Below are 72,089 nucleotides of genomic sequence, written 5' to 3' on the forward strand. Positions count from 1 at the left end.
ATATCCATGGCTAGATGTAGCAATCATTATTTTATTTTACACATCCATAATTAGAGGTAATAGTATATCAAAGACTACAGCTAGCAGTTATGTGCTAACTATTCAGGACTAGTTATAACAATTTTACTCAACGTATCTATGACCAGTGAGTGGTAGAAGTCGAATTCTAATTGCCTATATTTACATATGACATACATACTGTATCTATCCAAATTTAGTATGTCAAGTACTATAGGTAGAAGTTGTATTCTAGATATCTAAGACTAAAGCTAGAAGTCGTATTTAAAATACCTTGGACTAAAGCTAGCAGTCGTATTTTAAATACCTAGGATTACAACTAACAGTCATTTTCGATATATCTAGAACTAGGCTTAGCAGTTGTATTCTACATCTGCATGTTTACAGGTAGCAGTTGTACTCTCAGGACTTGCTCTACATGTCTAAAAATAGAAGTAGCAGTAATATTCTATGTATCTAAGGCTACAGCTAGCACACGTTTTGCACATCCAGGACTACAGCTAGCTGTCATATTCTGTGTATGCAGGACTACAGTGAGCAATTATATTGTACATATCAAAAGACTACAGCTTGCATTCGTATTCTGCGTGTCCAGGGATGCAATTAGCAGTCGTATTCTACACATTTAGGATTTCAACTAGGAGTGATATCCAATGTACACAAGAACAGATGTAGCAGTTGTGTTCCACACATGTAGTGGTAAAATTTAAAATATCCAAAACTAGTAGTAAGAGTCATACTCTTCTTCTCCAGGGCTACATGTAACAGTCGTATTGTACAAACCTAGGACTGATGCTAACGATCGTATTCAGTATGTCCAGGATTACAGCCAGCAGTCATTATGTACATGTAGAATTAATGTCCTCCACAGGGGCGTAGATGTTTTACACCCGATGGGAGGGTGATTTTTGCAACCACTTATGTGGACTGTTCAATTTGCAAATTGGTAATCTCTGATTACGTGAACCTGAAAACTGTAAACATGCAGTCACAGAGTAATCTTGTTGCCACGATACTTCAAGGTTTCCATGTAGGTTTGTATAAGTGAGGTGTTGTGAACAGTTTTCAAAATGTTAATAGAATAAAGACAAATGTGTCACAAATTAACTGCCACATGAATTTATTCCTGCACACTGCACAGTACAAAAGATGGCCATTATACTTGACAAGGTTACTAATAACTTTCATTGCATGAATCATGTTTTCAAATATTAACAAAATTAGTAATTACTCTTGATAAGTTTATATCTACTGAAAAACTGTTCATGTTGTTTGTTAAAAATGTCTTTGCGAACTTTTGAAAATTACACATCAATACAATGTAGCACATAATTATTCACACTTTTCATTGAAGTAAGATTCATTTAGTCCTCTAGTCTACATGTTCCCAAACGTAGACCTCCTTTGTGATGATCTGTTTATGAATTCTTTCATAAGCTCTTTTATATTTATCTTATCGATCTCATCTTTGTGAGTGTGACAAACTGCCACATGGTTTAGGCGGCACTGAGACATAGTTGACCTTAACCACGTCTTCAACCGTCTTAATGCAGAAAAGCTGCGTTCACATCCGCAGCTAGATATTGGACATACAAGCAAAATTTTCATGAGAAGAAACACTTCACAAAACAATTGCTGGCTTGTTTCATGTATTTTACCGTAAGCATTCTTCGCGCCTTTCAGAGATTTTGCTTTTCTTGTTCCTTTGAACATGGGCAACTAAAACTCGAGCAGTTGTGCAGAGATTTCTGGATAGCAGTTTATTATTGAGTTGTCAATCTTACCAGATGTGATCATATTCTCAAGTGCTAGATATTTCCTCAAGTCATTGTTGTCTGCATTGAATCTAGTGGTCAGATGTTCTATGATTTTGTCCATAAATTCAAAATATTGGCTTCTGTAGTAATCTCTAGCTGTTGCAGAATGGTGTGCTGAGCCATCATCTGTGATCCTTATGAGGGGGGGGGGGGTCTGAGAATGCGTGGTAGTTAAATAGGCACCAGATCTAGGGAAGTTACCTTTTTTCTTAGCTTCATCAAATATCTTGTTGTAATTTTCCTCTCTTCGTATTACCCGCAGTTGCTCAACTGTCATTGAAGATGCTTCAATCATGCCAGATACTGTCGCTGATTTTGCTTGGAATGCACGGTTTAGTTCTTCTAATGCAGCTAATGGATGCTGAACCATCAAAAATCCTAAAATTGTCTTTTCTTTGTCAAATCTGTCAAGCAGACCTCGTGCTTTCACTGCTACATCTGATTTTTCATTTGCTAATTCAGACAAAGAATCAACAATGTCACTGTAGTGATCATTAGCACATGTAATTGCAGATAAGCGGCACAACCAGCATGTTGGACACAGTGGGCGGATGTATTTACCTGGACCGTTGTGGCTGTCTGACGATACAATATTTTCAAATATTGTCTTGTATTTGCCTGACCTCTGAAGCAAGACACCAAGTTCATGTATCCACTGGGTAAAATCTCGAACACATTCACAAGCTTCAACTGCATGTTGCATTGTTAAATTAGCCTTGTGTGCTTCACAGTGAAAAAAAAACTGACGATTGCTTTTCTCTTATTTTAACCTGGCATCCACTATATGCACCACTCATGTTAGCGGCACCATCATAATTTTGTGCTCTTAATCCTGACAGTGGTAAATTGAGTCTCGTCAGTACATCAAGTATAGTCGAGGATATTGTTTCACCAGTTGTATTGAAAACACTGTACAAACCAAGAAATGTCTCATGGACGTCAAGATTCTCATCTACGTATCGTACACATATTGCTTCCTGTTCGGCACTTGTAACATCTTGAGTGCCATCAACCATTTATGCAAAGATTTTACTTTGTTGCACTTCGTGTGCTATGTTCCTCAGTATTTGATGGCTGAACATCTCCATTATTTCATTCTGAGCCTGAGATGATGTGAATGTGGTTTTCTTTCACAAGTAGGCTGTCAACTCAGGATCTTCCTCTTCCAGGAGTTTCATTAACTGCAGGAAGTTCCACTCCGTATCAGTATGTACACATATTGCTAAACCTTGACACAGTAAGAAACGTAAACTTCTGAATATTTTCGATAGACTTCTTTTGTATTCTTCCTGCTGCTTCTTTTTTCCATCATGTAGCTGAACAGTCACTTTAGTTACATCAAGTGAACCTTCTGGAGATATAGCGAATCTGTGCTGAGAGGAGGATTGGTGTTCGTTGAATTTCTGTTTTGCTTTTTTCCAGTTGCGAAAACCGGTGGATATGAAGGTATACTCCACTGGTCTCTTAAATTACCCTGTAAAAAGACCTCTATTTTCCGCCTTGGTACAATGAATGCATGTGACTTTTTGAGTCTGATTGTCGAAGTGCAGCTGTGGGAACTCATCACACCACTTGCCTTGGAAGATGGTATTTTGAGATTTTCCTTTCTGTCGTGGTATTAATTGTGCGTCTGAATGATATGGCTTTCCGCAATGTATCTGTGGAGTGTCATATTTTTCATTACTGCACAAACTTGTTTCACAACTATCTGGTGGTTCATGATGTGCAATAGTTGCACAAGCATTTTCAGACTCGTCCTCTGATGAACATGGTATTTCCTCTGTATGGCAACTTTCTCTTTCTTTGCTTGAGGTTGTTGGATTATCTGCATCTGCATTGTCACTTGTACTACTAGTAACTGGCTTGCAGAACTGTCTAATATCGGAAAGTTTCAGACGCTTGCTTCTCATAAATGAAATCTGTTTCCCAGATGACTCAACAGACTAAAATACAGTATTTATTGAAAAACTCTAACGTACAACGAACGAAGATAAAACAGAATGGAAGTAGGACTGAACTGTACAATGCATTTAAGTCGAACGTGCGAACCTCATAGTGACTACCGAGCCGACTGACCGCCTGGGCATCGCTGGGACAATAATGTGTGCTAGTTACAACACAAGTAATTGCAAGTTTCTCGAAAAATACTTAAACAATCACCAATATATTAAATTCCTGTTACAGCTCATCAAAAGGCAAACACGTTGTGATATAATATCTATAAGCACGTGTGTTAAATAAAAACACCTAAACAAAAACTAGCAACACAATTCGAGTAGAGTCTTCAGGCCGTTAAAATCGCTCCTTTTGTGTTCTAATTATACAAGAAAATACAATATTTTTACTATCTATGATAAGAGAATATATTGTTCTTTTACCATAAAGCACCAGCACTTAATTAGAGGGCGTTGATAATTTGAAATTTCATGGATTAATGAGGATCACAAACACAGTTCTTATGAGCCCTGTTGTAAAATCGAGGCTCAGACTAAAGGGAGCGGAAAGGGGTGATGTAGGGCGCGAACCTGTCGTTAACTGTACACTAAACGTACACTATGGTCATCGGTTTCGGTAGCTAAGGAGAGTAAGGCGTTCGACAATAAAACTGGCTAGACATGCATAAGAACAAATGGCATAGGAAAACCGCACAATATACACATAAGATTGATGCAGTTACAAGCTACAAATGGCCTGCCAGATCTAGATCACAAGAGTTTACGCTTGGGAGTAATATTTTCGAATTTAATGCTCTGTTTAATCTATTGTGATCAAAATTTTACTTAATCTTACACTACGTACAAGACGTAGGTAGATTCTGTGATAGTGCTTGCAAGGCTTGCATGTATACATAGGCCTACTGACTGATACTTACGAACTATCGCTTAGGTCGAAAAGCTTAGAAGCACGCCTATATTAAAGATGTACATTTCAGCGACTGAAAAAGCCAACATCTAGGCCTAATTATGTAATTCGATGGTAAGAACACGAGAGTCACAAGAACAAACACACAATTTGTAGGCCTGTGATGCAATAAAACAATTCAACAGAACAATCTGTAGAGGGGATGATTGTATGCACCATACCCCTCCTAAAATGAAGGGGGATGAATCCCACCCATAACAAGGACTTTAACTGTAAGGGGTATTCTATACATCAAGAAATTTAGCTTGCATTCATGTTCTACATATTCAGGATTACATTTAGGTGTCCTGTTCTGTATAACCAACACAACAGCAAGCATGCATATAGTATATACCACAGGCTACACCAGAAGTGAAATTCTATATATCTAGGGCTAAAACTAACGTTCGTGTTTTACACATACAGGAATGAAGCCAGTAACTGTATTCTACATATTTAGGACTACAGCTAACTGTATCTTAAAATGTTGTGAATAAATATGCTGCAATGATTGGATTGTCAAGTCTACAATTTGACAAATATGTTGGATTTTACAAATCATGAAAGAATAACAACTTGACTTTCAATTAAAAGTTTCTATTAATATAATTGTTAGCTCTTTTTCGATTATAAATTATGTTCATTTGTGAAAATATATTTGATGCTTTGGTGAACTGATAAGATTAAATGATATAATATGATCAAATTTCTAATGTATGAACAAATCTTTAATATATTCATTTTAATAATTATAAAATTTCATCACTTTCGTTCGTAAATGTCATTAGAAACTAGAAATAATCTACTTTACCGTTCTCTCATTCCTTTTCATCTTTTTTCTTTGTTATCTCAGTCTTCAGAGTGTTATGGTTGTTTAGCCACATGATGACTTCTCTTACCAATTACCCATTTCGTGACAAACGTTTAGACAGCCGGTGGTCCATAACCCATTGTCTGCTAATTCGCTGTGTAGGTTATACTCTGCGTGTGTGTTTTCTGATAGCAAAGCCACATCGGGCTATCTGTTGAGGCAACTTAAGGGAATCTAGATCCTGATTTTGATTATACTCTGTATCTAGCAGTTGAATGCGAGTGTGTTATATATGGTGTACAGTTTGCAAAAATATCCCTTGCATTTAGAGCAGTTGCAGTCAGTGGGTTGAGTTCAAAACTTACGTACACTGCTTTGGGCTGTAGCTTTAAGCGATTGAAAGAGTTTTTTTTTCTCAAAGGCTCATTTTGTCGAAATATTAAGATATTAATAATCTAGCCTATATATATAAAATCAGAAGATTGGAAAAAACAAGCTATAGACAAAAATCTGCAGAAGGATAAAAATTGTAATAGTTAAATATAAGGTCATAGCCCTCTGGTGTCTACGTTTCGAAGAAAATATAGCTTTTTGAGAAACAAGTATCGTATGAGTAACGTTTGAAGGAAGAAACGGCTTATTGAAGAACATAAGAAGAATATATAGTTTTGACATTAAGTGGTGCTTGTGTAAATGTTCGATACTAAAAACTCACTTCTTAATAAACAACGATTTACTGTACACAGTTATAAAAATGAAACTTTGTAGAAAACGCGTCAACAAATGTTAAATGTATGAGACTGTTTTTAGTCTCATCGGGTTTTTTCATTTGTTTTGTACAGTAAGGTATTTAATAATTTATTGTATTTTTGAGACTGCAAACAGATTCAGTTTTGGAATTCTCTACAATAACTCGTTTTTATTAAAAGGTGAGTTTTTAAAACAGAGTATGCGCAATATTTATACGAAGTTATAGCTTATTGAAGAACATGAGTAATATGATCAACTTTTAGAAAAATACAGCTTGCTGAAGAACACGGCTATGCTTGGTCAAATGCACAACTTATTGAAGAACAAGTAATACTCTTTGTGTTTGAATGAGGATATGAATGTAGTTTGTTGATAAGCACAAGGACTGTGCACATAATTCCTTAGATTAAGTGAGCCTTAAAACTGGAAATCGTAAGATTATCGAACTTCATTCATGTATTTCCTCACTTGTTTAGCCCCGGCATGGTTAGGTGGTTAAGACACTCAACTCGTTATCTGAGGGTTGAGGGTTCGAATCCCCGCCACAACCAAACATTCTCGGCCTTTAAGCCATGGAGGCGTTATAGAGTGGTACGGTTAATCCCACTATTTGTTGGTAAAAGAGTAGCCCAAGGGTAAGTGGTGGGTGGTTACGACTAACTGCCTTCCCTCTAGTCTTACACTACTAAATTAGGGACGGCTAGCACAGACAGCCTTCGTGTAGCTTTGCCCGAAATTAAAAAGAAAACAAAACATTACTTGTTCTCTCTGCAGTTAAACAGTTAGACGTAATATCACATTATTCAATTAATTTCCCGGCATGCTTCTTCTTTCGTTAAGGGACAGCTAGTTGATGTTAGATTCAATATAACCTCTTTACGTAAGAAGTCAGGTAAACTTATACAGAAAGAACATCTGTTTATATATGTAAAAAACGGCTAATATGGGTAGAGAAAGGACTACGTAGAGGAGTGAACAACGTTTCGATCTTCTTCGGTCATCGTCAGCTGTTTTTTACAAATATAATATTCTCTACACGTGGGTTTTCTCGTCATCACGGAAAACATTTTGTGAAAAATTATTCAACATTTTATTTTTAGACGTGTAATGTTATTTTAATTGAGATGAAAAGAAAACAAAAACAAATGATATTTGTGGGAGAGAAAACTGTAAACTAGAAGATCACAATTTTTGTAAACAGTTTGTACAAATAATCACGACAACATAAAATCAACATTTTCTGAATTAAAGTACAATACAGAAAATATTTATTCGCGACAAACGCATCCTTTAAGGATGTTTCAAGGTATCTAAAAATGAAAAATCATCCTTTGTTGTAATATAAATGTGATATTTGGGTGTTACTTAATCAAACATTACAATACAATAACAAAGTGTTCTTAGTAGTGAGAAAGATATAGCCAGTATTAAAGATATAACCAGCCTTAAAGGTATAATTAGTATTAGAGATATAACCAAAATTGTGTGTGTGTGTGTGTTTTTCTTATAGCAAAGCCACAATAACCAAAATTAAAAATATAACTAGAATTAAAGATATTATTAATATTAAACATACAACCAGCATTAAAGATATAATCAGTATTAAAAGCATAATCAAAATTAAAGATATTATCAGCATTAAAGATATAACCCCTGTTTTAAAGATATAACCAATATTAAAGAGGACAACATTGGAGAGCAAATGCAACATCTCTTTAACGTACAATCCAAACATGGCCAGTTTTGACACCAGAAACATCGAAAAAAGTCTAGATCATTTCGTGAAGCCAACAAAAATATATATATATATTTGTATCAAATCCCAAAGAGTAACTGATCAAAGACTTCTAAGTATGCTTCTTTATGGACTTCTTTAAAATGATCCAAAATGGGCACATTCAACTGAATTGTATTTCAATGTGTTGGAAGCATTAAAGTTATAATTGTGGATATTTTCTTCTTGGTTATTGTTCGTACCACTGCACAGAAACCTGAACGATACATCTTTTAGTTATTTGGCTTTTTGCCCTATATAAGGCTTAAGCCAAACAAATGAAAAAGATGTCTATGTATATTGGAAGTTTTTACACGTGGTGTTAAAAGTATAAAAGGCGTAGTGTAATTATTTGTCATAGGACATAAAAGTTTGTTTGTTTGTTTTGGAATTTCGCTCAAAGCTACTCGAGGGCTATCTGTGCTAGCCGTCCCTAATTTAGCAGTGTAAGACTAGAGGGAAGGCAGCTAGTCATCACCACCCACCGCCAACTCTTGGGCTACTCTTTTACCAACGAAAAGTGGGATTGACCGTAACTTATAACGCCCCCACAGCTGGGAGAGCGAGCATGTTTGGCGCGACTCGGGCGCGAACCCGCGACCCTCAGATTACGAAGCGCACGCCTTAACGCGCTAGGCCATGCCGGGCCCTTGGACATTAAAGGTTACTGTGCTCTTTCTCAAGTTTTCTTTCGTTTACCTGTTGCATAAATATAAATAAAGGTGAGTGTGTTTTCTTATAGCAAAGCCACATCAGGTTATCTACTGAGTCCACCGAGTGGAATCGAGCCGCTGAGTTTAGAGTTGCAAATTCTAGACTTACCGCTGTATCACCGAGGGACGTTCATTATAAAGGGATTGCATTGTTGAGTTAATGTACATGAATTTAGGAGCAAATTACATCCAAACAGACTAAACATTGGAAGATATTGAGGATTACGATTACGAATATATGTTTACAAGTACAGATATCGAACTGATGAAACAATGATTTGTCACTTTATAACTAGAAACGTACTCTATGCCCGTTAGATTCTTTAAATAAAGCCACACAATATTCAGTTAAATCCAAATAAAATTTCTGTTCAAGTAACACGATATAGGTTTGATAAATTATCTGAAAACACAAATAATAATATTATTTTAAAACATGTAAAAGTTTGTACATATTTGCTTATTTTTACAACTAGATTTATGTAAAAGATGCAACTGTTTTGCTTTATATTAAAACATTTTATTGGGTTACAATACTTTAAACATTTTAATCATTTCTTCAGGTATATATTGTATTTTGCATAACTGAAAGCTATTAAATAGAATAATACTAAAAATTCGTAAAGTAAATCTAACATATCATTATAGAAAGCTAATTCAGTGCGACTTTTACAGAAATTATAAAATCAAAAGCAAGAACAACGTTTAAAATGTACAATAAAATCTTATTGTTGAAAGACAACATCAAAACTATACGCGTTTCGATAACTCTAGACTCATCAGAAATAAACCATGCAAGAGAAGCAGGTAGTTGTACAGAGAAAAGCTTTGATTCATTACAAACTTTAAGGGTATGATACTTGTTATTTATCAGAAATTAATATTTCTTTCGAAAATTGTGAATGATAACAAATTACAATACAGTAATATACATGTGTACTAGCTGTAACTGGTTAAATCGACAGTGTGCTCGGCAAACAATTTTATTGCTATTTTAAAGTGAATTAATAAGATTAAAACAATACTTTCTGGTATTAAAGTTAAGACATTTGGAACAAAAAGATATTCATGAAATTAGGCACAATTGTAATATATTATACAGTGATTAAGACATAAACTACCGTCTTAATGAAGCTAAGTTTCCACTTGCTGAGTCTGCCATCAAAACAGATCATACGATTCTATTTTTAATAGTTTTGAATAAGCTTAAAGCTTAAATTGAAATATTGTGCTATAATATTAGTTTGTTATACACAACAGTTACTACCTTTAAGTTTACAGTGTATTAATCCGCTTTGTTTGACTGTTTCTTTAGAGTAAAGCCACCGAATGTTGTGTCTATCACGAAGTATCGAACTTTGGATTTTAGTGTTGGAAATCCTTAAACTTATTTCTGATCTATCAGGTCGTATATATTAGCATAAAGTTCCCGAAATATATAGTTTCTCATATAGGTCTGGGCCACATAAAACTTTATTGTTCACTTTAAAGAGTGTTCCTGATCTTGAATATAAAATCATTGTATACTTTCTTCACATTCACCAGGTTTCAAATCGACACGTTCATTAGATTTGATTGGCTCATCTGTCTTGTAGCAGAAGGAGGAAGGCGTTATCTTTCGTCCTCTGTTGAATAAAACATAAAACTCTGTGAATCATGTTGTTTTTTTCTTTCAGCAAAGCATGAATATTAAATACAGCTTTTGAATAATAGTAATAATAAATTATTTCCTTAAGCATACAAACATTATACAACAGTACCAAGGCTATAATTTCCAGATAAAGACCAATACTGATATTGGTCATTAACATAAAAATGTTAATTTCTTGACTAGTCCTAAAACCGCTACTTATTATCACTGAACTCACTCTATATTTCCGATGTTAATAGGGTTGATAGACACTCTGCTCAGATACAATTCTTTTTCGCCTTTGTTAGATTCACCGCGCCAAAACTCGGGATCAAATAAGGTAGGTCTTTGGCTGACCCATTTAAACTTGACTTTCTCAATTGAGCCAGGGTTCTTCCTTGTAGACACGAGGTAACTGTATTGTTCTCCAGGCTTTAACCTTTCGGATCTAAATAAAAGTTGTTTTAATGAACCATATGAGAACTCAGGATAATTTAGTTACCAATTCAAACACCGAATTTATTCAAATAAATTGTAGTTCTCTAAAATATATGATGCCTTCTTTGAAAATAGGTAATGATGATAAAATTAATGAATAAACTCCAACTAATAAATACCACATAACCGAGGATTCTATTAGTAAAATGTTCTAGAATTAGCTACCCCTTGTTGTTGATGTTTTATTCAGTAACAGAGTTTAAGACGAGAAATTCAATATCCAGAATGTTGAAGCATTAGAAGAATCACACTGTCTTTAAAACAGAAGTATGATAGGAAACATGCCGTCATAAACAAAGTATTTCATCAATATCTATTGAAAAACTAAAGTTACTAACTTTAGAGAATCAGTGTTTAAAATCTTTTACGTGCAGAATAAATGTTAATTAATAAAAATTCTTTAGGTGTTTTAAAAAATGCATTACCTACTTGACCTTAAAACATAAAGAAAATACTACTATCAAATATCTTTTATCCTTCGTTGTTTTCTTTAATTTCGCGCAAAGCTACTCGAGGGTTATCTGCGCTAGCCGTCCCTAATTTAGCAGTGTAAGACTAGAGGGAGGGCAACTAGTCGTCACCATCAACTCTTGGGCTACTCTTTTACCAACGAATAGTGGGATTGACTGTACATTATAACGACCCCACGGCTGAAAGGGCGAGCGTGCTTGGTGTGACGGGGATTGGAGTCCACCACGCTTAACTTGCGAGTCATGTGCCTCAACCATCTAGCCATGACGGGCCACTATTCTTTGTACAGACTGAAAGTTGAAAATTTGTGATGAAATGTTCACACTGTCATGACTATATTATCTATTTTTCGACCCAGAATGCAGAGAAAAGGCGCAAGAATGCTATATTAGTCTATTTCAGAGTGCACATGTACTTTTTTCCACGGTAATATTTCATTTTTACGTAGATTTTACTAAAATGTGCTGATTAAAGGATTACTTTGAGACTGATAAAATAAGTGGAGATACAGATCAATTCCTTTTAGTTAAATTCTATAATTTTCCTTAATCATTTGACAATGGTTTCCTGTCATTTTTGACTGTTTTTTTTTACTAGCTGTGGTCATAAAGCCATCTAAATAGATACACACGTGTTTATGGGGTGAATAAAATTAAACTATTTCAACACATTTTCATCTAAGTAAGCAAGTGACCTTTCCAGTAAAAAGTACAGTAAAATGTCGAACTTTGTTGCTATAATACTTTCACATCACTCTTTCGTCTAGGGTCCCAATGATTTCTTTTTGTGTCGGAAAGGATACTAACATATGTACAAAAAACAAATCAAAAACAAACAAACCCAAACAATGCGCTACATCTGAAATTAGTAAAGATCCTGACGAGTAATAAAATCGAGTCGAGTGTATGCGCCTCCCACACTTGTTGGTACTAGCGCACAAAAATGTAGCTAATAAAATGGAAATAAATATAGAAAATACCATTTATTTTATTTTATAAATAAAATTGTTTATCGATATATATGTAACATAAATAATAAAGAAAGTTTAATGCTGAAAAAACTACTGAAACAAGAAAGTTAAAACTACAAAATGTCAGTGATCCAAAATCTAAACATATTATCACTATTTCGGCTCAGACTAACATAATTACAGTGATTTACTAAAGTAAGGATTTTTAAATTTCATTTCAGTAATTCAGTTTCATATATATCGATTCCTACTTTTTAAATATTATTTTTTTGTATTTTTTTCTGTTAAGTTCTGCCGAGAACCATAGTACGTGAGAGCTCTTTAGTACTGACCACTTTTCCCAACTGCCCCCGCTAGTACAGCGGTAAGTCTACGGACTTACAACGCTAAAATCAGGGGTTTGATTCCCATCGGTGTGCTCCGAAGATAGCCCGATGTGGCTTTGCTATAAGAAAACACACAAACACACACTTTTTCTAACTAAACTAACCTTTCGCTTAGTCGGATTGATAAATTATCATCTTCACCTTCTATTGTGACGTAAAGTTTGCCTCGCTGACGAGAGCTATCCTCTGGTTTAGCCAATGTCACCTGAATCTGGTAGTTATACACTGGAAGAAAAAGTAAACTGAACTTACTAAATACTTCTTACAACATAATTAAACTGAACTACTTTGGACGTGTTTACTTCAGACTATTTTGTTTTAACTGACGGCGGTAAGTGCTACTATAAAGAGTTCCAAGTTCCTGCATCAGAATCTACTTTGTTGAGCAAGAAGTAAAAGTGAAACTGAAAGCAACTCTGAACATAAACATGGAGATTTGGCATAACTTGATGGTTAGAGCTGATATAGCCAGATGGTTCACTCAGACATAGTGTAATGATTAGAATTGGAAGGAGTTGAGATTGAAAGTGAGGATAAATCATAATGACGTCATCCCATCCTTGTGCAATAAAATCTTTTTTTATTGAATAACTACAATCTAAAGAAACTAGTTAATTGTATCTTCGTGTTTTTAGGATTAACTTGTTTACTTGAACTTGGATTCATTAGTTTAAATTCAGCTTATGGTCAAGGTGAGTTATAATATAAATCAAGCTAAATTCATCGTATTATTAATATTACCTATGCATCAAAGACTAGATGGCCTGGCATGGCCAAGCGCGTAAGGCGTGCGACTCGTAATCCGAGGGTCGCGGGTTCGCGCCCGCGTCGCGCTAAACATGCTCGCCCTCTCAACTGTGGGGGCGTTATAATGTGACGGTCAATCCCACTATTCGTTGGTAAAAGAGTAGCCCAAGAGTTGGCGGTGGGTGGTGATGACTAGCTGCCTTCCCTCTAGTCTTACACTGCTAAATTAGGGACGGTTAGTACAGATAGCCCTCGAGTAGCTTTGTGCGAAATTCCAAAACAAACAAACAAAACAAATCAAAGACTAGTTATTATCAAATAATTTATAAGTAATTTCTTGACAAGGCATGTAGATAGAATAGTTTGTTGGGTAAATAAGGAGAAAAGAATTAGATTATGTTACCCAGAGACACAAAGCAGGAGATATAATAAAGCGGGCTATCAGAGATGCAATTTTCGTAGCGCATGTAGAAAAAGGTACGTTAGAAAAGCTAATTAATAAATATAAGAGATTGATAAAGGCATTTAAAGGAAAAGGACATAGCTTAATTTTGTCACGAATACTACCCAGAATTAATTGTGGGAATGTAGTTATAAGTAGGTCAATAGGGTTAAATAACACGTTAAAGTCAGTATGTAAAAATGAGCAGAAAGGCTGGTTAAACTTGTGGAATCAGTTCAGTGAAAAAAAGACGTTTTTTGGACTGGATGGTTTACATTTAAATAAGACAGAGGTCGGTTTATTTGCTATGGCTATTAAATCAGCAGGAAGAGGAGTTTAAAATAGAACTAGACAGTGGTGAGGTCCAGGAAAACTAAATTCAAAAGTAATACGAGGCAGAGAAAAGTTCACTACTGGAAATGAATATAAAAGTAGTGATAAGGGCAGCTTGAATGTTACTGTTCTAATGTTAGGAGTATAAGAAATAGTGTATATTACTTTATAGCAATGGAAGGAATAGAGAAGTTTGATATAATTGTAAGAACTGAAACATGGTTAAAGGTAAACGATTTTTATGAGAGAAATTTCTTTGAAATACAGGATTACAGACTATTTAATAAAAACAGCGTTTTAAAGAGGGGTGAGTGGCTTTATCTGCAGTTGAATATATCAGAGATAATGGAATAATATTGAATAAATTTGGGTTTCGTTTAAAAAGTTATAAAGGAAAGAGGCTTTCTGTGGGAATTTGTCAGAAATCCTCAAATGATACTGTCGAAAGTAATGAGAAACTTTATAATAAGATTAACATTTCAGCAGTTAATGAATTCTTAACGATGGGTGATTTTAATTTGAGATATATAGATTGGGAAATGTTAGAGTCAAACTGTGAAGAAATGTTTTTAAAACTGTTCAAAATGGATTTCTTCACCAATTAGTCAAGGAACTTCTCATAAATAATACTATTTTGAATTTATTGTGACAATCTAATATAAAAATTGTTTAGTTGGTGGAAACTATAAACATTTGGGTGCAAGTGATCATTTCTGTGTTAGGTTCAAAGTATTAATGTATATGTAGATCAGGAATAACGATATTTTTGTAACAGATTTTCAAAAAGCAAATTCTACAAAGATAAAATGAAATTTATCTGTTGTAAGTTGTTCAGATTAGTTATTTGGAGAAACTTGTCTGATGTGGAAAATGTTTAAGTATTCAATGTTAACATATTCTTTATAGAAAGAAAAGTGTAGCTGCAAGTACAAAACCAGGTTCTCTTGTTGTTAGTATAAGAAGTAAAAGTAAAGAAAAGCATTACAGTAAAATGAGTGGTATGACAGAATTTTTGGAAGATTATAAAAGTTCAACACTTTTGTGAAAGAAGAAATTATGACATCAAAATCAACAACAAGGATTTGCTTGAATACATTAAGAGTAAATAAAACGTTGAATGGGGAAGATCCTTATGACGGATTTACTATCATATATCTGCTTTAATATTGTTGTTTGTTTAAGTTAAATTCATATTTAGAAACGTAAATAGCTTATACTCTTAAACATGTATTGTGAAATTCCCTCCTATTTACTAGAGTTATAGACGATTCTCGAGTGTAAGAATCAACAATATATGTGTGTAATTAAACACTAGTGTATCGTCAGTATTGTTGTGCAGGCTGAAATTTCCAGAAAATCTTTACGCGCCTATAATTGTAAACAACGTGACGTGCCAAGAGATAGTATATATTATTGTTTTTCTGTTTGTTTGTTTGCTTTTTGAATTTCGCACAAAGCTACTCGAAAGCAATCTGTGCTAGCCGTCCCTAATTTAGCAGTGTAAGACTAGAGGAAAGGCAGCTAGTCATCACCACCCACCGCCAACTCTTAAGCTACTCTTTTACCAACGAATAGTGAGATTGACCGTCACGTTATAACGCCCCCACGACTGAAAGGGCGAGCATGTTTGGCGCGACGGGAATGCGAACCCGCGACCCTCAGATTACGAGTCGCACTCCTTCACACGCTTGGCCATGTATTGGTTTTCTACATTTGGTGTAGTATAAATCGTGATGACAAGAAAGCCTACTTGTAGAGAAAATTATATATGTAAAAAACGGCTGGTATGGGTGGAGAAAGCACTATGTAGCGAAGAACAACGTTTCTACCTTCTTTGGTCATTGTCAGGTTCATGTACCTGACATTTTTGTTCGCTCCTCTACATAGTGTTTTCTCTATCCATACCAGCCATTTTTTATATGTATAATGGTATAGTATTAACCTCGGAAGCTATAGCTGTAGTTTACTCTTGTTAATTGGGAACCTCAAATATTTGACTAGGAATGTTTATAAATTATGAACATTACAAACCGTTTAACTTCAGTATATTCACATTGGATACTTGTATTTTTACGAAGACATTATGTAACTTCAGAAGTGTAAACAAAAACCTCGACAAGAGATTGAAAAAAAAACAAATGCAGAGCTAATTAGCTTCACGTTAATTGAACTGTACCTGTATCAACTCAAAATTAATTCACTCAACGTGAACACTCGATAAGATGTACAGTCTCAGACCAGATAAAAGACTCAATATTGTTTGCAAGTTTATAAAGCTGCTAGAATGATACCTGTGATGGAAGGGAAGAGATTGAAATATCTCAAACTGATTTAATTTGTAAAAAGAAGCGTTAGGTGGATCGTATACAGGTGTTTAACATTGTAAAAGGAATTGGTAGTGTTAATATATCATTTTTTAAAATACTTAGCAATGAGAATAGTAGGATTAAGTGACTTAATTATAAAATTTGGCAAGATAGGAGTCATGTTCAGCTAAGACAGTTTTATTTTTTCTAACAGGGTGGTTACTTTTGGTATCGTTTGCCTTTAAATATTATGGAGGCAGTATATTCAAGTAACTTTAAGTGAGAGCTTGGTAAATGTATGAATAATAAGTGTTGGCTCTAAGATTTTTTTGTTGTTCTTTAACTTATTAATAGTTTTTCTTTAGAGGATGAAACAGCTGAGATGGATGAATAGGTCGCAGGTTTTTCCAAAAAGTTACATTATATGATAAAGATATGTTGAAAAAGGAGATTAAAAATGTTCAATGTGTATCTCCATCACATTTGATGACATTGGTGAGCAAAATAATAAGAATCCACTTGAGGCACCAGGACCATCTAGAAAGAGACAAGTAACAAGAAGTAGTACAATGATGATAATACCAAGTTCAGCATCTTATAACAGATGAAAATCAACAAACAAAGAAGTCAGTGAAAAGGTTCACATGTGCTCCAAACAACAGTATTTACCATAATGAAAATGGATATCCGTCTAGAAATGATTAGAATACGGTATGGATTCACTGACATATAGTTAACATAATATCTCCCATTTATCTATACCAGGCTCAAAGCAGCTGAAGAATGAAATAGGTATTCGTACTATTTCGTATGAAATCATACCTGTGTGTTCAACTGTACTGTTCAAATGAGCATTGGAAAACTGTCATCTTGATACATCAGATTGATAATGGGAACTCTGCAGAGAGATCGTTTGAATCTTTGGATATAATAACATTATGTCTGATACTTTTGTAATAAAAACTACGCCCCAAGATAATTCTGAAGATGCATAATCGTGAAAATGAGCATCATTAGGTAGGTAGGTCACTGGTTAGACCACATTTTTAATAGTGTTCTCGATATTGGGCTCCTCACCTTAGGAAAGACAATTAGTTGCTGGATGAGGTTCAGAGAAGGATTAATTAATGATTCTGGAATGGACGAATTGTTATATGAGAATAGTTAGAAATCTCTCAAAGCATTAAGGAGCATCTCACTGTGGTGTTAAATATTATAAAGGAAATTGTAGTGTTGGTTCATCATGTATTTTCTTATTTCACAGTGAGAATAATAGGATTAGGGAACAAAAATATAAATTTTGACAGGGTGGGGGCCATCTTTAACTAACACAATTGTATTTGTCTAACAGGGTGCTTCGTCTTTGGAATAGATTGCCTTTGCGGGTTGTGCAAGCAGTCAGTTTAAGTGAATTTAAAAGGTAGCTTGATAAGTATATGAATGTTAAAGGCTGGATTTAAGATATTAAAAATTTGTTTACTAATAGTTTTAGATTATGTTTGAGAATGGGATAGCTGAGATGAAAGAATAGTTCCAAATCGACCTATGTTGTGTCAAAACTTTATGTTATATGTTGCCATTAATTCCAATGATGTGTTGTTTTAATACAACATACTGAACCTCTATTTATTTATTCAATCTGACATGCTTTAAACAGTCTAGCCTTATATTTTCTGTTAACTCTTGTCCAGGATTACTTGACAAATGATGAATTTAATGATAGTCTGAGTTCCGTTTTTGTCTTCTAGTTTTCTTTAGCAATTATTTTCTAAATAGCCGGTAAAAAGATATTTTCTAGTGACTGATAATATTGTAATGTTCTTAGTTAATGTTGGCTACTATGCTATTAGTTCCAATGCACTTTTGTCAAGTATTTCAGTCAATGGTATTTCTCTGTCAGTTTGTAATATTTTACTCCACAATTACGTGATGTAGTGCAGGTTTCTGAAATAACTAGAATAATATAAAAGTACTCTGAGATGGAATAAAAATGATTGGCAAATCAAATCATGTTTTACAAATTAAGCTGATGTTATGAAAGCTTTTAGAAAACCAAAACGTCTTTTTGTGCACATATTTGTTATAATTCTACTATGTAGACATTACGCTCTATCCCCGTCGTGCTAAATATGCTCGCCCTTTTAGCCGTGGGGGCGTTATAATGTCACAGTCAATCCCACTATTCGTTGGTAAAAGAGTAGCCCAAGAGTTGGCGGTGGGTGGTGATGACTAGCTGCCTTCCCTCTAGTCTTACACTGCTAAATTAGGGACGGCTAGCACAAATAGACCTCGAGTAGGTTTGTGCGAAATTCCAAAAAATAAACAAACAAACATTACGCTCTAATTATTCAGAAGTAGAACGAATGTTTCTAAGGACGATTTTAAAATTATTTATGCTAGCATAGAAAACATTGTTATAACGTGTTCTATCGATGGGTGATTTATTTTGAATTATTTTATAAAAATAGCTCCATCGCCAGTCAGTACACGAATAATAGTTGTTACAGAAACCGTCGCTAATAAACTTCAAATCAAATATTGCGGTTTAAGTAACATTCAACAGTCTCTTCAAAGAATAGATGACACAAGTCCTGACTTATAAACTTTCCTCGCAAAGTTAATCGAGTGGTAAACATATCGAAAACTTATTACTTAACTGACCAGATGTAATATTATTAACACTAATATTAATCACTCGTATCATTGGCTAACACACTTATTTTCGTATTCAGATTATACTGTTGTTTTTAATACTATACGAAATTTCTTTCCTTTACATATGCTTTAACTTTCTTGAATTTTTCAGATATTGTAAAACAATATTTAGCAAACAAATATCTAAATAGGGAATACTTAATCTGATATGTCTGCGACATAAAACATGTAAAATAAAAGTTCTTATGAGTTAACTTTCAACAATAAGCACGAGAAAATAATCTGTTGGAAGTCCTGTCTACACAAGTTCTATCAATTTTACAATAGTTTTGTATAATATGAAAAATAAAATACTACAAGTTTATCTGAAGTGTTTATTTAACTTACTGCAGTATGGTTTAGTGGGGGCCGTCTTAAAGAAATATTTTTTCCTTTTTTGTCATTCTTGAATTCTCTGTAGGTCTCAGCTTGTGGTCCAACCATTACGCACTTTTGGCCTGCGTCTCCACAGTCTGAACATTCACCATCCAAATACTTATTCCAGTTGTCACAAGCGATGCCTACTGGTGTGCATTTTTCATTATCCAGAGCTTCAATGTAATAGTCAATGGATCTTAGGTGGTCACAAGCGAAAAGGCGTCTCACACCTAAATGTTTCACAGGAAAATAATAAATTCCGAGATATTAGGAACAACATTATTTTTGCAAAATGTAAGATGTATTAATATTTCACACTATGAGCATCTTTTTTAAACTTACTATTATGAGAAGTTAAAACAGAAAAATTCCAACACTAATTAAAAACAAAATATTGTTAAGCTACTTCTTATAACTATTAATTTCCTTTGTTTAATCTCTCACTATAACAAGTTCAGAAATCACTTTTGCTTTTTCCTAGTATTACCGTGAAATGTTTAGAAAGTGGGTTTGCTCTATTCAAGCTACTATCATGAAAGGTTAAGAAAGTAGTTTCACTTGATCGAGTTACTATTACAATATAAGTGACAAATGCTCATTAAAAAAGGTAAAATGGGGATTGTTACAAAGTATAGAAACAAGTTAACGCAAAATACCATGATAATATATTCAACCCTACAACTAATGACTCCAAACAAACATGGCTGTAAATAGTTTCTACATTATTTTTTACGTCTAAACTAATTATCAATATTGATTATCCATATTTTCCTTTCTTAAATTAAAACTTCTAATTGATTTTGTTTCTCACAACTTTCATGTCTTTATGGAGATTAAACTGAATGTTTATTGTTTTTCAAGGTTTACTTCTACACTGTTTTCTATTCTGTTTTTTACTTAACTGCCACATATGTAATACTTTTAAATACAACAAAAATGTAAAGTTATTCTCAAAGGACCTCCTTGAAGTCAAAAATTGTATCTTTACAGATTTAATGATTGGCTTTCATTAAGGTTATAATATAATATAACAAAAGACAAGCAGGGACAAAGCAATCTTATCAGAGCGGAATAATATTTCTTATAAGATCATATAACAAAAACTGATGTAATATAGACAGAAGCACTAACATGCTCACCTTGTTAGCTCTACATTACACATATATACACATGTGTTACACATAAAGTCTCACAAATAATACATGGAAAATAAATAACAACAAAACACTTACTGTAAATCTCTAAGTATCGAAAATATCTGCGACCACTACTCCAAACGTTACAAATAGCGATAGCTATAGGAAACAATTCTGCATGCAGTAGTAATAAATACTGTCAACACACTCACTATTTAAGCTAAGTATAAGAAACAGTAGAAGAAATCACCACCATTATGGATAGAGAAATTTACTTCTGACAAGACGTAACTCCCACTACTTACGTATGTAATTTTACAAGTAGAAAAGCAGTATTTTCGTATAAGAAAAATATTTCTAAAACACCAAATTTGAATAAACTTTGTTTCTTTCAAAGTAATTATTTATTGAGCCAGGGAGGTTTAAGCTCGAAGTTTCTTATAAAGATGCATTTAACGCGCGTCGAGTAAAAAAGCAGCCATCCAAAACAACATTGCACCTATTATGTATTTATAACCATGCAGCCATCCAGAACAACATTGTACCTATTATGTATTTATAACCATGTAAATCAGCGTTCAGTGAAAACTAATTAGCTTTTAAATAGGTCATGGACATTTTCTGCATTGCAAATAGTATATTTATGCGCAGTCGAGTTTGCTGTAGGCTTGTAAAATAGTAATATAAATAATAAAATAATATGAACAAAATGGCAAACTGATTTTGTCCAGCAATTGTAAAATCACTCATTTTGTTTATTCTCAGTGTTTGAGTGGTCTAAGCTATTGAACAAGAAAGACTGTAGTGTTGTATCAAGAACACATCTGTTTTTCAAGTTATTTTTCTTCCGAATGTTCTACTAGAGTTTTGAGTAAATTTCTGTGCTATTTCTATTATGAGCTATTATCGTGGTTAATGGTAAGACGTTAAAAATATACCTTTTTTTACAGTTTCTACTATAAGAGGTTAATAAAGTAGTTTTATCTTTTTAGTTACTGCCATAAAAAGTTTTAGAGCAAATGTTCTGTATTCCAGGTACTACCCTAAAAGTTAAGAAAGCGGTTTTCTTATTTTCAGGTAATCCATTGTTTGTTTGCTTTTAAATTTCGCACAAAGCTACATGAGGGCTATCTGTGCTAGGCGTCCCTAATTTAGCAGTGTAAGACTAGAGGGAAGGCAGCTAGTCATCACCACCCACCGCCAACTCTGGAGCTAGTATTTTATCAACAAATAGGGGGATTGATCGTAAAATTATCCACCTACAAAAACATTGTTTCGTAAGTAATTTTTCTGTTGTCAATAAATGGCATAGACAATTTTATTTAGATAGTTTTCATAATTATTGTTTCCCTTCAAAGTGGCCCTCCAGTGGCTCAGCTGTATGTCTGCGGACTTACAACGCTACAAACTAGGTTTGGATACCCGTGGTGGGCAGAACATAGATAGCCCATTGTGTAACTTTGTGCTTAATTCAAAACACACCCTTCAAAGTGGGGCTTGTTATATGTACGCAGGTGACAAAGATAATGATACTTCAATCATACTTCATGATCATCAGAACAGTAAGTATAACTCGAAATTATTCAATGTTTTTATATGTCTTACATTTAAGTGAGCTCAAACCCAAAGGTTGTGGGTTCAAAATTTGTCTTATTCCATAAACTCCCTCCATAAAGAGTGCTTAATGGATAGATGAAATTCTGCTTTGTTTAAATACCTCTGTAACAAGTGTGCTTATTGGTTATGTTAAATATTGTAGGTCTAACCTGTACCTTGTTCCACTCCCTCTGTAAAAAGGGTGCTTATTGGTTGTATTAAACATCCTGGCTGATGATCTCCACCATTGGGGTAAAAGTCAATATGCCCAACAGCTTCTCTAGTGCCTAGACCTAGAAAGAGTCAAATATATTTCAAAATATGAATCTTCATAAATTAAAAGTTGATATGATCATGAGTTATTACAACATCAAGATATTGAATTAAATGAAAATATAATGAAGCTTAATATTTGTTTGTCTTTCGAATTTTGCGATTAGCTCTCTGTGCCAACCGTCCCTAGTTCAACAGAGAAAGCAGCTAGTCATCACTACACACAGCCAACTGTTCGTCAACTCTTTTACCAACGCATAGTTGGATTGACCGTCACTTTATGACGTCTCCATGGCTGAAAGGAGAAGCATGTTTGATGTGAGGAGGATTCGAACCCACGACCCTCGGATTACGAGTTTAGTGCCTTAACCACCTGACTATGCCGGGCCATTATCGAAAATAACAGTTGTAGAAAGTCAGAGTCAATATATTTTTACTTCAGTGTTTTCTCTTTGCAGTGATGCTTCAAAGTCAATATTTGTGGATGAGTTATTTTTAATCTCATTTCTATACCTGGTGTTCCAACTATATTCGAAACTTTTGATACGTTTTGCCTTTAAAATCACACTTTGTTGATGATTGTGGCTGTCGTCATTACCATCATGTATTTAATATGATGGTGGTCACCACTGTCACTGAAGAGGCACTCGAAGGCTGACCTTCCAATTTATTTTTGTATATTTTCACTCGATATAGTTTTAGTAACGTAATGATTTTACCTCGTTATGTGGAATTTAAAGACTTTTCCCTCTGCTCTGTCTTCCTTTGGTCTTAGTTTTAACACAAGGTGAACTGTTTCTGCAGTATACTTTAGCTGTTCTGGAAATGTCTGGGCTTTTTTATTTGTCTGTGGCTTCAGTCTGTGCCAATATACCTGACGTAACTTAATCCATTGGTTCTTTCAGGAAGAATCAAGGTCAACCCTTGGGGTCATTACTGAAATAGAATACTCCAGAACATCTTAAAAATACTAAAAAAGAAAACTCAATAAAATCATTGTCCATCTTAAAGACAAAATAAATTGTAATGCAACCTAGAAAATAACAATTCAGAAATGAATAATAGAAGACAGAGATTGTCAGAAGAATTTACACATTTATTTGTTAATTTGAAAACGTATAATTGAAAATTCAGAAGAAACAATCTCCATTTAAACACACAAAATATCAAAACTAAAGATGAAAATTGTGAAAGCACAGTTACAAAATTTTCCTTCCCTGAAAATCCTGTTGAAGCATAGTGTCAAAACTATTGCTTTGTTCAAGTGACATATATGAATAGTTGCGTGTATCATGCCAATAACAAATATTTCCCTATTACCTGTAGGCAGCTTAGTTCATACAGGCATCCGTGGTTATCGCAGTTTACCTGTGTGTAGTTGTGTCCTCCAATGTGTTTATTATTCTATAAATGGCTCACATTTATCTTGGAAACTAAAAACATTCCTTTCACTGCCATCTGGTTGTTATAAAACAGAGCCTGGGATCCATTAGAAAAAGAATTAACAGAAAAACCGGAGAGTTGTGCACCCATACTAGTAACTAAATCACATCGATTACTAAGCAATCACAAACCTAGATTTTCTTGTTACGTTAATTCATTAATGCCAATACTTTATTTCGTTTTTGAATCCTTTCGATGCAACTTCAGCACAGAAAAACACAGTTACAAAGCAGCAGTATAAGAATAAATTAGTATTTTTAATTCTGTATATTTTGAAATTCCTTTGTAAATATAGGACCATTGTGAGAATAACAATACATTTCAAAACACGTTGAATGCAATATAAGTTTTATCACTATATAAATTCTGGTCTTATTTATTCACTTTCTGTTTTTCACGATTACAAATTGCTATAACTGAACGGCAAGTGGTAACTTGAGTAATAGAATGAGCTTAACATTTATTTTCTAAATAACATAAACACGTGTTAGCTTCTCAAGAATAAGTCTTCTTTCTTAGTTCTGTTCAAACACATTATAGATATCATAAAATTTATCTTTTCCTGTTTTGGGTGAATAACGATTACGGAATTAAGTCGTTTCCTTCTTTTTTCTGATTTTAGAGACAAAATTCATTTTCACGAGGTAACCTGAACAGAGCCAGTAGGAAATAAATGGGGTAGAAAACTAAATATTGATCCTACATAGATGTCTGGATGACCTTAGTGCTCCAGCTACTACCATATTTGTCTGTTTGCCAATGCCATTAAGTAGAAAGTATGTTACTATTTTAAGATGCAAATGATTTCTAATTTTCAAAAATAATCAGTGATCGATAGCATCAGTGATTTACAAACACCACAAAGAAAGAAGTCAAAATGTTATTTTGATACATGACGACTTTACAGGTTGTGGTTAACACGTGACTTCATTAAGTGAGTATTCCAAATTGTTTTAGTGAACATTTCTGAATTTTGTAGTTGTAGAAATGTTAAATAAAAACTTTGTACATTTGCCCTTTCTCTCCCACTGCCAACTTGTGAACGTGGAAGCTATTATATTTATATTTATTCGTACTGCTCTTAAGCTATTTACTTGCACTTTGTTGCTAAACATCTTTAATAATTACTTTTAGTTTAGTATCACATATTTGTAAATTGGAAATTGTATTTTCTACTAACTTTAAAATTCATAAATTACACGACATATAGCAACACAATTTTCGTCAAATAACGTTTGATTACAATTATAATTTGATATTCTACATTACTCTTTTAGTTATACCATTCTCGTTTCGGCTTACCCGAAACGTTTCTTTGGAACTTTGTAGAAAGCTAAATGAGATTTATCTGCGCTAACCGTTCGTAATTTAGCAGTGACAGACTAGAGAAAAGGCAACTATTTAACATCACTCTTTTTTTCAACGAATAGCGTAATTAACCGCGACATTAAAAAGGGCGAGCACGTTCACAGTGACGTCGATTAAAACCCATGATCCGCAGATTGCAAGTAGAGCGCCCCTAATCACTACGGTATGCCCGTCGTTCTGTTTGAATGTATTACCCACAAAGATGTTTAACTAAATTATTACTTCAGCCATTTCATACTAGTTATTTACTTACCTACAATACTGTCTGTGTGTATAACGTCAACAAAGTCTGCATCTCCTCGATCAAGACGAACTTTTTTTGCCGTGTTCGTAAAGTAAGGACCTGGTGGATCCAGTGCTTAAAGCAATAATGTATAAATCAGCATATAATGAACTAGTTGTTTTTTTTATTACAGTACAGTAAGGATTGCTAATTTTAACTCAAACCCAAGAAGACTTGCATCACTTGAGAAATAGTTACTTTATAGTTATCATTGCATATGATCTAATTAGAAACTAGATTAAACTCAGAACTCTTAAAAGACCTACACCTCCGTCTGTTAGGGATATTACATTATTAACATTTAGCTTGCTACAAGTTTGTGACTGTAAGTTAATGATGCCAGCTTTTAATCTTCAACCTGTTTTTAGCTAATAACTGTATGTTAGGGATGCTACATTATAAATGTCCAGTCTGTTATTAGTTTGTACGAATGTTAGCTAACGATTTGTCTACCTGTTATTCTTCCTAGCTTCTCTAATCGTTCTCCAGCGTATCCTGCAACTTGGGATCCCAAGCTGTGGCCAATAATGTGAACGTTTTCTGGCTTGATTCCTTTCAATTCCTGTAGACATAATCTAGTTTAGAGTAAAAACCTTTGGAGTATCATTCATTAGTAACTGCTACATGGACCAACGATAAAGGACATGCTACTTTTCAGCTCTTCACATTTTCGTTACTAATAATCTACGAAATTGACAAGAAATGATCGGTTCTTCAGCAACTAAAACCAAGAATCATGAGAATTTATGCTGTAATAGAAGACCAGAGAGAATATGCTGTAATAGATAGTCTTAGAAGACATGGCTCTAGAATAGTGACCTACTATAATAGGTTTATCATAAATGTATGATTGTATATAAAGTTGTAATCTATTATAACGGGTGATGAGTGTTTGTTTGAACATAGAGTAACTGTCTGCTGTAATATAAGAACATATAAAGTACATTTTTAAAGTGGTTAGCTACTTTAATTACGCAGAAAAAACACCAGATTAATGAAGTTGGATCCTGTATAGAACCGTCATCGAATGTCTTTAAATCGTATTAAATCTGGGCTTACCTGTAGGTACTGAACCAGTAGAGCGATCTCAGCTCCAACTACTCTTGCATTGGCTGCTGCTTGATAAAATGGTACAACATTGGCTTCGGACCAGTCCACAATGATGACGTTGTAATCTCCTTTCTCTAAGTACTTATCCTTGAGTTCCTGTCGTACAATGAAGAAATTCCATTTTCAACAACAACTACAGTAAATATATACAAACATAACGAAAAGAATCATGATAACGAGTAGATATTTTATCTGTTAAGTTACTGAAGTGTTTCTAACGTACAATTTATAATATTGTTCAGATACCGTAATAAACAGATGCAATATTATTATATTATTCCAATAGTATAATTATACTTTTCTTTAGATAGCAACATTAGTCACGTGCTTTTTAAACGTTTAGAATAACAATATTTTCTGTTTATCGTGATATCTATATAATATAATATATATATAATATATAATTACTATCATAGAACTTGAAAATATCTCTTATTATTACCTTATTTATTTCTTAGCCATTTTGCTATGTAGTTTATATTGAGCCAGTAATACCATTTAGATCTTTAAGCCCAATAAGTAATTTCTGTTTTACGATTGACGTAAGTGATATTATGGTATTTATTCCATTCAGTAACATCATGTTTTCTGTCTCAATGGAGTACTATTATGTTCTTTACGTTCCCTGATTCAAGATAATATTAATGTGTTTTTTTCTTCGTTGTGTTCCATTGGTAGCATACAGTGAGTATTGAGTGGGTAATTACATATCATGCCTGTGTTAAATAACAACTTATATTTGAATTAGATGTAGTGTGCTCCTTGGACCAAAGTTATAAATAACAGAATCTTTGTGTTTAGAGGTTTTACGTTCTCTTTGATATCACGTTTTGTGGGTCTCAGAAGAGATACCACGTTCTCTATGTGATCTAGTGATGTTATATTCCATGTGTTAAGTGAGTAACAAGAAATAGTTGCAGTAATGTATTCTTTGTGTCAAGTTAGTAATGTTATGTCCTGTGTATGGAATCAGTATAACCATGTTCTTTATATCAGTAACACCGTATTCTTTGTGTCAAGTTAGTAATGTTATGTCCTGTGTATGGAATCAGTATAACCATGTTCTTTATATCAGTAACACCGTATTCTTTGTGTCAAGTTAGTAATGTTATGTCCTGTGTATGGAATCAATATAACCATGTTCTTTATATCAGTAACACATTATTCTTTGTGTCAAGTTAGTAATGTTATGTCCTGTGTATGGAATCAGTATAACCATGTTCTTTATATCGAATCAGTGACACCGTATTCTTTGTTTTCTATTTGTTGGTCCCCCACTAGTACAACGGTAAGTCTATGGATTTACAACGCTAAAATCAGGAGTTCGATTCCCGTCGGTGGACGCATTAGATAACCCGATGTGGCTTTGCTATAGAAAAACACACGCACACTCTCTATTTATTAATAATTTATATGTGTGTTTCAGATTTTACAATACCCAATTGCATGTCGTCAGTAATATATCTCAGTATTATATTCAAATCACTAGGAGCATTCAAGAAATAGCAACATGATATCCATTTTAAGCTAAAAGTAACACTTCAATTACTTTTTCTGAGACAGTTAATGTTCTTTAATTCTGTTAAACATTTCTGAAATAATAATGATTACTGAACCAATCCATTTCCTGTCGAATTGAAAACGTATTATTTGGAGGCACAGCAGCTATATGTTATTTGTTGCATACTATCTTATGCTAAGTTTCATGTTGTAATCTTGTATCTCAGAACGGCTGGTATGGGTATTAACACCTTTACTGATAAGGAGAGAACAACGTTTCCTTACCTCCAGCCATTTCTCTGCTTTGAAGTTCCCACTATGCCCATGAACTAAGATTTTAGTGTCTGCGGACGGAATGAAACTGGAATCTGTTATAGTGTCTTTATCGTCTAAATCCAGGTCATCGTAGTCCTCTTTATTTTTAGTCGTGTATAAATGGAACTTCGTGTTCAAGACGTCACGATCCTGTGGAAGTACATCAATAGGTCGAGTGACAGGATCAAAGAAATCTCCACCATTCTCGAAGCAGCCAAGCTCGTCGTAACACTTTTCCTCTCCTTAAAGATAAACAACGTATAAACATAATAACGGCCATTACAAAGTGTCTGAAGATGGTAAGCTTATTGGTTTATAATGCTTTGCTAGCTTTCAGCATTTAAACAAATAATCAAGATAACATTTCATTGTTATACTTGTATACTGTAAGAACGAAGGATGACTACAGACCAACTGGTAACAACATTATACATCACTGTTACTACATGTAAGTTGTAACGATGGAATTAAAGCAGGAATATAGATTAAACCGTAACAAGTTTATATTTCACTGTCACTACTTGTATACTGTAAGAACGAAGGATGACTAAAGACTAACCGGTAAAAAGACTATATTTAACTGTTACTACTTCTAGTCTGTAAGGGTAGAACTGAAGGAGACCACGTGTTTTGTAGTACAATTTTAATTTAACTAATTTGAACTTAACGTTAACCATATATTTTGCAGCAGCAGTAATACTATAGTAACCAACACATTTGAAAGATAACTTTGTAAGTGAGGGGTGATAGCTTCTTGACATTCGTCTTATAGCAGGGGCGTAGATCCTGGGGGGGGGATGGGGAATACACCCCTTCATTTTAGGTGGGGGGTATGGTGCATACAATCATCCCCCCCTATAGTTTGATCTGTTAATTGTTTTATTGCATCACAGGCCTAAGAATTGTGTGTTTGTTCTTGTGATTCTCGTGTTCTTATCACCAATCGAATTACATAATTAGGCCTAGATGTAGGCTTTTTCAGTAGCCGAAATGTACATCTTTAATATCGGCGTGCTTCTAAGCTTTCCGATCTAAGCGATAGTTCGCAAGTATCAGTCAATAGGCCTAAGTATACATGCAAGGCTTGCAAGCACTATCACAGAATCTACCTAATTCTTTTACGTAGTGTAAGATTAAGTAAAATTTTCATCACAATAGATTGAACAGAGCATGAAATTCGAAAATATTACTCTCAAGCGTAAACTCCTGTGATCTAGATCTGGCAGGCCATTTGTAGCTTGTAGCTGCATCAATCTTATGTGTATATTGTGCGGTTTTCCTACGCCATTTGTTCTTATGCATGTCTAGTCGGTTTTATTGTCGAACGCCTTACTTTCCTTAGCTACCGAAATCCCTGACCATAGTGTACGTTCAGCGTACAATTAACGATAGGTTCGGGCCGCTCGGATCCAGACACGCCCACATCACCCCCCCCCCCCTTCACTCCCTTTAGTCTGAGCCTCGATTTTACAACAGGGCCTGTATTTGTGGCCCTCATTAATACATGAAATTTCAGATTATCACCGTCCTCTAATAAAGAGCTGGTGCTTTATGGTAAAAGAACACTATATTCTCTTATCATAGATAGTAAAAATATTGTATTTTCTTGTATAATTAGAACACAAAAGGAGCGATTTTAACGGCCTGAAGACTCTACTCGAATTGTGTTGCTAGTTTTTGTTTAGGTGTTTTTATTTAATACACGTGCTTATAGATATTATATCACAACGTGTTTGCCTTTTGATGAGCTTTAACAGGAATGTAATATATTTGTGATTGTTTAAGTATTTTTCGAGAAACTTGCAATTACTTGTGTTGTAACTAGCACACATTATTGTCCCAGCGATGCCCAGGCGGTCAGTCGGCTCGGTAGTCACTATGAGGTTCGCACGTTCGACTTAAATGCATTGTACAGTTCAGTCCTACTTCCATTCTGTTTTATCTTCGTTCGTTGTACGTTAGAGTTTTTCAATAAATACTCTATTTTAGTCTATTGATTCATCTGGGAAAAAGATTTCAATTATGAAAAGCAAGCGTCTGAAACTTTCCGATATTAGACAGTTCTGCAAGCCAGTTACTAGTAGTACAAGTGACAATGTAGATGTACATAATCCAACAACCTCAAGCAAATGAATAGAAACTTACTATACAGAGGAAATACCATGTTCATCAGAGGACGAGTCTGAAAATGCTTGTGCAACTATTGCACATCATGAACCACCAGATAGTTGTGAAACAAGTTTGTGCAGTATTGAAAAATCTGACACTACACAGATACATTGCGGAAAGTCATATGATCCAGACGCACAACTAATATCACGATAGAAAGTCAAATATCAAAATATCAACTTCCAGGGCAAGTGGTTTGATGCGTTCCCACAGATGCACTTCGACAATCAGACTCATAAAGTCATATGCTTTCATTGTGCCAAGGAGGAAAATAGAGACCTTTTTACAGGGAAATTGGAGAGGCCAGTGGAGTATAACTTCATATCCACCGGTTTTTGCAACTGGAAAAAGGCAAAACAGAAATTCAACGAACACCAATTCTCCTCTCAGCACAAATTCGCTATATTTCCAGAAGGCTCACTAGAGGTAACTCCAGTGACTGTTCAGCTATATGATGGAAAAAAGAAGCAGCAGGAAGAATGCAAAAGGAGTCTAGCTAAAATATTCAGAAGTCTACGTTTCTTACTGCGTCAAGGTTATGCATTACGTGGACATTTTTGATACGGAATGGAATTTCTTGCAGTTAATGAAGCTCCTGGAAGAGGAAAATCCTGAGTTGACGGCCTACTTGTCAAAGAAAACGACATTCACATTACCTCAGGCTCAGAATGAAATAATGGAGATGTTCAGTCATCAAATATTAAGGAACATAGCACACGAAGTGCAACAAAGTAAATTCTTTGCATTAATGGTTGATGGCACTCAAGATGTTACAGGTGCCGAACAGGAAGCAATATGTGTACGATACCTAGATGAGAACTTTGACGTCCATGAGACTTGGTTTGTACAGTGTTTCCAATACAACTGATAAAACAATATTCTCGACTATACTTGATGTACTAACTAGACTCAATTTACCACTGTCAAAATTAAGAGCACAAACTTATGATGGAGCCGCTAAAATGAGTGGTGCGTAAAGTGGATGCCAGGCAAAAATAAAAGAGAAGCATCTGTCAGCTTTCTTTTTTCACTGCGGAGCACACAAGGTTAATTTAATAATGCAACATGCAGTTGAAGCTTGTGAATGTGTTCGAGATTCTATCCAGTGGGTACATGAACTTGGTGTCTTGCTTCAGAGGTCAGGCAAATACAAGACAATCTTTGAAAATATTGTATCGTCAGACAGCCACAACGGTCCAGGTAAATACATCCGCCCACTGTGTCCAACATGCTGGTTGTGCCGCTTATCTGCAATTACATGTGCTAATGATCACTACAGTGACATTGTTGATTCTTTGTCTGAATTAGCAAATGAAAAATCAGATATAGCAGTGAAAGCACGAGGTTTGCTTGACAGATTTGACAAAGAAAAGACAATTTTAGGATTTTTGATGGCTCAGCATCCATTAGCTGCATTAGAAGAACTAAACCGTGCATTCCAAGCAAAATCAGCGACAGTATCTGGCATGATTGAAGCATCTTTAATGACAGTTGAGCAACTGCGGGTATTACGAAGAGAGGAAAATTACAACAAGATATTTGATGAAGCTAAGAAAAAGGTAGCTTCCCTAGATCTGGTGCCTATTGAACTACCACGCATTCGCAAATCCCCCAGAAGTATCACAGGTGATGGCTCAACACACCATTCTGCAACAGCTAGAGATTACTACAGTAGCCAATATTTTGAATTTGTGGACACAGTCATAAAACATAACAATGTCTTGAGGCAATATCTGGCACTTGAGAACATGATCACATCTGGCAAGATTGAAAACTCGGTTATAAACTTCTATCCAGAAATATCTGCACAACGGTTCGAGTTTCAGTTGCCCACGTTCAAAGGGCAACAAAAGCAGTATCTTTGAAAGGTGCGAAGGATGCTTACTGTAAAATGCATGAAACAAGCCAGCAGATGTTAAGTGAAGTGTTTTTTCTCATGAAAATTTTGTTTGTATGTCCAGTATCCAGCTGCGAATATAAACGCAGCTTTTTCTGCAATAAGACGGTTGAAGACGTGGTTAAGGTCAACTATGTCTCAGTGCTGCCTCAACCACGTGGTAGTTTGTCACATTCACAAAGATGAGGTGGACAAGATAAATATAGAAGAGCTTATGAAAGAATTCGTAAACAGATCATCACAAAGGAGGTCTACGTTTGGGAACATGTATACTAGAGGACTAAATGAATCTTACTTCAATGAAAAGTGTGAATAATTATGTGCTACATTGTATTGATTTGTAATTTTCAAAAGTTCGCAAAGACATTTTAATTATTTTTATCAAACAACATGAACAGTTTTTCAGTAGATATAAACTTATCAAGGGTAATTACTAATTTTATTAATATTTGAAAACATGATTCATGCAATGAAAGTTATTAGTAACTTTGTCAAGTATAATGGCCATCTTTTATACGGTGCAGTGTGCAGGAATAAATTCATGTGACAGTTAATTTGTGACACATTTATCTTTATTCTATTAACATTTTGAAAACTGTTCACAACACCTCACTTATACAAACCTACATGGAAATCTTGAAGTATCGTGGCAACAAGATTACTCTGTGACTGCATATATACAGCTTTCAAGGTTAACGTAAACAGGGATTACCAATTTGCAAATTGAACAGTTCAAATAAGTGGTTGCAAAAATCATCCCCTCATCGGGTGTAAAAAATCTACGCCCCTGTCTTTTAGTGCTTGTGAACAGTGAAACTTGAAAACTTGTTTGTTTGTAGAAATTACTTGAAGCTATTTTTTATTTCCATTTAAATCCCTTCATAACTTCTAGTAATTTTATATATTTTTGACCAGAAGTTTAATTAGCTAAACTGAAATTAGACGATTTATATTAAATTGTTATAACTTACATACATATCTGTATAAGTAGCCTTAAACTTCTGTTGTTATTAGAGGAATTTTGATATAAAAATCTGAAAAGTATTAACAAATTTTGTTTAATAAAGTGGTTTGAGAGTGTTAGGGCTTTCTTGTGTGACGGGTTGTCCACAAATTTACAATAAAAATTATCCACTGGTGGTGTTGACTTTCAGCTATGTACTAACTCTATCAATGGACTTATTGTTAAATTATATTTGTATCAAATTCTAAACTGCTTGATGTTTTTATCTTTTGATGTATTATATTAGGTCTTATTTTTGACAGAACCGTTTATAATATTTAAAGATGATCGTACAAACAAAAATCATTGTAATTAAACGCAATAAATTCAGTTTTCGTCTATGTTTTGTCAAATATATCCCTAGAAGACAATTTTCGTCATACTTTTCAAAATGTGTAAAAATCTGAGTCTGATTTTGGCCGTATAAACTTGCCAATTTAATTTGTTTCCTGTAACATTCCAAACAGAGTTTAACGTCTTTGCTAACAACTTGGCATCGCAGATATTTGCAGATGTTTATACTTACTAGCAACATCTTTTCACAGAAGCGTTCAACCAGGATCTCATATTGCATATTATTGTAAGATAAAGAGAATGTCCTTGAAGTAACAAACGTTGTAGGTTAAACAATGTTATTGAGATATGCTTTCATGTGAGACAAACATTCTGCTAATTCTCGTAGTGTTAATTTTGTAATTAACTCGTGTTTATTTTTCATACTTATCTACACATCTTATATAACACATACAGGTTATGTTATGATACACATTACATCAGCTGTGTCTTCTAAAGCACAAGCGTCCTCGACATTCTGATCCGTTTGTATTCATACATTATACATTCAGAATATATTTCTATCTTCACGCTGACGCACACTATGACAGTTATGACTAAAAGTAAACAAGAAACCGGTTACCAATGGCTTCTTAGCCGTGAAACTCGCTTTAAAATATAGCCCGTTATGGCTAAACTAACAATCACACAGTCTGACTTCAAACAAGGCATAATAGATGTTTTTCATTTTATTAAGAGATAAGAATATTTCGTAAACAATAATATCTGACTACAACAGTTTAAAAATATTTCCTACTATTTTAAGTTTTTTCATAAATTAAAGCTGTTTGTGTTTCCTTATAGCAAAGCCACATCGGGCTATCTGCTGAGCCCACAGATGGGAATCGAACCCCTGATTTTAGCGTTGTAAATCTGTGGACATACCGCTGTACTAGCGGGGGGCAACTTAAAGCTATGGCATATTATTGCCTCCCTGAAAGACAGCAGTAAGTGTAAAGAGTTACACGGTTAAAACCTGGTTTTCGATTCCCCACGATAGATAGCCCAACAATACTAACAAAATCTTACACCTACAGTTATTATAACTAATTGGGTTATTGTCATTAATTTGTTTTAAATTTTAACCAGAAATGTCATATAAGCTGTTTACTTGACATTGAGACATGATAAGTTTCATTAAAACATGTTTTATATATTTTAGGTCTTCACTTATGTATGACAACTTATTTATCAGGATTTTAATTTTATTAATGAATCCTTTGAAAAAAACAAACAGTTATTTACTCTTTAAACTTGCTAGCATAATTTATTTAAATAATATAGTCAAAGTTAATCGCTGGAGCACTCCAGTAGTACTTTTTATGATTGTATTAATTTTAAATGTTTCTTTTCTATTTAGTACAGATATGATTTATAGCAATTTAAAACAACACCATTTGTACGTTATTTTAAATAAAGGTTCCTATGATATTGTATCAAAAACTTTTTGATAAATTTAAAACATAGAGCATACGTTATCCCCTTTAGAAGGTTATTTAACTTATATTTTATTTTACTTAGTGCATACTCTGTATGATTATGTTTTCTGTACTCAAGCTGAGAAACAAAACAAATGAACACAATAATTATATAAGTCTTTGACAACGTTTCAATATTTTTTATTGATCTGTGGTTATTTAAATCACTTTGACTGCTTTCTTTCTATTTTGATGTCATGAAAATATTTAAAAATGTCTGATAGACTTTCTTTCATCGTTGACATATTATCTAAGAATATTACACAATATAACACAATTCTTACCTTTTCTTATTGCTGGGCAGAAAGTGTTATTTTCCAATTGCTTATGCCTAAAGTAAATGGAAAAGACCTATTTTTCTCTTCAAACTTTGCTTTTGTGACCTGGGTAATGAAATTTTCAAATTTACCCATTTTCCACAACATTCCAGGTAGATTCAGTGCTGAGTAGCTGATAGAAAATTTCTATAACTTACAAGAATTTCCAAGACCTTTTGTGAATGTTGTAGAACTTACGAGAATTTTCTAAAACTTCCAAAGTAATATATATACAGGGGCTCACCACTTCAGTTTAGTTCTAGTTGCCTAAATCCTGGAGTGCACAGAATTCCCAAAGAAGCTCAGTAGGAAGGAAAAAAAAAGCTTGAGGCAACTTTATCGCAGTGGTTTGGGGCTTTTGGGCAATCACAAGGCTAAAAATTATGTGGAACTGGTTGAGGCTCTGGTGAAGAACTACGGCAAAATGGGCTACAGGATGTCCCTGAAAGTCCATATGCTTGACGCCCATCTTGATAATTTCTAGGAGAACATGGGAACATACTCAGAGGAGCAAGGCGAGCGCTTCCACCAAGATATACTGAACTTTGAACGCAGCTACCAAGGTGCGTATAACAAAAACTTGATGGGAGACTACATTTGGGGACTGATACGTGAAAATGATTTACATTACAGTCGCAAATCTCGAAAAACTACTCACTTCTAAACATTTTTGTATAAATTTAGTATAAATGCATGTAAATCGTGATCCATATGTTGTTTTATTCAGACCTTGTGTAAATGAAAATGTGCAAATTTGCCTGTTTTTACATAGAAAATAGGTTAATTTCTAAATTTCATTATCCTGGTTACAAAAGAAACGTTTGGAGTGAATAATGGTAATTTTCTGTACTTTTATAACATAAGCAATTAAGAAATAACCCATACTATCCAGGAACAACATTTGTGTCACATAGTGTTATTACTGGTGTTAATTTATCAACATTGTAACTGAAAAGTTCAGTAGTAATTTTATCTTTTCCTGCTAATTAGACATCAGGTTTCTAGGTCGTTGAGGACCTCGGAGGATCAGGTACATTTTCGACCTCGTCCTCCTTCTGAATTAGTGGTTTAATAATTGTAATATGCAACTGATAGTTCACCCTCCCAGCCGTGGGGGCGTTATAATGTGACGGTCAATTCCACTATTCGTTGGTAAAAAAAGTAGCCCAAGAGTTGGCGGTGGGTGGTGATGACTAGCTGCCTTCCCTCTAGTCTTACACTACTAAATTAGGGACGGCTCGGTGCAGTGGGCTAACAACCTACTCGCTTAAAAACCTGTTGAAGAATCCGCAAATTTATGTTATACAAAATGGAATCTTTTTTGTATCGATGGAATCGAGTGATGAATGAATGAACTGATAGTAGCATAACTCAACCATTGATTTAACTTCTTCACTTCTTCAGGGCCGTACCCTTGAATATAATGTTAGTAGTATTTAGTGTAATTTTAAATTATTTTCTTAATTTAGTCACAAATTCTGGCAGCCAGTTTGTACTGTAGTACTTCACTTCGTTTAGTTGTGTAAGATCATAAACAGTTCCGAAGTCACACCAAACTTGTTCACAAAAAGATATTCACAAGCGAGTATTTACGCATATTATGCACTTTTAAATACCACGATAATATCTAACTCTAGGTAAAAAAAGAAGAAAAATGTTTAGTGCAGGTGGACTTGTTCCTAAAGTAGAAATTTAATGGTGAGAGGCACATAGTCCTATCATTGTCATGTATGATATAGCGAGATATTTCGTTTAATAAAACATTTTTGCATAAATTTTTATTAAAGTTGCGAAACGAGCAATCTGCCACTGTCTTTTAGTAGACAAAAGCTTGCATAATTATCAAGAAATGTTGAGTTTCTCGATGTGGTTCTCTGAAAGCTGTGATGAATGTTGAATTTGTACTATATACAATTTCTTAAAATTTGTTTTTGCAACATTCAACCATGCGGGGCATTCACATTCTATTACTAATCTGATGTATTGTCTATAAATGATAATAATGTTTTCTGTGGATGCTTCTGTGTCTACTACTGGTTTGATATATTGTTTATACATGTTATTCATGTTTTCTGTGGATAGTGGAGTATTTATTAATGGTCTGACATATTGTTTATAAATGTTAATTATGTTTTCTGTGGATGCTCCTGTGTCTATTATTGGCCTCATATATTGTTTATAAATGTTAATACCGTTTTCTGTGGATGTTCCTGTGTTTGTTACTGGTCTGATATATTGTTTATAAATGTTAATAAAGTTTCTTGTGGATGCTGCTGTGTTTTAGCTGTTAGTCTTTTGCGATAGCTTGTCTGTTGCCACGTTTTTTTTCGTAATTTTTGACATATTTTATCTCCAAGTTATTTTCAGTTATATGTTAGGCCTAAAAATTTTGCTAAGGAGCCGCTATTAAGAAAAGCTCCGTACAGAGAATCCTTGACAGCCTGCTCGTCGTTTTTCTTTGTCAGAAGTTAGGTCTTAACGACCAGGGAGGGTGAGGTTCATTGGCTTTTTCCTCCCTCCTGTACTGTGTTATATAGTTTCTGTTGAATGTATGTGTAGAAAAAACATGAGGGTCAGAGTAAACCGCAGTTACTTCAACCACATTCAGGGATATGTCCATGTGAATATCGGCAATGTGCTGTGTACACTCTTGCTGATGTTGAATATTGCATAGTCCTGTTCTTCACGTATGTATCAGACACATGTTACAAGTTATAACTCTAATTTGAGAACATTTCTATAAAATGAGGGAAGGCAGCTAGTCATTACCACCCACCGCCAATTCTTGGGCTACTATTTAATCAATGAATTGTAAGATCGACAATAACGTTATAACGCCCCCACGGTTGAAAAGGCGAGCATGTTTGTTGTGTCGGAGATTCGAACCCGCAATCCTCAGATTACGAGTCAATATCCCTAACATGCCGAGTCACAAAACAGTGAAACTGTTAATTTTATTTGTATAAATTATATTATTTATATTACTCATTATTATTACTTATAATATTATTCATATTACTTATATTATTTATATTACTCATTATTATTACTTATATTATTATTCATATTACTTATATTATTTGTATTATTTATATTACTCATTATTATTACTTATATTATTATTCATATTACTTATATTATTTGTATTATTTATATTACTCATTATTATTACTTATATTATTATTCATATTATTTATATTACTCATTATTATTATTTATATTATTATTCATATTACTTATATTATTTGTATTATTTATATTACTTATTATTATTATTCATATTACTTATATTATTTGTATTATTTATATTACTTATTATTATTATTTATATTACTTCAGCGGAATCAAATTTTGTACTTACTTCTTTCACACTTATTTTTTTAATTACAAAGATTTATTATAATATATAATTTTTAATAATTTATATCCTCATATATTAAAAGCAAGCTTAATTCCTGATTTTTAGCTCCGATGTTGGTAAAGACCACAATATGTTCTTTCTTTGAAAATATTTATAAATTTACTGGAAAACGAAATAAAAATTCTTACTTAAGCTACGTATGTTAGTTGAACCATAAACAGACTGTTATAACGAAAAACATAATTGAATTACCATATCCTGACTGGAAAATGTATGTATTTAATTAAAATCTTCTTCAGTTTAAATTCATATTAACTTCTCATTTTCTAGTTTTCCTAAGGTTTTCTACAATAATATAAATTAATTTGCAATCCTCATTTCTATCAGTTTTCTTGGTCTTCAAACAGTGTCTCATCAATTCTTGTACAAGATATTCCTTTACGTTTGTTCTGAGTTTAGCTCAGCGCTACACGAGGATAATCTGCGCTAGCCGTCCCTAATTTAGCAGTGTAAGACTAGAGTGAAGGCAACAAGTCATCATCACCCACCACCAACTCTTGTACTACCTTTTTACCAACGAAGAGTGAGATTAAACGTCACGTTATAGCACCCCACGACTAAAAGGGTGAGCATATTTGGTGTGACCGGGATTCAAACCTGCGAGTACAAATTACGAGTCGAGTGTACTGACCCCATCGCTTTATGAATTTGAGACTTTCTACCTGTTGCTCATTAATGTCAGTTGTTTGGCTACATTTATTCGTTCTTTGTGGAAACCATTTATATCTAAGATGCCTGTACACACGTTGCACCATGATTGACCTACTTTCCTTTTAGTAGAACTCTAATGGTTGGTCTCTTGATATCTTATCTGCAGTACCTAAATTATGTCTGCGAGAACACGTGTTGGTGCGTTTACTGATTGCATGGACTAGTGATGATGCTTGACGACCATAAGCAATTAATTCACAAATAGAACGAGTAAAACTTGAAGCTGGACTTAAAGTGAAGGTTTAAAATAATTTATATATATACATTAACTTCCTATAAATAGTCACACTAGCTCTTGTCCATAAATAATTCTCTGCAGTGTGGTACATGAATCTTGTGAAGGTAAAATTCCCGACACGCCCAATAATATAAGTAAATGTATTGAAATCAAACAAGACGATCTTAACTTTTGAAACAAAACACTCAGTTTGCCTGACTAAATTCTGATTTTCGGTGTGAAGACTGTGTGTCTAATGTTATTTATTTCTATCTCGGAAATGTTATTGTAAATAAACAAGTGTACTTTTAGAAAAGTACCAAAAGACCAGATTTATATGTGGAACTGGCTCTTAACGGTACAAAATTAATTTTTGTTAGTTTTTTAAATCATATTCTCTAAACTACTCGTTTGTTTGTTTACAGAATCTAATTTTCTAAGTTTCTTTATCCAATATCTTTGTTTAAACAGTTCTGTCTGTCTACATTGCTTTGTTCTGTAGGCAAGTTTAAATGTGGATATTTCAAGTTATTTTGATCAGTATTTGTTTTTCCCCAGTTTCCTTAATAAGTTTACACAGTATCTTTATTTATATTATCACATATCTTTTAATTACTTTGTTCAGTAGTTTTGTTAACAAATTCAAGTTACTTAGTAATATCTATAGAATTTTGTCTCTCTAAATCAGTCTGTTTATCTGCTTGTTTATCAGTGCTATAGAATTTTACAGGTAATTTCTAAATGGTCTCTACCTTCACCTTTTATTTTATTAAAGACTGTATCTTCTCTTACTTACTTGGGATATGGTGGGATAGGAGAAAAGATAATACATAACTAACTCACAAGATTAAAAAAAACAATAAATGAGATATACATTTAAAGTAGCATGGCTGCCATATATGGCATGACTGGTTTTCATTTAGGGAAGAAGACTGACAGACTGATTTTACATGTCTGTTTGGTTGAAGCAGAGGCTGCCTGTGATCGAGTTGTAACTCTGTACTATTATCACATGTGGTTATATCCTCTAAGAGTGAAAAGATGAATTCTGAAAACTTACAAGAGGTCCAGCAGCACACATATTACAGAGCAAATATAAGTTCTCTGACTTTCACTGAGTTTGAAATAAAATTGAAATATACTGGAAAACACTGAGAAACAACCAGAGTGAATACTGGACAACACTGAGAAACAATCAGAGTGAATACTGGACAACACTGAGAAACAATCAGAATGAATATATCACAAAATACCTTTACTGCACATTTCTGTCCTTATATATGGAATAGAAAAGTAGGTAAAATATCTGTAACTCTGTTATTAATTATACACACAATGAAAGCAATGCTACTCTTCTCATTGTGCATGCATTACCCTTGTGACTTTTGGCCATTCCCTTGAATAGATAAGGAAAATTATTTTCTTAAGAGAACACCTGGCTTATCAAAGGAAAAACTGACATCTACTTTCATAAAATATGTACAACTTTCGATGAATTTGTCTCAGAAAAAGACAAAGATGATAATGTTAGATGTATGAGCCAGAATAATGTGTAGCTAGGGCAAAAGGAAATTAGTTTCTCATGTGACAATTTTCTATGTTCAAAATGCATGTACTTTCATGAAAATTCCATTATTATGCAAAATGGCAGCAAACATATGGTATGTCTCCATACCACAACTATAGTTTAATGGTTGTTACAGTATATGCTGGTTGCATGTGATGAGGCTGATAATGGGCATTGACCTTAATAAGTTAATGTGACTACTGCAACTCTTGTAGCCCCCACACTAATATAATTCCTAGCTAGTGTGTCCTATCTGTTCACAGAGTCATAAGTAGCACTATGAAAATTAGAATAAGAGTTGACACAGATTGAAGTGTATTATAACATACATGCCTCAAAACCCACATACTCATGGAAGGAACAAGAAAGAGAGGAGGAAGGAATAAACAGGAAAATAATATTTTGGAATATTCATATCCACTAAGTGAGATGAGTAACCAATTGGAAACCATTGAATGAAAACAATCTTTTAATGGTGAAAGAAACAAAGCCATTAAAAAAACTGTCATATGTGCATCAAAGTATCTCTAAACCACAAAGAGTAAAAGGAAATACTTATAACTCTTTTACATGTTAAAACTAAATGTTTGCAAGAGCCCACATATATAAATGCAGTTAGAGCAGAGGCTCTGGTAGTGAGCATGAATATCACTTTGAAGAAATACACTCTTTTCATCTTGTGTATCTTCACTGACATTATGGCAGAAGAATAAAGATGAACTAGTTAGTTCAACCCTTTCAAAACATAAGAACAACAATGACCATTACAGGTGATATTGAGATTCATAGCTATATATAATTAGACACCAAACAAAATGTGAATGGAAGATCATTGGAGGGTGACAATGCATATTATCAACTATATTTTAGCCATTAACAGTGTTGCTTAAAAAAAGGTAGACTTTGACTCAGACATAGATCTCAGCGTTCTTTACCTACTGCATTTCTTGAGGTGAAATTTGGAAACTATTGCCTTTAATGAGCAATGAGCACAGCCCCAATATTCATTCATATAGTCAAGAAATAGGCAATGTACATAACACAACAGGATTAAAGGTATCAGAAAGTAGGTTTGGAAAGAGAACAATAAAGTTTGTAAAACATATACTGAGCCAAGAATGCATAATAAAGAAAAAGAAAGATTTAAAAAACAACACAATTCAATAGTGTCATCTCAAAATTAGAGGATAAAGCCAAAAGTTGCAGATAATAAATATAAGAAAATTTCTATCAGTAATGAGATCCAGTTGATGTCAGTATGTCAAAATAATTTTGGAAAGAGTATGAATTAAATGTGTAGTGAGCCATTGCAAATCAAAGAGATGAATATTTAGAATTGGGCTAGAGGTATAATAAACTGAGCTGGCCTCTGTAAGATGGGCAATGTAACAGTTGATTGAGATAATTCAGTGGGGATCAGACACATGGTAAGAAATGCCAGAGATACTTATTGAATTTAAAATAATTCTTTGAGCAACAAAGGGGAATTCCACACCATTCCATATGGTGTGAGATAATTTATAATGAAGCCTCTGTCCATATAAGAGAAGGAGTTAGTTGAAATAATCAACTTGTAAACCATGTATGGGAAACAGAGAAGGACTTGAAAGACTCTTCAATGACAATGTTGACAAAACCTTCAAAGACCATTACACGCTGAAAGGGTATATATTATTAACAATGTCAAACGTATTAATAAAACTCAAGGAAAATGTAGCAACAAACATGCTATGTTACACCTTATGGAGAGAAATTGTATGTGTAACGAGATGGTAAAGAAAGGATATAAAAGATCCATAACTTCAAATGTCAAATTTGTTACAATCAGAATTCATTAGTGTATGCAAATACCACAATAATGCACCATTGGTTCTTGAAGGTTTCTATAATAAAATGGATATTTTGACAATGAAGATAAAGTTTTTGGAGGTTTTATACATTTTCATGTGATGGATCTTGGTTCTGTTGGACAAGACACAAAGTCAAATGATATTTAAAAAATGGAAGTCAAAAATACTTACAATCAACTCTAGCTTACCATAACTGATCTGTACTAGTATTTGTAATGAGGACATGCAATGTGTATGCAGAAATTTTAGGTTGGAGGAAAAGTTGAAAGCTATCCTAGTTAAAGTTGAGACAACAGATAAAGAAAAAGGTAAACTGTGGGAAATAGGATTTCAAGAGGAACTTCAGCTTTTATATGTGAAGGATACAAGAGTTAATCAGCTAAATTGACTACCAGAAGGCTATAAAGAGTACTATTAAGGCTAAAACTAAAAGTAGTGGATTTAATTGTAATGAGCCTATTCTAACATATTTCAACGTTTGATTTGTGCAGATGAGGAATTTTGGAGGGAAGGAAAACAAAATGAGCAGGGTAGGGTGTGTATGTTAAACTAAAAAAGGTTATAGTTACAGGTCATTAATTGACAAGACATCTGGACAGAATAAACATGAAGAAAAGGATTAGATTACTACCCAGGGGAACAGATAGAGGATATTACTGATAGAGCAAGAAATATAACAAAGCAGGCTAACAATGATGCAGAGAAAGATAGATCAGAGGAGCTAATTAATAAGTACAAGAGATTGATAAAGGCATTTAAAGAAATATATCATAATATAACTATGTCAGGAGTACTAGTGTTACTGAGAACCAATTATGGAGATGAAATTATGTGTAGGTAAATTTGGCTAAATGTGAAGTTAATATGTTAGGATGAAATAATTTGCTGGTTTGACTTGTGGGATTAGTTCAATAAGATAAAGGAATGTTTTGAAATGGATGGCTTATATTTAAATAGGGGTAGGGGCTGGCTTGTTTGTAAGGTCTATTATTGCAGCTGTAAGGACATTTTAAACTAAAACTAAACAGTAGTGAGGGCAAGAATAAATCAAATTTTAAAAAATGTAGAGAGAAGTTTGGCGTAGGAAATAGGTATGTAAGTAGTTCTAATGATAGGCATAACTGTTACTATTGTTAGACCAGTAACCAGAATCTAAAGAATGATATTAGTTTAAACTAGTTTTCTTTAGTAAGTTGAGACAAAGTAATTTGTAGGTGGAGTTTCTTAGATTTGGCCCAAAAGTAACTTAGGAGTCAAAATTAGTCACAAATCATTTACTGTATTAAGAGTAAAAACACAAAACTGATGTTTACTAGTACAATGAAATGCAAATATAAATATTTTTATTATAACCTACAGACTTGTTACTGTAAACTGGTGTTTACTGGTACAATGAAATGCAAATATAAATATTTTTATTATAACCTACAGACCACTAGTTTCAGTTATATAGTTACAATCATCAAGGTTAATATTGATTTTTATGTTGTTTACTCTTAATATAGTAATATAATGTGCCTTAAAAGAGATTATAATCAATGATATTTTGTGACTGGTTCTCTTTAGGTGTAATGTTATATGTTCCTGTATGATAGAAATTGTTTTAAAGATGAAATATTAAATATTCATGGATATTATTTATTGTTTTCTAGGTTAAATGTTACGTGTTTCCTCATGATATGATTTATTATCTAGGATAAAATTTTACACGTGTTTTTGCTATATTTTGTTGTCTCAGTGTGGTGTTACATGTTTTTGTGTGATTTATTTTGTTGTCTCAGCATGATGTTACATGTTTCTTTGTGATATGTTTTGTTGGTTCAGTATGGTGTTATATCTTTCTGTGTGATATGTTTTGTTGTTTCAGTGTGGTGTTACATGTTTCTGTGTGATATGTTTTGTTGTCTCAGTGTGACGGTAGATGTTTCTTTGTGATATGTTTTGTTGGTTCAGTGTGATGGTAGATGTTTTTGTGTGAAATGTTTTGTTGTCTCAGTGTGATGTACATGTTTCAATGTAATATGTTTTGTTGGTTCAATGTGGTGTTAGATGTTTCAGTGTGATATATTTTGTCAATCTGGAGATATCGAAAGTCTTTGTCTTTCCTTCATGCTATAATATCCAGAAATGTTCAAGATGATTTATGTGTATGATCTTTCTAAACAAGTAATAGAACTACTATTGTGTCATGACGAGTATTTTGTTTTTTGGGTGTTGAGATATAATATTTTATTTCTTAATTTGAAATATGGTCAAGTGGGAGAAAGCCGCTCTTAGAGATGGTGGTCCTTCCACAGAGTGATCTAGCAGAGGATGTAATTGGTGGGACATATTACTGTAGGTGGTACAGAAAAAGAATACAAGTCTAAGACATGCAGACAATGATAGCCGTTTCAGTCCTGCCTATTGTGACTCTAGTTTGTTAGAACACTGTTGAGGTAAAAGTAGACAATTCAGTGCTAGTTATGATGAGCATAGTTGTATATAATACTGCTGAAGCTACAGTGGACATGACACTATTAACTTAAGATGATCCTAGCTGAGTCAAACTATACTGGATCTTATATAGAAGACCTGCTCCAAGAGTATGCTGAAACTGTGAATTTAGTGTTGAGTGGCAATATCATGTTAACTGGAAATCTCTGCTATATCGTGACCCACCTATCAGATCTAGGGTTTACTTCTACGATTAGAGCTTTAGTCAACATCTACGTAAAATATTTTCTCAACCCAAACGAGCCGTTTTTACATATATATTTATCTAGGTATTCCATCTGACCAGCCTTGGTTGGAAAGAAAATTTGCCAACACAAGTAATGAAGAACAGTATTAATTTCATTGTTTATCATGCTATATTATTTCAGTTAAAATGTTTGTACAGATTATTTGTTGAATAAGTATTATAAACTACATGTACTTAAACAATTAAGAACTGTAACAGAACATACATGTAATTTGTACTGAAGTGTAATGTTGAAAAGACAAGTACAAAAAATTAGTTGCAAATATAATAAGGTCGTCAAAAAAACTATGGAACGTAACTAGAAATTACACTTTGTAAACAAAGTTCAGTAGAAAGAAGTTTCGTGCAACAAGATAAGGACCTTGATAACCACGGGAAGAGTTGGCACTGCTCGATCATATCTGTAAAGAACTTAATAAGAGAATTTACATAAAAACAAACTGGTAAAAATTTGAACAAGATCTAGTAAGGATGACGTATATGAAAATATGTATTGAATGGACTTTAATAGAAATTTCTAGAACTATACTACTGTGTAACTGTTGTATTACCGAAACGTTTCAGGCTGGTAATATCACATGTTGCAGAACCGTGCTGGTTACTTGTGACGCGTCGTGAATAGGCTTAGTTAACCATTTGTTGTCTGCGAACTACACTCGTTAATATTTCATGAAGGTTCAAAATTTATCTTCATTGTTGTAGCTGTAAAATAACTTTCTAACTGATTTTATTCATAGCAAAAACATTTAAAAATACCAGCGCTATCTGTTGACTTTTATAACAAAACATCATTTTAGGTTTAGACCGTACATCTTATAATTTCTGAGTTTTTACAGCTCTTACATATCATGTAAACTCACCCGCTCCACAAACACAATGATTAAAATGAGCAAGAGAACAGATACATGGTCATCTTAAAATGTTTGTACAGATTATTTGTTGGATAAGTATTATAAACTACATGTACTTAAACAATTAAGAACTGTAACAGAACATACAGTTAAAAAATACGAGTAATGATTTTCACTCACGTCTAAAGATATTTAAACTTATTAGATGTATTCTGATAAAGGATGGAAACGTCTCATATGCTATGGCACAAGCTTTTAAAAGAGTTTTGAAGTTTAGTCTAAAACTCCAACCGACCTACTTCAGCAAATAACAGTCTATAGTGCAATAAAACATTAAGTGAGAAGCATATATATTTAATCGAAAAGTAACTTTCAATTAGAGTAAAGTATGAACTTTGTTCGATACTGAAAGCAACCTGGAAGAGACCATCGCTAATTGAACATAATATTATGATACTTAAGTATATGATGCTTACAATTCGCTGCTTTATAAATTGTGTATTTTTGAGTCGATGTTTCTTTCCTCAACGGACTTTAAACTTTAACGGAACCCAAGGTTTGATATTATAAAAAGTTTCATGGTTAAAATAAGACTGCATCATTTTCATTAATGTAGATTACTAGAGCCAATTATAGTTTAAATTCAGAATGAGTGAGTAAATACTCATAATCAAAAGGAAATTAAGAGTACAGGTTTTGGACAGACTGGACGGACAGACGTCATATTTACAAAAAACCAAATTAAACGTAACCGACCCATTATTAGAAAGAATATTTTTTGAGCCAACTTTAATAGTAATCTGTGCGACAAATGAACCAAATGTGTTTCTGTAGAGGAACAAATCTTAAAGCTTACTCAATCAAGCTTAAAGTATCATTTCGGCCATTGATTTGTACCAGGTACATAAACATGGTAACACGAATCATTTGTATGTAAAATTATGGTCACTGTTACTTTTTTTAATAAACGTGTGTTGAAATTATGTCACACGGATACGAGAAAGTAAGGAACAAAACATATAAGTAGAATTAACATAGCAAACCCTTTGGAGGGAAGTTTTCTACACATTCAGGATTACAACTATCCGTCACAACTTTACATATTCAGGGATTCAACAGCTAGCAGTCATACATATCGAGGATTACAGACAGAAGTCGTATTAAACAAATCCAGGACAAATGCATTATAAAACTCCAGGATTACAGGTACCAGTAGTATTACAGGTATTTAGGACTAAATTTGCAGTTGTGTTATACGTATATATGAACAGTGTTACCAGTTGTATTCTACATATCCAGAACTACTGTAGCTACCAGTCAAAATCTACGTATTCAGGCAACAAGTATTATTATACATACAGTTACAACAGAAAGTGTTCGTACCCCTGCGTCCCGAGTGGTTTTTTGCTCATAACTTAAAAAGTATCACGATTAGGTTAATAGAAGTATGTTATATTATAAATATTATACTAACACACATCTACATAAATTTTTATGTAACTTAAATGACAAATGTACTTTTATTATCCTAATCGTGATACTTTTTTAAGATATGAGCAAAAAACTACTCGGGACCCAGGGGTACGAACACTTTCTGTCGTAACAGTACATTCCACACTTCCTAGGGTTCATCACCTAACTGTATTCTACACATCCAGGACTACAGCTAACTGACGTATTCTTCATATTCAGGACTACAGCTAGCAGACTTATTCTGGATATCCAGAGCTATAACTATTAAGATTATTCAATATATCTAGGATCACGACTAGATGTTTTAATTTATCAGGTCATCCCATAAATAATGTCCGAAAATTTAATACACAAAGTGCATCACCATATCTGCCTTTGTAGAAGGTTTTAATGATTAAAATATGTAGTAGGACATGTATAAAATGTTCAGACAAATAAAACAAACTAACCCAACTCTACTTTTTTAGATCATTAATCAAATAAACCCTTATGACGATGGATGTGTCTGAGGAACACATTAGCCATATAATGCTTTATGAGTTTATAAAAGGCAATAGTGCAGCAGAAACTATAAGAAATATCCAAGATGTTTATCGTGCGGATTCTCTCAATGAAAGAAAATGTCGAAGGTGGTTTCAGAAGTTCAAATCAGGTGACCACAGTTTAAGTGATGCGCCACATTCAGGTCGTCCTGTTGAGTTTAATGATGACTTGCTGCTGCTGCACTTCATGAAGATTGTGCTGTAAAAGTTGAAGATATAGCACATAAGCTTAATTCAACAAATTCAACAGTTCACCATCATCTGCAACAGCATGGAAAGGTGTCAAAACTTAGAAAATGGGTCTTTCATGATTTGACAGAAGCCAACCTTAGAACAAGAGTGGACATTTGCACTTCTCTCCACTCTGATGAACGTAACTCACCTTTTTTTGACTGATTAGTGCCTGGAGATGAAAAATGGATATATTATAAAAATGTTAAGCTCCGTAGACAATGGCTCAGTGCAGGTGTACTGGCTAAAGCACAGCCCAAAATGAATCTCCATCCTAGGAAAGTCTTGTTAAGCATTTGGTGAGATGTTGTTAGTGTGATCAATTTCGAGTTGCTGCCACTTAGTGTAACGATTACATCAGACTTCTATTGTCAACAGTTAGAGCGCTTGAATGTTGCACTGAAAGAAAAGAGGCCTGCTTTGATCAATTGTAAAGGTGTTGTGTTACACCAGGAAAATGCACGACTCCATACAGCAAGGATCACATCTGCAAAGATTGAAGAGCTAGACTGGGAAAAACTTCCACATCCTCCTTATTCTCCAGGACTTGCCAAATCTTATTATCATCTATTCCAAAGTTTGCATAACTATCTTGGTGAAAAAGAACTTGAAACACATGAAGATGTCAAAACTAACCCATCACTACATTCTTTTCCTCCAAACCCCAGAAATTTTAAAGAAGTGATATTCAGTAGCTTGTGAATCATTGGTAGGAAGTAATTAATAATAATGGAACATACATTATTGACTAAATAACATTAAAGGTGTTTGAAGTCCTTTCTTTTTTTCTGAACCTAAAATTGAGCATTACTTAAGGGATGACCTGATACATATTTAGGACTACATACACCTGCCACATTCTACACATCTAGAACTACCTTAGGTCTCGTATTATATTCCTTCTGGATTACAATATTCTCTTTTACTGTACACATGCAGAATTACATCAAATATTGTACATATTCAGCTAACTTAGCAATTTTATAATACATATCCAAGCCAACACCTAGTAGTTGTATTCTACATATCCAGAAACAAATGGTAACAGCTGTATTTGTTATATATGCGACTATTTGTAACAACAGATATCTACTTGTGAAGGACTACATGTAGCACTCGTATTATCCATATTGAAGACAATAAGAAGCAGTTGTATTCTACATATCTAGGACTCGTGCCAGTGGTATTCTACATGCCCGTGACTACAACCCAATTGTATTCTCCATATTTAGGAACACTTTAATTAAAATAAAGTTTTAATACCCATATCAGCCGTATCTATAATGTATTTTTACTTCAAATATGTTTGTCGTCATCATGAATAGTAGATTTATTTTGAACGCTTGTGATATTTAGGTTTAATTAAACAACGAGTGTAAATTTCAACTACGGTGACGATTTATTTTATGTTTAAAATGCAATTGAACATACAACACCATATAATACTGAACATACAGCACTATATAATACTGAACATACAACACCATATAATACGGAACATACAACACTATATAATATCGAACATACAACACTATATAATACTGAACGTACAACACTATATAATACTGAACATACAACACCATATAATACGGAACATACAACACTATATAATATTGAACATACAACACTATATAATACTGAACATACAACACCATATAATACTGAGCATACAACAGCGTACAATACTGGATTTATTGTGATGTTGTAGAACTCAGTACAATTGTATCATTGTTATGAATATTATATTTTTAAAGCAAGAAGTAGTTTCATGACTGTCTTGTGCCATGATGAAACTTTCGGACTATAGAAATCAGTACAAAGGACGCCTCGTGTCAAGAAGATTTGAATTCCATCGTAAAAAGTGTGAAATCGTTCGAGTTTCTGATCAAATCGATCATGTTATGGTAAACAAACAAAGTGCGTAATAATTACAAAAGCTTTAAGTTTGGGATTTCGTTCTACGAAGCTGGAAGTGAAAATGAAATCAAACAGGACTCAAGACCAGAATTCTGTTTGTGAAAAAGATGCTTTACCCAAATAAGGTCATGCGAACGAATTTCCATTTTGCATTCATATATTATTAACGGATTTGATTTGGTTTGCATGAATCGCTTTTACAGAGTGATTATTTTGATCATGGACCATCTCCACCAAATCATTTGAGAAAGACATTCACCTTGAAGATTTATCAAACATAATTACCTGATATAAATCCGTCATTAAATATGATATTTTAGATATGAACAGTTTTGTACTACCTATCACATGTAACACAAGGATCTATATTGAAAGACTAAAGTAATTGTAAGTACATTAAATAATATATTTTATTACAAAAATAAATATTTCAAGTGCATTTCAAACTATCGCACATAAAATAAGGTTTGAAGTTGAGACTATCCAGATAAGTCGGAATTGTCTTGAAGTACAACGAAACGTGTGCAGTGTGACAGATGTACTGTATTGTATCATCATTGTACATGCTCTTGTACGATTGTAATAACAGTTTCAAGTTCTTTAACGCCTGAATTCACTTCTTAAAAGTCTTAGGTAGCGTGAAAAAATCTATAAACCAAACCGATCCAACTGTTCTTACCATTCAGCTTTAAGTAAGATAATGAGTCTGATCGATTATAACATAAACACATAGAAAATGAATAAAGTACCATAATTTTGTAGAACACGGACGGCCAGACAACGTCCACCCAGTGAGAAGTCCTTGACTGTTTTACACTGGATAGCAGTGTCGGTTTTATCACACCCATCACGAACGTTACAGTAAGTTCCATATTGTTATGAATACTTTGTACATTTGACAGTAATATTATGCTTATCAAAACACAATACGGACCAGAAAATAACACTCACTGCTTAGTTTATCTTCCGCTTTTCATTCGTTTTTATTTTATCTTCCTTTTCAGTAGGACTAAGAGTGAGACTCATCTGTTAAAATCAGTGATTTAATCATCTCTAGTTAAACAGATACTAAACATGCAACAGATACTTTTATAACACTGACCTGTATGGTGGAGCTGAAACTACGCATATTAAAAGAAAATTCAGTCAATTCTATTAACTAACACAATTCTCTTTCCATACTGAACATCAGAAATAGAAACCTTTTTATTAGTACACCATTACACTTACCCAGCAGTGCTAAACTGATAGATATCAGGCTGTGGGTATCACAGTACTGGTATATTCTACTTGTACAAACATACCTGTAGTACGCATGTCTTTAAACCTCACTTGTGTGTAGATTGGGCTTCAAGTATTTCGATAAGTCTCTCACGACATTAAGGTAGTAGTGTCGATGTGGTTATAAAACTGAAACCGATCACCCATTAAAATTGTTAGGGAGCCTGTCTGAGTTAGTCTAACAATGAGTGTTTCAACCAGCTTGAAACATTTCGTGACAACAGACATCTCTGCTTTATGTGTGTGATATTTGCGTATATACATATTAAAAGAACATGTCCGTTTTTACATATATTCACGTTACTGGTAGTTTCAGTTCTAATGTAAAAATGGGATGAAATTTGTTTAATTTACTTCTGTCTTTTACAACATGCTTACAATATTTACCTTTGTTCTTTTGTGTTTGATATCACATCTTTGTATGTCTCATCCCTTTATTCTAGTTTGGCTGTTTTCGAACATGTAAATTATTCCAATCAGGCTTCACTACTTTCAATTACTTCTTTATAGATGTTATGAAGTTGAGAGTTTGTGCTTCATGTAAAAATAATATAACTAACATATTTTTCCTAATTTTGAAATATAATATTTTTGTACTACAAAATTGACAAATTTTATGATAATTACATGTGGTTTATTTAGTTTATTTAGTAAAACCATTCCGTAAGATGAGTTCTGATTAAATCATAAATGGATTACATGAGTCCACTTAAGAATTTTGACTTTGATTTGGAAAAGCAAAGGAAAACAGATAATAAAAACTGCAGTATTTTTTCACTGTCCTATTAATCTATAACAGATGTAGCACATTTTAAGAGGTATTATTTTTAAATAAATTAAAAACAAGAAGTGAGGAAAACTAAGAACCCAAAATGAACGTCTTAGATCACTACGCCATTTCCCTCATTTCAGACTTTCTCATTGTCCCTACCACTTTGAATAATCAATTTAACTAATGATTATGGAAAGCAACTCAATTTGCTTGCTATAAGTTTTGTTTCTTCTACAAGGAGGATAATAATAATAGCTGTACAACTTTTTGACTATTTGTTTTCCTTATTCTAAAACAGATATGAAGTTGTTTCCATTAATGTGATGAAACAGTGCTAAGGTCTATTGAGAAACACAAAAACAATGACATTCCAACACGTGGAACAGCTGTAGCTGTACCCCGGATTTATACAAACATTCGGATCTGTGTATCGAGTCACAACAGTTTAACTTCATCCTTCCAGCTTGGCTGGGATCACTATAGTGTCTCTAAATACCACAGATTTGGCCCTGAGTTTGGTTCTGTATTTAGAGTCACGGCAGTGTATCATTCTGGCTTGGCTGAAGTCGCTATTTTGTCTCAATATATTCCACATTTGGCCCAGCGTTCAATATTATATATACAATCATTGGAGTCTTATTTCATCTTTCTGATTTGACTAGAGTCGTATTATTGGTCACATGAACTCAGCATATATTTATATTAACACTTCAATTTCTGGTTCTACGTTCGCTGTAAAAAGTAGCTACTATGGTTAGTTACATTTATGATTACGTGATTAACTTCTAAAAATCGGAAAAAAATAAAGTAAGTTAGTAATATTAAAATAAAGTCCAGGACAGAAAGTATCGTAATAATCAGAAATAATATGATGAACTAATATATCAAGAAATTATGTGACTTGATAATCAGTTTTAGAAATACATTAACTTTCTTCATTACTCGCTATTTATTTAACAATATTTTTCTCTTCAAATATAAAATCTAACGAGCTTAGCTGTTACTAGGCGGTTGAAGATTATCTTGAGAGTTTTAACTTATCCACTACTTGTGTAATTGAAGTGAGGCTCGGCATGGCCAAGCGTGTTAAGGCGTGTGACTCGTACTCTGAGGGTCGCGGGTTCGCATCCCCGTCGCCCCAAACATGCTCGCCCTTTCAGCCGTGGGGACGTTATAATGTGACGCTCAATTTATTATTCGTTGGTAAAAGAGTAACCCAAGTGTTGGTGGGGGTGGTGACGATTAGCTGCCTTTCCTCTAGTCTTACACTACTAAATTAGGGACGGCTAGCACAAATAGCCCTTGAGTAGCTTTGTGCGAAATTCAAAAACAAACAAACAAAATGTAATTGAAGTAAGTCTCTGAATACGTTACAGTAAACAGTAAAATGACAACGCATTTCACTGTGCCTTTATAGAAGAATGCGAACAGCTTTCGGCATGTGTTATTTATTAATATGTTTTTAAAATTGTATAATTAAAACTAGTTTCAAATCAGGAAAGCCAAGGACAGAAAGCTGTGTGATGGCTTATGCAACTAAATGTTCAATTTCCGTAAAGAAAGTCTTATCATTATCGTTTTCCTTGTTCCTCATTAGTACCACTACTACTTTACTAAACTATCTTTCTCTTACAAAACCAAGTGATGGTTGCCAGGACTATTTTATGTCATATTGAACAATAGTCGGTTTGAACAGGTTTAACAGCTTCATAAATAAAAAAATAACATATTTTCCTGGTTGGTCTAATTCGACATAACCTTCAACGTACTATATAAAAACCACGATGGTATAGATTTATAAAACAGTTATTTAGACTGCGTTACGCTAATATTTTTTGGTCGATTTGTCAGAAAACGTGAAATACGGTAGTTTTTTATTCCATTTATACCTTGCTAATTAAAAACCTTACTTGATGAACGTAGAGTCAACAAATTCTTGATACTTGACTTTGAAAACAAACGTCTTGGTCAATAACTTTCTCTCAAATTCCTTTATTATAGTGTTGTATCTAATTGTATTTGTAAAATAATAACATCAAGTTTGTTTGTTTCAGAATTTCGCGCAAAGCTACTCGAGGGCTATCTGCGCTAGCCGTCCCTAATTTTGCAGTGTATGACTAGAGGGAAGGCAGCTAGTCATCACCACCCACCGCCAACTCTTGGGTTACTCTTTTACTAACGAATAGTGGGATTCACCGTGACATTATAACGCCCCCACGGCTGAAAAGAAGAGCATGTTTGGTGCGAAGGGAATGCGAACCCGCGACCCTCAGTTTACGAGTCGCACGCCTTAGCACACCTGGCCATGTCGGGCCAGTAACATCAAACTTTGGACAATGACAAGTTTTATAACCGTAAAAACGACAATCCTAGAACCTTTACTTAATAGTCAGTTTGTTATTGAAGAGTTATAGTGTATTGTTTAAAGTAACTTATGTTTTCGGGTCTAACTAAATAGGTTTAACAAGTAACATGAATTACTTTGTAACTAGAGAAGGGACGGATACTGGAATCTTAAACTCGAGACTGAGCTGAAGAAACTCTATACGTGATATATAATCTAACGGAGTAATGCAACGGCTAGATTCATCTACACAAAACAAACTTAGCATCAAGATGGCAGATATTCAGTTAACAACTGATGCAACACGAGGTAGCAAATATGTAGTAATATGTAACAAACTGCTGTTTCAAGGCTGCTCTCGTGATTTATAAGTATTTGTCGATTACTTAATCTGTTTCATTGTTTTCTAAGGAAACAATAAAAGTCATATGGTTGGACTTTATTTCTGTTTATCTGTTAAATATGATTTCAATTTCATATGCAATCTTCAAGGAATTAACTGTTGCAAGAACAAGAGAATTATGTTATTTTTTTGTACATAACTTTGATAGCAAACTTTATTATTTTTACAAATAATAAAAAAACATCTAACTGGCCCAAACGTTATCTACTAATCTTCGTCAGTAATACCTTCAACAAATAAAAAACACACATAGAACTTGCTACAAACTACCCAGAAGAAATAGCTTATTTACTAAACTACCAATAGTAGTGATTCACTGATATTACATATCAAGGATCACGAAAAGAGCTACTGTAATATATATTATAATTTGTTAAGTAGTAACTCAAGAGAATTGAACGTTGTTTGCTCTTATGCTTCAGTACAGTAAATTACTTAACATCAAGTAGAGCTGAACAAAACCTACTTACTTTTAACCCTCAAGTTTGCATTTACTGCTAGTTGTGCTGAATACAGGAAAAAAATCAGTAAACTAAAGAAAGAATATGTTGAACGAATCATCTTGACCAACTTCATTAGTCGACTTCTGGGTAGAGAAAAGGAGAGTGTGGAAAACAAGCACTTGTTTATAAGACAGGAAAATATTATTTAAGATTGGTTAGCTCACTTGTTAACATAGGGAAACGTCATACAGCCTTCAAAATACAGACTTGAAACATTAAAAAAAATCCAAAAATTGCTATATTAACAAGGAAAATCCTGCACGAATATTACACAGAACAGTACTTTCAAAACTTACGATATTTAGTTCTCAAGGCAAGCAGGTGTGGTTTCAGAACAGGTTTCAAATGAGACCTTAATATATGAACAGAACATATGGTTACTTATTTTCTGCTTTATAATTTGGCAGAATGATCAACTCCCATACCTGTACCTAACAGAAAACAAAATATTAGTTGTCCACCTCGGTCGTTGGGTTAATCTTTTCATGTATCAAACCCAGTAGCTTTGTTCATACCCTTTTAAATAAAAACTCTAGCAGTTCGGTTAATACTTCAGTAGTACAACTTTCAGTAATTAAGTTAAAACTTTAGTAGTATCTGCTCCAATAGTAAGGTGGGAACCTTTTCAGTTTTCACTCCACTAGTTGGTTTAAAACCATTGTATTATCTCTCGGTAATAAATTTCAAAAGGAAACAATAAAAGAGGAAATAAAGAAATGAATCCTGGTGTCAAACACCAGAAAGATTTGATTATTTAACACTGTTATAATAAGGTACTAAATTCAATGAATAAAGCTTATAATGAAACTTGTAACAAAGAGAGTATGTACACTAGTGCAATAATGGTAAAATATCTACAGTAAGTGAGTCCTGCAGAGAGTTTAATCACAAATATAATACATTCTGAAAGAAGCTGGAAAAAAAGAAATGCACTAATAAACCTGAAAGTACAAGTTACCCGACATTTCGTATACATAATAAAACCTTGAAAATAATCCATCTTGTTCCAGATACAAAGTATGCAATCTGATAATCCTTCTTCAACAGTGATACCGAAAAACTTCAGACTTTGTAACAGACAAGACTTCCTTATAAGAATATTCATTATATCGTAGAAGACAACACAAGAATAAAACTAACTGTCAGTAACTGAATCGTTTATGATGAAATCAATTTTACATTGTATATATATATATATACATCCTTTAATTAAGGAACATTGCCTTGAACTACAATAAGATTTAATCTGGGTAATTTACACAATCTACTGGTTAAATTCGTTATATTCAACCAAACTCTACAAAAAAACTATACGTGATTATAATGAACGAATGCCAGTTTTTCGGCCAATAAGAAGTTCCAAAGTTCAGTTTTTCGTCACAGCCTCAGGTATTGATTATGCTTTAACTCTACCCATTATATGTGCTCAGACCACAGTACCAGTACGATTATAGTGGTAATTGATAGCTCAAAACTAATATCACCTTTTGCCTTCTCTTGTTCATGAAAATAGCTAAGACCAGCAGAGATCAGTAAACATCCAATAAAAGTGAATTTAAATTCTGGCAATGATGAAGCATAACATAGAAACAAGTAAACTATACAAATACATTAAAAAAGTAGAAGATCAGACATTAACCAGAGCGAACAAAGGTGGTGCATCACTAGCATATGTGTTTCTTTTGATAAGTTATCAGCACATGTTTTACTTAAAATATATCCAGATAAAACTGAACTATTTGTAGATCAATAGAACTGATCTAAAGGATGGTAGGATATTTTATTGGGATATTTATTACTGCAAAATGATAATTCTTTCATTAATCAAGTAGTGAGAAAAGATAAAGAGACTGGACACAATGTAAAATACAAAATGAATAGTCTTTACTGCAAACAAACTCCATATAAACACATTGAGAGTACTTGTTTTTACTGGATTCAGCCCTGTCTTCACGAGAGTGACCAATTGCCACTGAAGTTAGTAGTGATTTAAGTCGAACCATAGTAATTGCTTTGTTCTTCCCATTTAGACACCTTTTGCAGTGCTTTCAGCATTGAGTAGGTCTTCTTTGTGCTCAGGGTCTAATAGTCCCAATAGCACATTTATTATTTTTGCTGGTAGTACTAAGTAAGAGTTCCTGGTGATGTGACATCTGTTTAAACTCACTGTTTACTGCTGTTGGTGTTGCAGTGGTAGGCTGTCGCTGAGCAACCTGCAAGGTTAGCTCACATGAGATAAAAGTAGTTCTCTGCAATGTCATGTCTACAATTTGCTAAGGACTTGATTTTGGTGAATGGAACTGTTCTGCTCTAGAAAACTTTAAATATGATTTAGTAAGGTCCTAAATATTCAAAGCATCAAGTAATAATGCATCTTAAACGCTGGACTCTCCTGAAATAGAAGTTAAGATGGTCCCATGTGTCCTTAGTGCAGTTTCTCGCCCAACAGAAAGTCCTCTGTTTACTGGTGATCGTTATTGCTTTACATGTCAGTATGAGTAGTGCTTCAAGGTTTCAGCTCACTAGCGAATGGAACATTTAATCTCTAAAAAACAAGATGTTCAAAGTATTTATGAATTTCATACTGAATATATTTTGAGTGGAAGATCTGATGAATTCCACTTGATCAAAATGTCAGCCAGGTATTTAGGTTGAAAGGAAGGTCATGGATAACCAGTTTCAACCCTTATTCTCTTTAAAAATTACCTTTAAGTAAATGATGGATTACCGTGGCCAAGCTAGATTTCTACGTGGTTCACATGTGTTCATTGTGTAATCGTTCTTGAAACATGAATCTCTAGTGCATATGAACTTCTTTGTTCATAGGTTTCAATAACTTATTAGACACGTTGCTTCTATTGCAATTCCATTGAGAAGAGCAACTCGCTATATTTAGAACAACGCTACAATAATACAAGAAAATACTCTTACATGGTATATATTCGTATACTATAGTGTGAGAACCACGATAAAATATTAATAAATTATTCTAAGTGGTGCTTTCAAATATGATTCTTACAAAGTTGGTCTTTTTAGAGAAGATATTAGTCAAAAATAAAACTACTTCCACCTACCGTGTACTGTTGGCTTTTAACGATATGCTAGTCTCTATACATATATATATTACGTACTGAAGAGAATATACAAATAGTGTGAAATATGTATCTTTGTACGAGCTTTTTGATAAAATAAAATCAGTTTAAAAATGCATATTTCTGTCCTGTAAATATTAAACACAAAATTCCGTTTTTCCTTATTTCTTGCTAATATTAATTTATAGCCGGATGTGTACAAACCACAGCGTCACCTATTCGGGATTTTGTTCTGGTGAACGGCTTCATTAGCTGATGGCCACTGAATGCGTGTCTGTGTGTGTTTTTCTTAGAGCAAATCCACATCAAGCTATCTGCTGTGACCACTGAGGGGAACCGAACCCCTGATTTTAGCGTTGTAAATCCGTAGACTTACTGCTATACCAGCAGGGGGCGACCACTGCATGCACAACAGCATTTTGAGATTACTCTCCGTTGTGTACAAGGCGATGAAACAGGAAATACAGAGCAATGTGGTACTCTGCGTTTCACATGTAGAAAAACCTTATTTGAAAATATTTCAATATTGCTTTTTACCGACTTCTTCAACTTACATAAACCTTAAACCCACAACTTGTGGATCATCTAGCACATGGATTCTCGGGGTCCACATGGACCCTAGGGGTCCATGGAATATTTCTGGGGGTCCACAGGCAAAACATAACAAATTGGGGGTCCACAATGATATTTTGGTGGTCCATGAAGAAAACCAACTCAGAATGGTTTTTATTATTAAAAATTCAATTTCTATTGTAATTTTGGTTGGACGTGAAAAAAGCTGAAGTAGACATTCAAACGAATTTGGATTATTTTCTAGATTTTGAAAAATTTCCAGAAAATTGCCTTGAAAGCAATAAAAAAAAGAAAAATAATAAGTGATAAGAGCTGGTTTTAAATATGCGCCTCAGGCAGTCGGTTCTTTTCCTATTATATTGTCTGTCTGACCTTCGCCCTCCCATACTAATCTCCTTAGGGAATTTATTCCAGAAATACTTCGATCTGTCAAACCCTTCTAGGGGAAAATCTATTAAAATGTCGACTTGACACAAGCAGTTCACTTCAGTTTAACGTTGAACTCCATCGTGAAAAGGTAAGAGATATTAAAAGTTCCTAGTACAGACATTCTTTCGTATTTTTTTTTAATTTCTGCATTTCAATAATGAAAAAATTATTTCCCAGTATAAAAGTATAAAAAGACTGAAGAGAAAAATGGCAAATTTTTCCCGTTTTGAAACAAATTTCAAATATCAATTCATATCTTGGCAGTTATCTGATATAATTATCAGCTTTGAGGAAGTTAAAAATGTCAATGGTGACCCTAATGATAATAATGAATGACTTGTATAGTTTTTTTTAATCATTCAAGTTATTTTAACTATAACATTTCTATTTACCAGTTTTACCTCGAACATTTACCATGCACTCTGTTTCTAAATATGTGTTTTATTTGTCGAAAAATTTCTAAAAATGAATAGCAATATATATAGTTAGATATTATGAAATGCAATAATTGTATTACCAGCTGCATATATATTAATTATATATGTATGTATGTATGTATGTATGTATGTATGTATGTATGTATGTATGTATGTATGTATATTATTTTTTTTGCAGCCATCCCATGGCTGCTCCAAGTAAAAAGAAGTGCCGACAGTACTCCGTTGAATATTTGTCTTACGGATTTATTCCAACACCACACAATGAAACGAAACCAATGTGCCTCATATGTATGGATGTACTTTCAAATGATAGTATGAAACCTTGTAAACTAAAAATCCATCTAGAAAAGAAGCACACAGGAGAGAAAGATAAACTAGTAGAATACTTTAAAAAACTTCGTGATGATTTCCAAGCTAGAAAAACAGTGTCTCAATTGTTTAATAACAAAGTGTGTAAAATGAGTGATGGTTTACTGGCACCATATGAAATTAGCAAAATAATAGCAAAGGCAGGAAAACCCCATAATGTTGGTGAAACAGTAATTCTACCAGCAGTGTCTGTTATAATTTCGTCAGTTATGAAATAAAATGCAAGTGAAATTACTAATTCCATCCCTTTAAGCAACTCTCCTGTGTCACGACGCATTGATGAAATGACAGAAGATGTAGAAAAACAATTGATAGCCCATTTGCAAGTGAAACAGTTTGCCCTTTAACTTGATGAATCCACTTTAAGAGATAATGAGGCCATTTTATTAGCATATGTTAGATTTAACAATGATGAAGGATCCAAAGAGGAAATGCTTTTTGTTAGAAGTCTTGTGACAGACACAAAAGGTGAAACAATTTTTATGAAGTTGTTACTTATTTCCAGGAAAACAATATTCCACTCAAAAATATAATCGCTTGTGCTACTGATGGTGCACCATCTATGACAGGCCGATACAAAGGTTTTATTGCACATTTAAAAAAAGCTGTCCCGGAAGTATTTTGTATTCACTGCGTGATACACTGTCAACATTTAGTTGCAAAAAAAATGAGTGCACGTTTGCATGATGCCCTTACTGTCGTAATACAAGTAGTTAACCATATTAAATCAAATTCTCTCCGAGACCGCCTTTTTCATGAATTATGTAAGCAAAATGGAGAAGAGTTTGAGCGGCTTGTATTACGTACAGAGGTGAGATGGCTATCAAAGGGGAATTGTCTTCAGCGTTTCATTGCACTTTGGGATTCTATTGTTTCCTTTCTTGCTAACACACAACTTGGAGAACAGCTGCTTGCAAATAAATGTGATGTGTTTTTCTTATCAGATATATTTGAAAAATTGAATTCACTTAATAAACAGCTCCAAGGAAAAGATTCTGATCTGATATCTAGTAAAAGTGCTATTGCTGCTTTTCTGAGGAAACTAAAGTTGTATAAGAATAATATCAGGCGTCGTGCATTTGAACAGTTTCCTTGTATGGCCTCTGTTGGCAGCGATTTGCAAGATGAAGATCTTGCATTATATGGTGAATATATGGAAAATATGCATGAAGATATGCAAACTCGGTTTAATGACCTACTCATGATGGTTATACCGACTTGGGTTTCAATTCCTTTAGAAGTTAATGTTGCCGATATAGACATATCTTTGCAAGAGCCTCTCATCGAATTACAAAGTGATGAAATAATGCGTGCAAAATTCAAAGATGGAAAGTACAATGTATGGAAGACAAATGATATTGCTACAAAGTACCCTTTGCTCTGGGATAAAGCAGCTCTACGTTATTGCTTTTCCAATATCTTATCTTGTTGAATCGGGATTTAGTCGTGTTTCTCAACTGTTATCAAAAGCTCGCAATAGACTTGACATTGTGAAAAGAGATGATCTTCGACTATCATTAACATCGATGGAACCAGATATAAAGAAACTCGCCGAGCAGCATCAACCACAGGGATCTCATTGAATAAATATGCCTATCTCTTTTTTTTTCTTATCACACACTTAACTTTAACTGGTTTATTAAAAATTTTAACCAGTGTACATAAATAAATGCTGCAGTGAATTCAATTGCCTGAAGAGCTCTGATCTCCATGGGCTTGACCATGGAAGAAACATTATAATATTGTAATACAAGATATTGGTAAAGAATTATTATCACAATAATTTTGAGTATTATTACTATTACTAATTATCATTATTATTATAATTGTTGTAGAATACTTTATTTGCATTAAATTAGTTTTCATTTAAAAATAAAGCTTAATTATATACTATTTCTTTGATTATTAAAACCTCAAAATTTATAAGAGTGAAAAATAGAATATTGTCTTCTTATGACCAATAGTTATGAAGGGGTCCACCAAGAAAAAAGAAGGGAAAATGGGTCCATGGGTAAAAAAAGGTTGAGAACCACTGATCTAGCACAACCACAGGCTCGTTACTACACAATATCGTGTGTCAATCTATTTTATAGTGTTCAAATGAACTTGTTTTTTGATTACGCGTTCAGTGAATATTTAACATAACTGAATCAACATAGCTACATATTTTTACAGTGATATTTTACACTGAAATTAAATACAGCATTAGGAATTACAGTAAATACGTGCTGAAGATACATGGTTATGAGGAATAATTCTTAGTGCTGCCATCTATGGAGAAGCATACACGTCAGTGTATATTCAAAAACACCATAAAAGTAACAGTCGATCTGTACATCATTCTAGTGCATACTTACTTCCCTTTGGTGTCTGTTTCTTCTTTTCAACTTAGAAATATGAATGGTGTTGATTTGCACGTGCAGGCTTAGCCGAGAATTATGTCTGTCTATATAATGAGTCGTCTCTCCTGTGGCTCATTGATAAATCTCTGGACTTATGATACCAACAAAATCGGGTTTTGATACTAGTTGTAGGCATGGAACAAAAATCCAATTGTTTGGTTTTGCAATAAATAGAAATAAATAAGCGAACAAACAAACTTAATAGGCTTAATGTTATCAGAATTTCCCTAGATATATTACTGGTGGCTCTTATGCTGTTCTAAGCAAACCACCTGAAGATCTCACAAAGAATTATAGTAATACTTCTACCGTATCAAGGATTGGTCTATACTTTTTGTGTTAGTGATGGTGTAGGTGTTCTAGCTATCATTGTTCACTGTCCTCCTTACGGTGGAGTTAGTAAACGTGCTCGTTTAGCTTCCTTGCTGATCACAATCAGGACCTTCTGTCAAAATATGGGTTTCTACTCAAGTAGACTTGAACGACACGCGGCCATGACAACATTGTTATTTTTCAACACTGTTGGAATTACAGAATTCATCCAATTCTCGAAGCTTTCGCCTATCCTATCGACTCAGAGAGGTTTGGCTTAAATATGTAATCAATTTTAAAAGAAGCCATAGTGGTTGCAATACTCTTGTCTAAACAACTTATAGCTCAAGTCCTCAAACGTGAGAAAAAGGCTAAGAAAGGCGTAGAAAGCAGCCGTAGGAGCTATAATTTATACGCCCCCGCCCCCATAGTGGCACAGCAATATGTTTGTGGAGTTATAATGATATAAACCGGGTTTCGAATCCCGTGTTGAACAGAATACAGATAACTCAATGTGTAGTTCTGTGTTTACTTACAAACAAGCAAATAGTATTGATGCGATTGTATAGTACAACACGATCTAGAATTTTATCCACTGTTTAGTTGGGTAGTTATATCCAATACAGAGAACTATGAACAACCTTTCTCTAGCTTAGATATAGATTAGAGTGACTGCTTAGATCGAGGATTATCAAATCGTTTATTAAAGTGACTGATTAGATCGTGGATTATCAGATAAGGTTTAGAATTTTTAGTTACGGTAGTTTTAAATAATAAAATGTTCTTCGTTCACTAACCACATTTTGATTTTGATTCTATCTTAACTTCAGTTCAAGTTTTATAAATTTAGTCTTATCTATTTTACCATCACTTTTAATTTAGGTAAATGTATTATTTTATGTATTCTAAATACGGCTGGTATGGGTATTACAATTTTAATTACAACAAAGCTGTCTTTATAATACATTTTTACTTCAAGTGAGCTTCTCGTCATCCTGAATTTAAGAGTTTTTGTTTGGTATTTTACTTTAATTTGTCTATTAGCGAAATCCCGGCATGGCCAGGTGGTTAAGGCACTTGACTCAAAATCTGAGGGTCGCAAGTTCGAATCCCGGTCGCACCATACATGCTTGCCCTTTCAGCCGTGGGGGCATTATAATGTGACGGCCAATCTCACTATTCTTGAGTAAAAAAGTGCAGAGGAGAATAACCTTTTATTCTAGCCACTTTCTTTACTTTTAACAAATTTTCTAACCTCTCGTTGTTGTAATTGTACAATTCCTACAGTTTCAAGTTTTAAATACAAAAACACAAAAAAGTATTACATATTACAAATGGCCACGTAGTTTGAGCTTTAGCTTTCAATATAAACAATAAAACTGCTCTTTGAATTAACAGAAATGATGACAAAACCGAAAAGTGCTAATTTACGTCTTGAGAATATTCCAAACAAATGTATTTTGTCGCTGTTGGAAGTAGTAGTGATAGTTTTCACTTAAGGCGCCTGGCTGGAGTATGTTTGGCAGACTGTAAAATAAATAATGGTAGAGAAACAAGTGTACAGCAGATATATATATTTATATAAGTATTAAGCTTTCAGAGTTTCATCAGCTGATATTTAACTATTTTTGCTACACCACCGTGCTTGGTATCATTCCGCTAGAGTTTCATTAGAATATCATGATAATTCTACTATAATATAGCCACTGAAATCACAAGTGCGAGTGAGCGTTACAGTAATGCCAGTACAGAGTAACCGTAGTTCCACTTGAGATTCACAACAGTCTTCACAGTGCAACCATGGTTCCACGTGTCATCACAATGTTACCATGTTATATCTGTATATGTTACCGTGTTATATCTTATCTTGTTATATGTCACCATGTTGTTACTATGTTATATTTATATGTTATCATGTTATATCTATATATGTTTACATATTATATGTTACATGTTATATCTATGTATGTTACTATATTATGTTAAGATATTATATTATAACATATACATATTATATATGTATGTTACCATGCTATATCTATATAAATAAAATTTAACTTTTATGAGTCATCTTCTTCCGAGAATTCAAACGTGACGTGATACACACATTGGCTTTTTATATAGATTAGATATCTGTTAAGGTTTTGTTGTGTAGTGAGCCATCTGTCCATTTTCTCAAGATTAATGTGTCCTCTTTCTTGTAGTATGCTAATTTTGTAGAGTTTCTGTCCTTAACTGTGTTTAATGTTTCTCTCTTTCATTGATTCTTCTTGACTTTCTATCCCGTTCTTTGTCATCTTTGCAAGTTTCTGTTTTGTTTGCGCCATCTTTATTTTTCTGAATTGTGTCACTTCCACAGTGTTTCTGTCCTCTATACTATCATATGTGCAACTTTCACAGTGTTTCTGTCCTCTATACTATCATATGTGTAAAGTTTGTCCTATAATTTCATCTCCGTTGTTTCTGTTTTAAATATTGTAATCTGTTTATGTTTTATGTACTTCATCATGCCATATTTATGCAGTTTATTTCACGTACTGTATCATATTTGTAGACTTCTTCTCTTTCATTATGCCATCTTTATATAGTTTATACGTCTCACAATGTTGTCATTTTAAAGTTTTGTTTTTCTGTACAAAATACTTGTTTTAAACCATATTTATGCAGTTTATTTCACGTACTGTATCATATTTGTAGACTTCTTCTCTTTCATTATGCCATCTTTATATAGTTTATACGTCTCACAATGTTGTCATTTTAAAGTTTTGTTTTTCTGTACAAAATACTTGTTTTAAACCATATTTATGCAGTTTATTTCACGTACTGTATCATATTTGTAGACTTCTTCTCTTTCATTATGCCATCTTTATATAGTTTATACGTCTCACAATGTTGTCATTTTAAAGTTTTGTTTTTCTGTACAAAATACTTGTTTTAAACCTTCTCTTCATTACTCTGTCTTCTCTGCAGAGTTTAAAACGTAACACTACGGGACAGAGTTTCTTTACTGTACAGTATGATCTCTGTATGGTTTCTCTTACGTACTGTGTCATCCCTATACAATTTTTTTTTTATGTACTGTGCCATATTGGTTTTGTACAGCGTCAACTATGTATACGTTCTCTTTTGTGCTGTTCCATCTTTGCAAAATTTCTCTTCTATACCGTACTATCTTCGTAGTTTATCTTTTATATGGTGTCAACATTACACAGTTTCTGTCCTGTGTCGTCTCATATTTGTAAATTTCTCTCTGCTAATACGGCATCCTTAAAGAGTTTCGTTTCGGGCTTGTACTGTGTTAATATGATTAAGGTTCTGTCTATACTGTGCCACTCTCTTAGAATTTTTCTAATTTATCATTAGTACATGTTACGTTTCTGTCCACTTCTGCTCCAGTTTTGCAGACTTTCTATTCTATATGGTGTAATATTTGTAAGGCTCATATCCTGTAATGTCATGTTGTAGAGTTTATCTTCTTAGTCGTGCCATCATTGTACAAATTCTCTCTTTTTCTTGTCACGTTTGTAGAACTTTTTCCTTTTTTGTGCCATAATTGTTCGTGTTCTCTATTTTTATTTTCGTGTTTGTAGTTTTTCCCCTTTGCTTTGTTGTCATTGCATATATTTTCTATTTTCTTGTGATGTTTCTAGTTTATTTCTTTTGCTGTGCCATAATTGTACATGTTTTTTCTGTAATGTCACTTTTCAACAGTTTTTCTCCTTTGCTGTTCTTTCAGACATGCTCTCCCTTTCTTCTCATTTCGCTACAGTAATATATCATCCATTGAGAGTTTCTGTCCTGCATTTACTAATAATTCTAAAGCGAAGAGAGCCCTGGAGTAGCTTTGCGCGAAATTCATGAGGGCTTTGTAGATTTCTTTTCTTCTCGTTCTTGACACTTAAAATACTTCTGACCTTTTATAAAAGTCTCTTCTACACTGCCATGTATTGTGTTAACGTGTTGAGATTCTGCCTCCATGGTACTATTTTTTTATGTTTCCGTTCTTTACTATATCATATGCTTAGATTTTCTGTCCAGTTTTTTGTCATCATTGTAGAATTTCTTCTTTACTCCATCATATTTCTGGAGTTTCTGTCGTCTTTGTGGATATGTCTTTTATTTTGCTTTGTCTTTTTCCATAGTTTTTGTTCTATATACTACCATACGTGTATAGTTTCTGTATTGTATGAAGTCATTGCTGTAAACATCATTTTCTGTAAAGTTCATGTGTCATATCGACTCGTCTGTGTAAAGTTCATGTATCATAACGCCTTGCCTCTGTAAAGTTCATTTATTATATCGACTCGTCTCTATAAGGTTCATCTATCATATCGACTCGTCTCTGTAAAGTTCATGTATTATATCGACTCGTCTCTATAAAGTTCATGTATCATATCGACTCGTGAAAATAATGACTTGTACAAAGTCATATTCATATAGTTCATATCTTGCACATTTCTTTTTATAATGTTTTATGTCACAATTTTACAAATTATTTCCATTTTTACCGTTGTATAACATCATGGTGTCGTCTTTGTGCACTTTCATTCCTATACTTTTAAATATCTGTAGAGTTAGTGTCATTTTGAGTGTCTCGTTTATAGAGTTTTCTCCTTTAATGTACATTTTAGTCTTTCTGTTCTGTGCATTGCCTGATTTATACAATTTCTTTCCTTTTTTGTGTCAATTCAGTAAAGTGTCATCTGTAACGTGTCATCGTTCCAGCGTTTTTGTTCCCTCGGTGGACTCAGCAGATAGTCAGATGTGACTTTGCTATAAGGAAAAGGCACACATTCAATGTTACCACCAGAAGAGCTTAAAGAAATGCTTTGTAGATGCTTTGACTGGAAAGACATATGTTAAAAGGTCAGATGAATATGTTCTGTGATTTTAATATTATTATGGCATTAAATAAAGTAAAATTAAACTATTTATATAACAACACTCTTAACGCATGTAAATACTTCATCAGCCATTACTTGTATCAAAATTTATTTAAAATAGAATACACTGATAGCTGTAAATTTATTTGTATGGGAAATTCTCTACTGTCAACTAGCATCGTCTTTCTTAGCAAAGTAAATCTTCAGGTTTAAACTATTTGCCAACTTAGTTATCAATTGTTTTTCTTTTCCCTTTATTTTTGTTCTCTTGGCATGGCTCTCTGTATTTTTCCTTCTTAAGTTACACTAACAAAGAAATGTACAGGGGGCGCAATGACAAAATTCTGGACCACCTGCAGGGTATTTAATTACAGGCTTTTATGAGTACAATTTGTTTGTTTGTTTTTTTCCTTTTGTTACTAATATTTAATAACTTTATATGTTCGTTGTTAAGCACAAAGCTACGCAATAACCTATATGTGCTATACTCATCTCGAGTATCGAACACGGTTCAGGCGTTGTTAGTTCACAGACATACTGCTGCGCCACTGAGAGCTATTTCACATAGCTATTACTGTTTTAAAAAGTTGACGTTGAGGTAGTTTTCTTTCGTTGGCGATGTCCACTAAGGGTGTTGCTGTTATCTATTTTGCTTGTATTATATGTGTTACTTTATTCTAGTAAACATTTGTGCACATCAACCTGTTGAAGAACATATGTTAATGTAAGCCTGACAAGGTAAACATGTTAGTGTATTTGCTTTTGGCACTGTGAACTTTATGACTTACCGCTGAGTCACTGATGAGAGAGAGGAAGTAATTTGACAACTTTCTTGTTATTTATTCTTCTATATTGATGGGGATTGTGGCCAAATCTTTGAGGCGATATCTGATGAAATTTGAACAACTTCACTAATCACTGAAACTGTAACCAATATACAAAGAGCTACTTACGCATTATAATAAACTGTAGATAATAAATACATTACTACAAAATTGGTGTCCACATTAAAGTTCCTTGACCCCTAAACTCCCTAGTAAAGGAACTCATGTTATAGAACACGATGAAAAGTTATACTTTAGTTATATGTGTTTATCTACAAAAATAATTTAGTATGTATATATAATCTACTAATTCAGATAATAAGCCATCGTAATTTTCTAACTTCTTTTGTAGACATGCATAGATTTTGTGTAATGGTTACTAGGATTTCCATTTTGGGTAAATATTTACTTCAAGCTCCTATTCATGTTGAAACAAACTTATTTTATGATACGTTTCGAGTAAAACTAATATGACATTGACGAAGTAATACTTATATAGATATTGCACTTGTTATACATAATAGATTAACTTTCTATGATTTTTATGGACCTTAAAGTTGGAGTCACATAGTAATCTGAAGATGCGACGTTTCACATTTATGTATAACAGCTGCGTATTTGTGTGCATCATATCGTTTAGAAGAAACACTTTTGAACAAATAGTTTCTTATAATTTATATAGATACCAACATGTTTCTTGTTTTGGAAGATAAGTTATGCAAAACTGCATATTTTAATAGAATAATGTTTAAAATATTTTCTATTACATTATATTATTTATACATTTTTTGTCTGTACAATTTCTGTATAATGTAAGCTTTCTTTCCTGTTCCATAGTATGTCATTTTGTAAAGCACTTCACACGGTTAGGTGCATATGCAAATTTAATGAACTCCCAAGAACAAGACTTTATGAAAGACTGACTGCTCGAATTATCATATAAATAAGTCAATACGCCAAATTAAGTACTTGCTTTCCTGTTTTATTCTTTCCTTGTGATTAAAATATTGCCGGCATCGTCCTCGATGTTAAACATCATTGATACCATTCTCCTCTTTTTATAATCTTTTACATTGCGTGATGTCACTAGCACGTGTTTGTAAAAAATGAAATATTAGTATAGAAACATCAATATTGCACTTCTGTTTCTATTGTAAACGTGTTAAGACAAAACACGAAACCACATTACTTTTGCTGCATCAACGCCAGATGTATCAGCCTGGGAAAACCGATATCCCAAGTCTTGCTAATATGTCATAAAAAGTCTCATTCAAAGGTAAAGGTAAAAAAATTACCCTGGTATTTCCGAGAGAATGTGACAGAGACGTATGTACTGGAATTGTTACCTCTTTGAGTTACTGTATATTGACTTTTAGCACTTCCAGAAGTTTGATAGTTTGAGTTTTGTAGTGTATGACAAAATCAATTTTCTCCAATCTGTTAACAAAGCAAGAATGAATGTCTTCTGCCGTAAGATTCAAGTTCCATAAATATTAACTTGCAGTTAGGTGAGAAAAACTTTTTATGGCATACATCTTGGGACTAATAATTATGTAGTGCTTCATTATGATTGATGATAAACATTATATGATGTGTTAGGACACCCTACTTCAACATACCCAATGGACAGTCTGCCAGGCCTCAGTTGAAATAAATAGCAATAAGACACAAAACGTGATACTTCTACAAGAAGAGGCCTGCATCAAGGTGGACAAATCCTAATTGTCAATATGGATAACAATTCGTGAGATTTATAGAGCTTTTATGGAGATAATTAGCTGCTTTTGCAAGTAAACTGTTCCAACTGTAAATATGTCAAAGCCAGTACTGACCCACATCATTTTGCGTGTGCAAATTTATAGAATACCAGAAGCATGTCGATAACTTTCAAGAATCAAACTCTATTAAACCTTCTTCACTAAATCTAAATTGTTGATTTATCTGTATCTGTTTTAGGCATATTAAAAATGTATTGAAAACATTTTATGTCCAAAATAAGGTTTAAAAAAAAAAGAAACTCTGTTTTTATATAAATAGGGCCTGTTTCTAACTCCTTATATAAAGGCCCGGCATGGCCAA

The 72,089-nt window shown here is 33.6% G+C and overlaps 1 protein-coding gene and 1 long non-coding RNA gene across 2 annotated transcripts; one reads left to right on the forward strand and one right to left on the reverse strand.

Annotated features, from left to right (window-relative positions):
* Positions 1-9,282: 9,282 nt before the first annotated feature.
* LOC143231587 (pancreatic triacylglycerol lipase-like) lies at positions 9,283-56,962 on the reverse strand. Its single transcript, XM_076466104.1, has 10 exons — positions 56,654-56,962; positions 28,634-28,905; positions 26,798-26,944; positions 26,192-26,300; positions 25,709-25,813; positions 22,548-22,664; positions 19,610-19,869; positions 12,844-12,964; positions 10,653-10,862; positions 9,283-10,409 (listed from the first exon to the last, which is right to left on the reverse strand). Exons 1-8 carry the CDS (start codon positions 56,757-56,759, stop codon positions 12,941-12,943), a joined length of 1,140 nt encoding a protein of 379 aa, XP_076322219.1. The 5' UTR covers positions 56,760-56,962; the 3' UTR covers positions 9,283-10,409; positions 10,653-10,862; positions 12,844-12,940.
* Positions 21,750-25,098, forward strand: LOC143231602 (uncharacterized). The gene is made up of 2 exons (XR_013017047.1): positions 21,750-22,337; positions 22,812-25,098. It is a non-coding gene; the product is annotated as an uncharacterized LOC143231602 (long non-coding RNA).
* Positions 56,963-72,089: the final 15,127 nt, after the last annotated feature.

The sequence above is a fragment of the Tachypleus tridentatus genome, chromosome 11, assembly GCF_004210375.1.
Source record: "Tachypleus tridentatus isolate NWPU-2018 chromosome 11, ASM421037v1, whole genome shotgun sequence".
NCBI lineage: Eukaryota > Metazoa > Arthropoda > Merostomata > Xiphosura > Limulidae > Tachypleus > Tachypleus tridentatus.

What these genes read in the sequence shown, in the direction of transcription:
- LOC143231587 (XM_076466104.1), bottom strand. Translation starts at nt 56,759, where the DNA reads ATGAAGTTGGTCAAGATGATTCGTTCAACATATTCTTTCTTTAGTTTA. An exon ending in ACACACAGACAGTATTGTAG is followed by an intron (nt 22,665 to 25,708) that starts GTAAGTAAATAA and finishes GACTCTTTCTAG; the next exon opens with GTCTAGGCACTAGAGAAGCT. An exon ending in CCCCACTAAACCATACTGCA is followed by an intron (nt 12,965 to 19,609) that starts GTAAGTTAAATA and finishes TTTTTCTTCCAG; the next exon opens with TGTATAACTACCAGATTCAG.